This window comes from Chenopodium album, chromosome 19, assembly GCF_948465745.1.
Source record: "Chenopodium album chromosome 19, dcCheAlbu1.1, whole genome shotgun sequence".
Classification (NCBI taxonomy): domain Eukaryota; kingdom Viridiplantae; phylum Streptophyta; class Magnoliopsida; order Caryophyllales; family Amaranthaceae; genus Chenopodium; species Chenopodium album.
In genome coordinates this window covers 11,120,991-11,193,079 of record NC_137852.1, presented here as the reverse complement: position 1 = coordinate 11,193,079, position 72,089 = coordinate 11,120,991, and the positions used below count along the sequence as shown (strand labels likewise).

The 72,089-nt window shown below is 34.8% G+C and overlaps 6 protein-coding genes across 6 annotated transcripts; all 6 read left to right on the top strand.

Annotated features, from left to right (window-relative positions):
* The first annotated feature begins 7,636 nt into the window (after positions 1-7,636).
* LOC145594642 (gamma-glutamylcyclotransferase 2-1-like) lies at positions 7,637-12,170 on the top strand. Its single transcript, XM_081650968.1, has 9 exons — positions 7,637-7,879; positions 9,632-9,750; positions 9,834-9,910; positions 10,173-10,229; positions 10,341-10,397; positions 10,482-10,522; positions 10,626-10,697; positions 10,839-10,918; positions 11,713-12,170. The coding sequence occupies exons 2-9, from the start codon at positions 9,642-9,644 to the stop codon at positions 11,886-11,888; spliced, it is 669 nt and encodes a 222-aa protein (XP_081507094.1). The 5' UTR covers positions 7,637-7,879; positions 9,632-9,641; the 3' UTR covers positions 11,889-12,170.
* Positions 12,171-13,824: 1,654 nt separating this feature from the next.
* Positions 13,825-21,071, top strand: LOC145595988 (proteasome subunit beta type-6). The gene is made up of 8 exons (XM_081652416.1): positions 13,825-14,059; positions 14,244-14,320; positions 16,208-16,263; positions 17,666-17,738; positions 18,810-18,921; positions 19,686-19,759; positions 20,528-20,602; positions 20,721-21,071. The coding sequence occupies exons 1-8, from the start codon at positions 13,954-13,956 to the stop codon at positions 20,856-20,858; spliced, it is 711 nt and encodes a 236-aa protein (XP_081508542.1). The 5' UTR covers positions 13,825-13,953; the 3' UTR covers positions 20,859-21,071.
* Positions 21,072-24,123: 3,052 nt separating this feature from the next.
* On the top strand, positions 24,124-26,275 carry LOC145594019 (uncharacterized). The gene is made up of 3 exons (XM_081650367.1): positions 24,124-24,234; positions 25,167-25,363; positions 26,002-26,275. Exons 1-3 carry the CDS (start codon positions 24,124-24,126, stop codon positions 26,273-26,275), a joined length of 582 nt encoding a protein of 193 aa, XP_081506493.1.
* Positions 26,276-31,338: 5,063 nt separating this feature from the next.
* Positions 31,339-34,996, top strand: LOC145594018 (disease resistance protein RGA2-like). The gene is made up of 2 exons (XM_081650366.1): positions 31,339-34,524; positions 34,746-34,996. Exon 1 carries the CDS (start codon positions 31,339-31,341, stop codon positions 34,498-34,500), a length of 3,162 nt encoding a protein of 1,053 aa, XP_081506492.1. The 3' UTR covers positions 34,501-34,524; positions 34,746-34,996.
* A 9,244-nt stretch (positions 34,997-44,240) lies between these two features.
* LOC145594017 (disease resistance protein RGA2-like) lies at positions 44,241-47,339 on the top strand. The gene is made up of 2 exons (XM_081650365.1): positions 44,241-45,177; positions 45,265-47,339. The coding sequence occupies exons 1-2, from the start codon at positions 44,241-44,243 to the stop codon at positions 47,337-47,339; spliced, it is 3,012 nt and encodes a 1,003-aa protein (XP_081506491.1).
* Positions 47,340-48,971: 1,632 nt separating this feature from the next.
* On the top strand, positions 48,972-50,216 carry LOC145594016 (putative disease resistance protein RGA3). The gene has a single exon (XM_081650363.1). The coding sequence runs from the start codon at positions 48,972-48,974 to the stop codon at positions 50,214-50,216; it is 1,245 nt and encodes a 414-aa protein (XP_081506489.1).
* Positions 50,217-72,089: the final 21,873 nt, after the last annotated feature.

Sequence of the window (72,089 nt, the reverse complement as noted above, 5' to 3'; positions counted from 1 at the left end):
ACGATTACATTACAACACTAGAGCTTTGTTGTAAGTCTTGACTCTTAAAATCATTCGCTGCTCAAAAGACTAAGACACTAAGTCATGCAAATAAAGAGGATTACAGCTTATTACAGGTCTATCTAACCAGACCACACAAACACCACTAGTGATCTTGTCCCTAGCCTCCTTTGCCAAAGCATCTGCCACCATGTCGGTATCTAACCCCTCGTACTAAATTCGACATCCACAGTTCTGAGCCAGCAACACCCTACAATCAGAGATGGGATTATATAACACATGAGTGGTAATTGTTAGAGGACCATCTCAACCAAAAGCTTAAACTGATGGTTGAGGCCCAGGAATATGTTTTATACTCTATCACGCCCCCTCACACGAGAGCCCGTTGGGCTAGAAGTGTGGATGCAGCATGGGCCCTTCTCATACCCTGCGCTTAATATTCTACTTAAAAGTGGGGGGTGGATGAGATTCGAACCCGTGACTTTTGTGTCACAATGGCTCCGATACCATGTTAGAGGACCATCTCAACCAAAAGCTTAAACTGATGGTTGAGGCCCAGGAATATGTTTTATACTCTATCAGTAATGTATTTGTCTAGGATAGTAGTGCAAATCCTCTGACAATCAAAAGCAAAGATAACATATTCTTAATCAAATTCCTTTATCTATATATTGACAAGTATAAAGTAAATTAAGGAAATTTTGTGTAGAACTACCCTAAAGATAGAATTATTTGTGAACAACTATCCATTTTTTTTTTATTTATTTAGAACTACCCACAAGTTTGAAAACGTTTGGGTAGCACTACCCATGAACATTTTCCGTCAAATTAAGATGTTATCGGAGCCCACTTTTTTCACTTTTGCCACCCAATTAACTCTCTGAGTTTGTTTAAATGTTTTAATTCACCTTGATTAACCTAATTAGGGTTTTGATTAGAATTCATTTTAGGGTTCATGAGTATAAAATTATTTGGGGATTTTGATTTCTAAGTTGTGGGAGTTTAATTGAATTGGGGTTTTTGCTTATTTTAGCATTAATTAGCCATTGTAATTGATAAAAGTGAAAAATTGGGCCAACATAACTGATGTGTTCATTTTATATATATATTTACCCCCGTCCCTTGGTCGTAATTAGTAGTGTTTTTGGCTCCTACGAGCCACTTTTATTATTAATTTGTGTTTTCCAGTACTTTGGTAGTTTTGTAGGAATTTGCGTACTTGGAGCATTTTCCCGGATTTTTTACAAGCATCTACAAGTGTTGGAAGACCGCGACCCAGTTCAATAGCCCAAGACCCATTAGAGGCATCAAATCGGTGATTAAGGGCTCGAGTATGAAGATCCAAGGAAGAAACTCGGATTGGGCCGAGGATAAGAGGCCCAATCGAGGTTCATTTGGTAGCCCAAGTAGAAGCTGCCCGGACCAAGAGCTCTGCCCGAAGGCGCGCCCGGCCGGGCGGGGCTGATCATTGTTTGAGGACTTCCCGCGCCCGAAGACGCACCCGGCCGGGCGCGAGAAGGTTGCTGAGGAAGAAAGGCGGGCCCGGTCGGGCGAGCCACTGCCCGACCGGCCGCGAGTGTAGCTTTTAGGAAGTTTAGCTTTCCGATCAGTTTTGCTTAGCGAATAATACTTGTTTAGTATTAATGCGTTATGGTTAGGAGGATTAGACACTTCTCTTCCATCTCTCTTACTCTAGTTTTGATTTCTCCTTCTCTCTACTTAGACTTTCTATCTCTAGACTTTTATTCTCTCTTGTTCCTTAACTCAATTGTAATTCCGCCGTCTTGGTACGATTTCTCTCTTAATTAATCTCAGTATTTTATTCATTCAATCTCTTCATGTCTTGTTTAATTATTATGTTTTGTTTAGTTTTAGTTATGTCTGAGTAGTTTAATTCTAAGGTTTAGGGGGATCCATAATTAATATGAAGGGATAATTTATTATTGTTAATTATTGATATTGCATGATAATTTCTTATTGAATTGTTTTAATTCTTTGCAATTGGATTATGAATCGAGCAGATGTAATTTGATTGTGAATGTTTAGCAATATTGAATTGATGAATCGAGCAGATGTTAATTTGATATTAAAGGCTATTTTCAATAGGAACTTAGATCTAGTAAATTGCGAGAGCCTGTTAGATCTATGTTGGTTAATAAATTGCGAGAGCCTGTTAATCATGTTATTTGTGCAATGTTAATTATTGATTGTTATGTTTTATCCCGGAATATTAATTATTGGTGAACCTGTGACCCTAGGCCTTCCTATTATTGATTTTCTCCCTAAACTTAATCTCCGTAGTATAGTGTCATATTAAATACAACAAATTGGTTACCTTAATAATCTAGATTATATTAATTAATTAGGAGTAGAAAGACCAGTTTCCCTGTGGATTCGACCCTACTTCCCTATCTACTTTAGTTAGTGGATTTAGGTAATTCTTTTGATTAGGTGATACGACTTTACCCTGTCAAAAACATTTTAATTGGACGGAGAACGTTAGTGGGTAGTGCTACCCAAACGTTTTCAAACTTACGGGTAGTTCTAAACAAATAAAAAAAATGAGTAGTTGTTCACAAATGAGGGTAGTTTTACACAAATTTTCCGTAAATTAAAGACCTTAATCAACAGCAACTACTTTGTACTACAAATAATTCGGTATATGAACATAAGATTTAATTAAGTCGAAAAAAGCATTTCTTGAATTTGACAGTTAGTTGAAATTAGTTATTCAAATCCGAATTTGCGGAACCCCCTCCTCTTTGCCAAATACCCCCACATTTTTTTTTTTAACAAAAAATACGCCATATTAATTAGTTAGCCATCTAGACATCTAGTAACTTGATTTCCTTATTTAATAAACGTATCGCCGGTTTTCAAAAAACATGTGAGCATCGACATCTCCCCATTCGCTATAATTTAAATTAAGATTATATATAAGCTGAATTTGCTATAAGGACCTGTTCTCATACGTTGAAATTCAGTTCAGTTCAGTTCAACTTTCAGTTCAGCTCCTAATTTCCTTCTTTTATAAAATATTCAATTCAGCTGAGTTCAGTCAATGAGAACAGATCCTAAGTCAAATTTGCATAGTTTGTACTATTATCACACAATATGAAGAAAAAAAAATGTTAATTAATTAATAATTTTTTTTTTTTTTGAAACCACCTTAATGGTGCTTTATATTGAGAAACCTCACAGGGACAATGGTTCCCATATTTGTTCTACACCAAACAGAATTTGCCGGGCTAAATTATGGGCAACGGTATTCCCATCCCGTCTAACATGGCACCAAATCACAGAATTAAAACAAAGACAAGTAGAAATAATATCATCTAAAATACTATTTAGATCAGTAAAGTAGATAGACCCCCTTGCACAAGCGCTTAGTGAGCACTTGGTTATCAGCTTCGATGACAATATCAGACAAACCGTGGCTCTTGGCAAGCTTAATGGCGAAAGCAACAACCTTACTTTCTGCAATGAGAGGCGTCCAGTAGGCCCTAACACGTCTTGTTAAATATAGACAAAATTGTTGATTTGTTTCCATTTTGAGGCTTTATCCGCAATTTGATGATGCTTTATCCGGAATATGATGGTGTAAGTTAAGATATTTTTTCACAAAATCCATTCAAAAAACCAATTGCTCAACTAGCAACTGCTTAGGAAGATTTGATGACTTTATTTAAATATCACTTCAAAATTAAACATAAAAATATAGAAGTTTATATTAATCGTCCAGATTCAATGAACCTGAGCTAGATATGGTAGTTGACCCAGTGGTCTCATGCAAGAGTTGCAACAGGTAATTATGTCAAAGATATTGTGGTACAAAAGCGATTAATAACGCAGATAACGATAGATGCTCCATGTTACCTGAACTAATATAGACACAACCTATGTCTGGGTTCATTCATTCACTAATTACGTACTTTTTCTAATGATGATGAATAAGTCAAGGAAGTAATACTCCGTAGCATTGTCGCCACATCTGCTCCTTCACTTTTTTCATCTCTTTTTTCTATTGTGTACCTAGAACGTAACACACTAACATCGAAAATAATCAAGGTAAGATTGATTTAGTGAGAAAGATTGTACTCCAGTTTCTACCTTCCAACCTTATAGTTGATGGTTCAATTGTCATTAGAGACACTTTGAGAATAAGAGTCCTTTATTAATGTGTTGCAAATTGAAAGTACCCTAAAACTGAACTACCCTAACCATTACTTTGCCAAATACCCCACATTTTTTAATAAGTAATAGTTTGACTAGGTCAAACCACTAAAAGCTACTTAAAACCTACTCAAAAGTTATTGCCGAACACACCCTTAATTATTTGTATACTACAGTACGAGTACCTTTGTTTTTTTTTTTGAAACATTGTATACTAGAGTACTTTGAAGATTGTATATTTGCATTCCCAATTTCATTTGGGGTTATAAACTCACACTATCACAATACTATTTTACAATAATTGGCTCATATTTATCTTTTAATCACAAGTATCCATAAACATTACATAATTTATTTTTATAGTATGGGGTGGGAAGAATTTTATGAAATGGATTACATTGATAAGCATGAAGTGATACACCAAACACCATAACAATTTTAGTGCATAAACTACAAAAATAATCTTGGCGTGATATTCAACAACAAAAATTCACAAATTGCATGATTTTCAAGATGAAGTAAGGCCAATTTAACAAGCTTATGATATGGCTTAAAAAGCCATTCTTAATGTTGCTTGGTTTGTTCTTTTTGTCACACATCTTTTATATACACCTGACTACCCAGGTGCATATAGAAATAAGTGCATCTAAGGATAGTTTTTTGCTCATTTGAATTAATTTTTTCTATTAAATAAGCTAAAAAAAATAGGTACACTTTATATACTGGTGTATGATTTATTTATATTTATATTTATTTATTTTAATGTAACTTATTGTCATCGGTAACCTCTCGTTATATCCAAGATTCATGTGTCTTTGAGTTCCTCATTCGTTGGATTCTAGGATATATTCATGTGCGATGTGCCTTTGAGTTCCTCTTTCGTTGGATTGTCTTTGGAATATTTCACGTGACAAGCTGCCTAAGAGAAGGTTAGCTTCAAAGACATTGATCCATTTTGGCACTATTTGAAGATCCTCCTTTATTTAGAAAAAAAAATATTTGTCAATGAAGATAAGATTAAGGGCTTGTTCATATTTACTGAACTGAGCTGAACTGAACTGAACTGAACTGATTAGAGCTGAACTGAACTGATTGGAACTGAACTGAACTGAATTGAGCTGAAATGAATATTTTATGTGAGAACTGAACTGAACTGAACTGATTGGAGCTGAACTGAACTGAACTGAACTGAACTGAAATTAAGTAAATGTGAACAGACCCTAAGCCATTCAATATATTTTAATCCTGATAATGATTTTTGTTTCACAAAATCAAAATACTACTAATATAATTTGTATTTGGCTTAACGATGTACTATTTGATGTTTTTTCGATCTAAGTAAATAAAAAGGTATTAAATCTTGTTAGCTTGCAACAAAGTCTATTGCATTACATACTTCATACAAGTATATTGTAAGAATTGAATAAAAAAGAATGCAAGGACTTTATGTTACTTTCAAGAAATAATTAAGACTTTTTAGTATTTAATAATTTGGCCATTTCATTACAATGTGAGTTAAAGTCTTTTTTTTTCTTAATAAATAAAATAAAATTAAGGTCTTACTCGTATTTGAATTGATAATAAATGCTTATTTGTCTATCTTTTAGGGTTTTTTTTTTATTTTTTTATTTTTTATTTACGGAGTCTACCTTTTAGGTTGGTGTTTAATACTCATATATTTTCATATGAAAAATCAAAATTTGATATAAAAAATCATTAAAAGTGTTCATATACGAGTATATTGTAAAAAAAAGGTTGCAACATTTTGATAAACTCATAAACGTTAATGAACATAATGTTGCATTTGTCAAAAAAAAAAAAAAAAAAAAAAAGAACATAATGTTAGAACATTGTGTTTAATAATTATAAGTTTATAACCACATTATTATGTAGTAGACACAATATATATATTCTACATTTCTATAATTCTACCCCTTTACTTGATATGATCATGTCAAAATGTATTCTCTTTTTATTGATAATTTAAGATGGTTTATCGGACATTTTTTTCCCACATCAATAATCACCTAGACAACATAAACGTTCAATTTTATTTTCATGCTTTAATTTTTTTTTTTTTTGGTGTATAGAGAGTCACAAGGGCGGGGGTGAGAATCGATCCCAATATTTTTCCTGGAATCGGGAGAGAAGCTCTAACCACTTGAGCTATCCCTCACTCTCTTTTTCATGCTTTAATTAAAATTGCATAATCATTCAATATTATAATGTACTCGTAATTTGGTAGTATGATATATGACTGATTTTTTTTTTATTAATTTGATTTTTTTTTTTGAAAGATTATTAATTTGATTTGGTATGAAAGTTTGATTTTTTTTTTTTTTTTTTGGTACATAAACTTGATTAGTTGATTGATTTACACAATCACAACGGCATGACCAATAAATTCGGAAAAGGCTACACATACAATGGTTGTATGTGGGCCACCCACATACAACCATTGTTGGCAGCATTTAATTGGTTTGCATTTTGGGGTCCACTTTTTCCCTTATTTTATAGTCTTATTTTTTCTCCTCCCTTTTGATGTGGCATACATATAATGGTATTGTATGTGGTAGCCCACATACATAAATTCTAACGTTTACATGAGTATGTGATTGAGTGTATATTTTTTTATACTCATCAATTACACATCAAATAGGACTTACAAAAACATTTAACATTGCAATCAATATTTTAATTTTTTTTTTCCAATTCACATATTTGTTCTTTGTAATACAAAATAACTAATACAATGCATGCAATTGAATAAATTAAATTTGACATGTAGAGAATTGATATTCATATAAGGCTCAACTATATATATATATTTTTTAGTTTAAAAAAAAACACTATATACATTTTTCCGTTCAACTAATTAAAGAAAAACTACTTTATTTTACAATTTTTCCACCAAATAAATAACAATACGCGCATAGCAATGTATCTAGATCAATTTAACATCCAAGTACATCATAATGTACACTTATTAACACAAGATCAATCAAGATCTTTTAACCTATTTTATCATAACAACCCAATACTCAATGCAAGAACAACATTTAAAAAAAATTAAAGAATGAACCTAGACATTACAATAAAAAAAATCTCATCTAAATCAAAATCTATATTCTCCCAATTACCCATAACTACACCCATGCCATGACTATTTCTTTATTCCTATACACAAATTACATTAAAATTATAATCAAACCTTATATTATAACATAAATAAATACTCGTATATTCGATTTGATTCAATATTAATTAATTAATTAACTAATAATTAATTAACTAATTAAGTAACGTAATTTGACATATTAGACCTACCTTACCAAATACGTGTGCACGTGGCACAAACAAAAAAAAACTTCCTTTATTTTTTTTTCTTTTTTATTCCCTTTTTTTTTTGTATTTTTTCTGGTAATATAAATACTTCATCACCCCTACAATATTTCCTCCCTCACAAAAAGAACACCATTGCAGCGTAGAGAGAGAAAGAGGGTGCAAAACACCATTTTTAGAGAGAGAAACTTCAAGGGAAACCTGTTTATTCGCTGAAAATACGAACAAATTAGGGTTTTCCGATTTTCTCACTCACAAATCCACTCTCTTTCTTTCTCTCTCTTCTTCTCTTAATCTGTTGCCCTAATTAACCGCTGATCAGATTTCGAATTTGATCGCATTGTGTTTCTCTGCTCAATTTCAGGTAATTTTTTCAATCAATTTGAAATTTTTATCCTTTTGTTTTTGATTTATAATCTTATTTGTGTTTTTGATTGTTTTGATTTAGCTAGGTTTCTTCAGAAATTGGTTTTGTCAGTGTGATTTATGAATAGTTATTAATTGCACCGACTATTGTTTAGTGTTATGATTATCATCATCTTCGATGAATACAAAATCACGCGTCGATTAGTGTTATTAATGTTTTCGCTTTTAGCGACGAATCTCACAAAAACAACCGTTATAACACCGATGATTTGGTGGTTGTTCAAGGTATTGTATTGTGGGCCTGAAGTCTCGAACCCTAAATTTCATGTGTATCTGTTACTAATTTGGATTCTCTGGAATTTTCCCCCTTTTCTTTGTATTACTCCGTATAATTCAATATTAATACTTTATAATCTAATGCTAGACAAAGTGACAAACGTTGTTGGGAGGTGAAAATTGCAATTAGTTAAATTGTTTTTCTATTTGGAGTCACGTGACAAGCTGTTGGTAGTTTTGAATTTTACAATAAAGAATTTTGTGTGGATATGCTAGTTGCAATGCTTGCAAAACCAAATTAATGTGAGTTGTTGTGGGGTTGATAGTTTAGGGATAAGATTGCTTAGATTGTTCTTGACTCAGATGTACTCCACTTTTTGTGGGAAGCTCATGTGCACCAACATTATATTAAAACGTTTCTTGAAGTATATAAAGATCGCTTTTTTTAGGTGGAATTTGTGTGTAAGCGTTACTGGGTTCAAATGTAGCGAATGTGGTAGTAAAGTGGTAGATTATTGTAAAGTCGTGATCGATTATAGTATGAGACAAATTCATAGGGATAACTTAAAAAGGAAAGTAGGGCAAACGGAAAGGAGACAAGTAAAGAGTGAAATTCCATGTCCAATAAAGTTTTGGTTCATGGCTATTTTCAAGCGCTAGAAATTTGTTTAGCTATTGTGTTTAGATTGTTGTGAGGTAATATGATGACAGTTTATATGTTGAGATAAAGGGAATAATATCTTTAGTTTTAGATTGTTTTGGTTCTATGATTAAATTAGAGTTGTAGTCATTGTAAAACTTTGTGGTACTTAGAGTTTACTTTTCTTCCCTAACAAGGAGGTAAATTATTAAGATGATGAAAGTATAGAGAAAAAAATTGAGTAAAAACATGGGGGTAGTATTTTTGTTTTGAGCTTTATTTTTATGTTCATTATATATATTAATTTGAGAATTAGAAGTGGAAATTGAGAATGATAAATGGGAAGATTCCTGTCCTTATTTGGACTTGTATAAATGGGTAACTACTCTATAGTCTTTACTGTAGAAATTTTCATTTGAGTGTATGACATACTTCATAGACAAAAGGAATGTATGAACGTATCAAGTTAGTATAACAAGCCATAGAATTTAACTTGTCATAGAATAACGTTAAAATTCTTGTAAATACTATTAAAATGGTAGCCAAGCATGTGCAAAATGAGACGTCCAATGGGCCACATTAGTGGTCCACTTGACTCTTGAAAACTGGGTTGGTCATATTTGAACTATTCCTGTTGACACGCAAGGCCGACCATTTTGACACCTATATACAACTGTTTTAATGCTTTCAATTTTTTTAAAGTGGATCATAAATTGTTTGCTATTCCTCTGTCCTTCATTGTCTTTGCCACCCTTTCCTGTTAACCTCAAAGGGCATAGGAAGTCAATAACCCAGTCATTTTGATTGCCTAACGTTACATTTACCTCTTGTCAGATTATCAGCCATGGTGTTCTGGATTTTTGGCTATGGTTCATTGGTGTGGAACCCAGGTTTTCAATACGATGAGAAAGTGATTGGTTATGTTAAGGACTACAAACGGGTTTTCGATCTTGGTAAGTTATCTGTTGCAATCTAATATTTTTGATGTATAGACTCTAATTCTGATTTTGCTTACATGGTTGCTTATGTCCTGCAGCATGCATTGATCACCGGGGTACACCTGAACACCCAGCCAGAACTTGTACATTGGAATACAGTGAAGGAACTTTATGTGTAAGTGAAAGCCGAAATCAGCATCTCAATCAATTTTAATGTTTCTATATTCTCTAGTGCGCTATTAGTATATATTTAGGATATTGGCTAAAATTCCGTTGCCCATCTCAACTGCTGTACTGTATCAGAATACTTGATTCCTTTTGATGTAGTCTACTTTTGGATTCATAGTTGTGTTAAACTGTGGTGTAAAATGTAGTACTATTTTAATTTTATTTTGATGTGCAACATAATTAATTATGAAAGTTATTATGTCTTCCAGTGGGGGGCTGCTTATTGTGTAAGAGGAGGTCCTGAAATAGAAGCTGCTGCAATGAAGGTACTGTCTCCTCCTTATGGCTACAATATCTCTGTAGCTTAATGAATTTCTCTTATCAATGTTGATTATGATATGTTTTTGTCCTGACCAATGTGCTGTTGCTATATGCAGTATTTGGAGCGTAGGGAGTGTGAATATGATCACAAGATAACCGTGGATTTTTACAAGGTAAGAGAATGTTTTGGTGGATTGCTTCTATAATCTACATACGTTTGCGGAGTTATTCTGATGTGCAATTTTTCATGAGTTCAGGAAGGGGAGGATCTTGAGCCTCTAGTCACTGGAGTGATTGTGTAAGTTGCTTTTTTATTCAACTGAATTGAGCATGGCTTCTTGAATCCATAATGCGGAGTAATTTGTGTTTCTGAATCCTCATTTTTTTCTTATGTAATGCAGCTTCATGTCCACTCCTGATCCAATATCTAATAAGTACTATTTGGGGCCAGCTCCACTAGATAAGATGGCCTGGTAAGTAACCTTTATTTTTTTTTATTCCCCATTTACAATACTGTGTTTATTTTTGGGTGCTTTGAACTTGGAACAATGATGAAGAGGTTAATGTGGTTTACCATTTTAGCGTGTGCTGATCAGCTTGTTTTTATAATGTAGGCAAATTGCAACTGCTATTGGGCCATGTGGTAACAACAGAGAGTATCTTTTCTTGCTTGAAAAGGCCATGCGTGAGATTGGTAAGCTCCTTGAGTCTCTTTTTGTCTAACTGCTACTTACAATAGGATACTGATGATTTTAGTTGTTTTGGATATATTTTTCATTCGATTGAATAACTGATGCCTACAAAAGAAAGGGATGACCAGATGAACTTTGGATTGATTTATGTCAGCCAACATTCGTAAAGGCAAAATTATGGATTGGAGTAATTTCTTGTCCAAGGGAAAATGTTTTTTTGCAAGTAATGCAGCTTCTGCTAGAGTGAAATATTGCTGCAATGAAATTACCTTTTAGGAGATTTTTGGTGAGATGAAGAGTACTTGTTTGAAATACCAGCTCTAATCCTAGAAGAATTTGACAATACCCTTAGTAAAGTTCACTTAAGTCACCTGGGAAAACAGTAGTAATATCTTGCATTTAGAGTGATAATATCTTTCAAAATCGCACATACTTTTCTGTCTTAACGTATGTGCGATTTTATAGTAGACGCATGTTTGCATGTCAAAATGTATATAGCATACTCCGGACTCCCTTCCTAACATCTGCCTATAAGTTTACAGACAGATGGTTGAGTGAAATAACACGTGTGACCAAACGCACTTTCGTTTTCTTCATATTGTTTGTTTTTGAAAGAGTTAGCCACCATTTTATTCCTTCTTCACATGCGATTTTTTTTCTTTTTGTCTGAGATGTTCTGTCCATTTCGTATGTTTGGATATTGCCAACTGTTTGTCATGAACCGTAGCTTTTTATCCATGTAATGATATGCTCTTTTGCACCAAGGTCTAATATCAACTTTTGGTTTTTTGGACAGATCATGAGGACGACTACGTAATTGAGCTAGCCAACGAGGTGAGGAAGGTACTCGACATTGTAAAAGGAGCTACCAAAGATACTAAACTCATTGCAGCACCACACGTCACTGTCAAGGATCATATACCATCCCTTCAACTTCTTCCACGCCAAGAAGCTGTAGCAATGGACTCATAATAACAAGACCCACACGAAATAAATTGATTGTAGGAACTAAAAGGTGCTCTTAGTCTTCTCTTACTGTATGTAGGCAAAGAGTTACTTGAAATCAAACCCTAACATGGAAGAGATATATTAGCGGCGCTGTTGTCAGTCTGTTAGAAGTGTTAGCCTTTTGCTTTGACCACAATGAGGCGATTATGTACTACTGTTAGACAATCGGCATGGAAGTAATGTTTACCCAAAATTTGGGCTTATGAATTTTACATGAGTTTAATACTAAATCATAGTTTAGTAACATTGCTAAAATTCTTTCATCTTCAGAGAAAATTGTGCCAACTTTTAAGTGATTAAATTTCTCTCCTCTCTTCTCTCTTCTCTCATGATTTCAAGAAGCATCTTGAATTCTTGATTGCCTATGAAGCCAACTTGTTGAGGGATATGAATTATTTAATTTAGTTTTTATTCTAACTACAGAAATTAAAGCACAATTTTACTCTCTGTAGAAGTATTTCGAAGAAACCTTCATAGAAGGCAACTTTACTCTATTCATCACAATTGCACCCTCTTCAATTTTATTGCAAGAGGCCGGAAGTCCCGTCTACATAGACGACCATTTTTCCCCTACCACTGGTTTAACCTATGCAAGTTTCACAATGTTCACAAACACCATAGCGCCAAAGGACGGAAAAGAGGAACTAGGGAAGGAGCAAATAGGGGTTTAAACAAGCCGAACTGAAATTACCCTTTCCTTTATCTTTTCAACCTTGGTTTGTTTAGAAAGTTACAAGCAAAATACTCAAATCCATATACCCTTTTACGAAACCAACTAAGGAGTAGTTTATATAATTGTTACATAATTGTGAATAAATGGAGCTTTAAGTTGTTTTTATAAGTGAGCTTGTTAATGAACACACATAAACAAGTTATTAATAAACTTATTATATGAACAAATATATCTATGTTCATTATTCAGTCCATTTATTAAATTAGATTAACTAATTGTTCAATCTCACTTTATTTTTGTACAATAAATGAACATATATGGGAACCACCATTTTTGGAGTTTTTGGAAAGAGGCAAAGAGCATACACATTGCAATTAGTGAATCAATACACATTCAAACTCAGAACTACGAAGTTCTTCATAGCAAAAGTTACAACTCTCCACAACGATATTCATTGTGCTCTCGAGCATGGAATTAGAAACATTCATATTGATGGTGATGATTCTTAGCAACCACCTCTGCTAAAGGGATTTCGTCAATTCCATGAGTTGAGCATATTATCATTAACATTTGCTCTCTTCTCCGAGTATTTTGAGAGGCAAGTTGAGCTACAGATTGGATTGCTAATGTTAGTCATTTAGTTAGTGGTAGCATGAAAATTATATCTTGTAATGTAACTCTTATTTAATTCACATTTTCTTTTCGGATGTATTAGAGTTTCCCCCTCATGAGAATATTAATAGTATCTAACCTAATTTTCTTTTTCTGTAACAAAACAAATTTACCTTTCTCTTCCCTTTATATATAAAAAAATGAGCCCTAAAATTTTCTATAGGACCTCTTATAGTACTAAGCAACGGGTTTACACAAATTCTTGTATATGGCTAGCCACACCACGTGTGTCAAGCCATAATTAAGGTTATTTCATTAGTGTTATTGCCTTATTGAGCTACTCGAATAGCGTTATAAGGTTACTTTCTCAATGGTACAGCGATTACTCGATTATTGTTAAAGGATTACTCGATCAATATTGTAGGGATTTATTTGTTATTTTACAATTGGTCTCATGATGAGGCCAGCCGTACATAAGAGTACCAAACGGGCTGAAGTGGTTATTATGGAGTACATAAAATCAAATTAATTTAGTGCTAATCCAAGAAATAAAAAAGTAAAGTAAAAAAGTACTCACATTTGCTTTTTCATACGTTTGTGCCTTGCTCAATAAGTCAGTGTTCTCTGCAATCTTTAATTAATTCCAATCTATACTCTCCTCCTTTCTCACTTCCCCCTTCACAATTCGCAAATTTCACTGCAAATCAATCTTTGTTTTTCTCTCCTCTTCAACCTCAAACAAAAATGGAGGATCTCGGTCTCAACTCCCCTCATTCCATGGGAACCACCATTATTGGTGTCACTTACAAGGACGGTGTTATTCTCGGCGCCGATTCTCGTACTAGTACTGGTAATTACTACGTTTCCGGCGATTATTTTCACGATTTCTCACTTGCCCTAATCTTCATTTTGCATCAATTTAATTGGGTTTCATTTGATTTTGAATTTGGGGTTGTTACAAAATTTGGGATTATTGATTCTAGGGTTTTAGCGAAATCAAACTTGAGCTTGCTTTTTTCTGCTGTATTTTGCAGGTGTTTATGTTGCGAATCGTGCATCGGACAAGATCACTCAACTTACTGATAATGTTTATGTTTGTCGTTCTGGATCGGTAATGCCATTTTAATTAAACTTTTTATTTGAATTTTGATTCTTGTATACTATAATATTAGCCTGTTTATACTTTCTGTTTAATGTATCATATGCTTTTTTCCTATATCGGAGTTGTTTATTCTTTGCAATGCTTACATTTGAAGGACATTTCTGGGGTTCTAGTGGGATAAATGTTGTCAATTGACTGATTTTACTGGGAAAGTTTTGTGGCACTGTCGTTAATCCGATGCGGTTTTTGTTAAGACTTATAAGCTCTTGGGTATGCTGCTGATGGTTCTGTACATGGTAACAGGAATATTGGATGTGCTGTTTACTTGTGGGATGATTTTAGATTACATCATACGATAATTTTAAATGGAAATGGTTTGACATTTGAGTATATATGGTAGGCTTGTTTAATCTGTGTGAGTTTCTAGTATTGGCTTTTGTGGATACCGGACTATTGCTTCAGTTTTATGACTGTAGAGTAATTGACCTTACCGTTCAAACTTCCTGTATATATTGCTGGTAGAAAGGGGAATCAGGACAAATTTGAGATTGTAACTCTTTTTTTCCCCCTCTGCCTCTTCATACCAAACACGTACTTACGGTCTCCAAAATCATCTTTTGAAGTTTGAAATATTGTTGACAGTAAGCTGAGTATTAACATTGTGGATGTTTAGTCAGTTTATTTTATTATGCTAGCTAGCTGTCTGATATTGCCTCTGGTAATGTAGACATCTTTGATCATGTGCTGCTAGAAGAGCCTGGAACATGGTGGAGGGTGTGATTTTTTTGTTAGAAAGACTTTTGTGTCTTAATCAAGATGCACAATTTTTCTTATATTGTTTGGACTGGGGTGGGTAAATGACAGCAGGGTAAAGGTACTGTTCCTGGGGCTACTGTGAACATGTTCTGAGATGTCATTTCTTGGAGTATATTATTTCAGAAGTGGTGGTGCTTTCATATTGGCAGGTGGTGGTTCAAAATGAGTTTTGGATATCCAATACAGTTTAGATTTTAAAATATAGGGATAATTAAGGTGTAAGGGTGTGGGGGCCTCTCCTTCCATGTTTTGGATATCCAATACAGTTTATTTTCGTATATCATGTGAGTAAAAGAAATGTGGAGGTTCCAAAAGTATGTGTTCAAAACTTGTTTTGGAGATATAAGCTTAGTCTTAAGCCCTTCAAGGGACGAGTGAATATATGTTTCGAAGTATAATAGTTCATGATGTAGATTTTATATGGTGTCATCTTTCTGCTTTAGCATTGCATTACTGCAGTAGTTATCTTTTCTGTTTCCGCTTAGAAGGTAGTTTTTTTAAAATCATGACGGATCCAAAGAATAAGAATGTTTTAGTACTCACTGTTTAAGCAGTCATAGATAAGCAGCGATACCACCAGAGAAATTTTTTCTTTCTGTATATTCCCTCAGAGTTTTAGCTTTGGACTGTTAATGGAGAGTGTGTTGGTTATTCAGTTATAGCTGAATGAACTTTTTAATGCTGCATGCAGTTTGAGGGAAGTAATTTTTAGATTACTATGTTTTATGTTTGGATAATATAAAGATATTTATATGTCTAGAAGGATTTGATAGGACCTTTTGTACTCTTGATGTGTTGAGAATTTGAGTTGTGTTATTTTCTCTATTCCGTGATAATCAATCAATCAATTCCGTAATATATTATAAAAAAATATGAAAAGACAATAAGGGGATGTCATTCACTATATGCTAATGCATTATGCATGTGTTTAATTCCAAACTTAGCTATTCCTTGGTTTGTATGAATTGTATCTAGTGACTAGTATTACTATTATGTATCCTAAAGCAATGAGTGTAGATGGAAGATGCATTGATGTTGCTGACGTGTTAATTCACTGATGTAAGTATGGGCAATTTGCAGGCTGCAGACTCCCAGATTGTATCTGATTATGTACGATATTTTCTTCATCAGCACACGTAAGGCTACTAATTCAACTTTTAGCTTTTTATGCCATTGTTTCATTGTTTGTGGTAGTTGAGGTCTTGGTAATTAGGAATTTTGAACTTTATCAATGGTTTTCTTTTCTATCAGCCAGCATATTATGCCAATAATATAATTTTTAAGCTTTGTGGATAGTGTTAATACACTATACTTGCGGGATGCTTTTAGAAGTGGAGTATTCACATTCCATATTGTCATAGCAAAAGTGCTATTATCTCTCTTGCTTTTGATGAGTGACCTTTCAGTTTCCTTTCCTTTCAATGCCCAACGCCGCCCCCAACACTTCTATAAAGGGAGACATCATTTTATGCAAATATATCATGTTTATGCAAAGGCTCTTGCTCGTTTCCCACTGCTAATTGAGTATCTGCATTTTAGAATTGTTGTGACTCCCAACTGTTGTCAATCATTGCAAGCAATGCTTAAAAAATTTTAATTAAAGTTTTACTTCTTAGGAAAGGATCTATTTTATGAATCAAAATAAATTCCTACAGTGCTCTGCTGTTAAGCATCCTTGTGCACTTCCCATTAGGGTACCTTTGATTTGTGATGACTGGTTTCATATAAGTGATAGTGGTCAGATATTGAAGAGTTGAGATAAATAACCTCATCTTAATGAGGAAAGTTATAGAAGCACCCCCCCTCCCCCTCTGATTACGTGGTTTTGACTTTTGAGTCTTTCGACACATGGACATAAACATGAAGGCCAAATTATGCACTGCAGAAGAGTGAGCCACATATATGATACTCTTTGTAATATGCAAATAATATGATCCCTCTTTGGGATTAAGGCTTTAATTTTCTATTGTATAATAAAATAATCCCTAGTTTTTCAAGTAAGGCTCCCACTTTTGTTGGGTGGGGGTGATGGAGATCTGATGTATGCACCCTTACCTATAATCTATAGAGCCATTTTTCTTGACCTTGTTATAATCCAATGCTTTAATATTGTTAATTTTGGTTGTCAGCTCATCTGGAAAACATAAGGAAATAACATGGACAATAATTATAGTATCCTATAGCCCTTAAGAGTAGTATCTTTAGTTCACCAATTTCCAACTCACGCAACAATTAATCTGCCAATAAAGAGCTTCTGTTACTTTCCTGTTATATCTCCTAGTCTTCCTAAATTCCTTTATAATTTTTCTCATTTTGTTTGATGGTGATCAAGGTTAATTAAACTCTTGTTGCATGATGTAGATTAGAACTTCCATTAGAGTATAATGAAACTATTTTTTTAATGGATAAGTAATAATGAAATTAAGGGTGTGTCACACTGTCACAGATTTAACATAATATTAATAATTAATGTAAGTCCTTTCCACCCATCTTTTCCTTTCTTTTTATCTTATTTTTTCCTAAAATTCTGTATCACAGGATACAGTTGGGACAGCCTGCTACTGTCAAAGTTGCTGCTAATCTTGTCAGACTATTATCATATGGAAATAAGGTATGGTTTTATTTTTTAGTTTGTATGATTTGCTTGTGTCTTATTCATATTTTCATACCTTGTATTTGACTATACTCTGACTGGTCATTTCAACCCTTAGTCTACCTTTGAATTTTATTTGAGTCATCAAATCGAGCTTCTCTGCCAATCTTGTCTATTTAGTGACAAGACTTGATAATCTTGTGTACACTGTACACTTTGACTTCCCTTGAGCATGATATTGGAATGCATTTTCGATTTCCCCCCTTTTCTCTTTCACCTAATAAATGGTGTGTGCGCGCGTGTGTCTGTGTGTGGTTTTTTTCTTTTTCTCTTTGTCTGTGTGTGTGTGTGTGTGTTAAGGCAGATCTTGATTGGGGAGTTTATAGGGAATTCATTTTTGTCTATTGCTTGGACTTTCAGCTGGTGATGTATAAATTATAATGTTAACTAACTAAAATTGTATATTGGTATACATAAGAAATTCATGGTGAAATTACCAAATGCTGGATTGCTGGTTCTTAATTTGGATGAAAGTAGGTTTTTATTGCTGAGCTGCTGGCTATACAATAACCAGAAAGTACACCTTGTTTTAATTTTTTTATTTTCTATCTAGTTTTATTCTTGTGTAAATCTCTTAAAACCCCTATGAAAGAAAAAGGAAAAAGTGCATAACTGAAAAGGAAACTTCTTCCTCTAATAGGTTTATCATACTATGTATCTAGGCTCTCTGCTTTATACTCATTACTAAGGTATGTAAGAACATTTTTTTTTTTTTTTTTAATTTTTTTTTTTTCCTCTCTGAAATTATAGAGGATATTTTCATATCATCTTCTTCTCTATGTTTTTAACTTAGATTATTTGCAAAATTCAAAGTAGATGATCATTTAAAGAATTTTTTATATCATTTTTGATGGTTTCTATTTAAACCCAGGCAATGGATGTTACTATGCCTTTCTCTGCTTGTGACGTTTTTGTTTCCTGTTCATAATACTTATCATTTGTTTTATCATGCATCAAAACTTTTTAGATTGCTCTTGCTCTTGCTCTTGCTCTGTTGCTCCATGATAAGTGTTTTGTGAACTTCTACAGGACATGCTACAAACAGGCATGATTGTTGGAGGATGGGACAAGTATGAAGGAGGTAAAATATTTGGAATTCCACTTGGTGGAACAATCATTGAACAGCCTTTTTCCATTGGAGGTATGTCCTTTTTGAGCCAACTCTTCCACGCTTGAAATTGAGATTAAATTTTTCCAGTTTTTCATACTATTACTTTTTGGTGGTGTATCAATTGTCATAATGATAGATTTGCTGCTGCCTGCGACTAGTTATTCATGTTCATGAAATTCTTTTTCATTAATGTTTGAACCGTTTTTTGCATTGATAAATTTTGTGAGTGTAAGATTTTGTGGGTGTATAATTGTGGCCATGATCATTATGATGTAAATCAATAATTTTGGTCACTTGAATCAATCTCTTATCTCCATCTTAGTAGGATGATTATGTTTAGATTATGATTTCTGTGTATAAGAGTCAATTATTTTGTCATGAATGCTGGAACAGTAAAGAATCTATTTAGCAGAAGTTGCTATGCTGAAGGATGTGTCATCTTTATATGTTAAAAGTGTTGGATATTTTAATTGTGTTTGCTTGGATGGCATTAGTATAGTTGAAATATTACTAAGAGATAGATGATGATGTGATTAATGTAGGTTAATCCTTACTATAACTGTCGTCCTTAATTGAGTGGCAAGTTTCTCAAGGAAGGTTCTGAGAAAGTTCATCTTATTCTTTTGGCTGAAGTGTTTCAGTCTTCTGACTTTCTATTATTGGTTATATCTTCTTATGCTCTATAAGTAGTGCTCTTTAGGTTTTAAAACATGTCAAACATGTCCATGTTCTTATAAGTTTTATGCTGCCTTTAGTCATGCATATGCTTAATTTGCTAAAGCATTCTTTTACAGGGTCTGGCTCCTCGTATTTGTATGGATTCCTTGATCAAGCATGGAAAGATGGAATGACCAAGGAGGAAGCTGAGGTATTTTGAATTGTTGTATGCTACATTCATATCTTTGTTACCTGCATTGGGGAAACTCTTTATCTGTTATCATGAATAAGTTAAAATTTAGGCTCTGTTTGTTTCAGCTTGTTTTGTCAAAAGTTATCTTATGTGAACTTGTCCGAAATTATTTTGTGTGATAAAAATTTGTTTGTGATTTTGTCAGAATCACTTATTTTATCAGAACTTAATTTATACGGTATGATATTAGTTGAACTTATTTAAATAAACTTATTTTGCATGGTATAAGTCAATGTAAGTTTAAATAAGATGAAACAAACAGACCCTTAGTTGAGTGTCTGGAATAAGTCAATGTAAGTTTAAACAAGAAGGGTTAAGAGAGTAAGAGTGCTTTGCCTTCTTCATTCCAAATCCATTTTACATCTCATTGCTTTGGGTGTATATGTGCATACTTTATTTATTCCTTGGAAATTGTCAATGTTTTCATTCCTAATAGTCTAAAAACTGAAAGAAACATTTGTGTCGTCTTACCATCGTAAGACCACTTTTGTGAATCATGGTAAGCACGTGATCCTATTTCTTTCTCCCCTTGGAAAACACACCTGCAAGGTTGTTATGACGATTAAACGCTCTTATTTAATAGTTTGTTGAGAACTGATCAATTGCATCATACTGAATGATTTCCCCTTTTCTTTATTCTTTAAATCTGAGATGTAGCTAGCAAATGCTGTACTATGAAGAGCCAACTATTTTGTTATTCTTAACATATTCTCTCCATCTTTTCAGGATCTAGTGAAGAAAGCAGTCTCCCTTGCCATTGCCCGAGATGGTGCCAGTGGTGGTGTCGTTCGAACTGTCATTGTAAGACCTCTTTCCTATTTTCCCCTCTCTTACATTCATTTTCTGCTGGTTGAGTAGAGTGTCCCATGTAATCTCGTCACAATTCTAATGAAATCGAACTCTGATTGTATTGTTTCAGATCAATGAAGAGGGAGTGACCAGAAATTTCTACCCAGGTGACCAACTTCCACTGTGGCATGAAGAATTGGCGCCACAAGATTCCTTGTTGGATATTTGGGGAACTGCTGCAAGCCCTGAGCCAATGACCACCGAATAGACCTAGCTTTAAACATTCATGCAAACTTAAAATTTCGAATGCCTAAATGTATGGGTTGACAGTTTGAAGTCGTAAAACAACAGTGTTTGTAGTATTCAGCCCTAACAGCTTTAGATTTGTTCAAAGGGTTTGGAAGCAAACATTCATCCTATTTGGTGGCCTTAGCTTTTGGGTATAACCCTTTGTTTCGGAAATGGGAAGCTCTTATATTCATGGATGTCTCTCCCTCTTTAAAGAATTACGTGAACTGTTTTCGTCAACTAGGCATGGGTTAGGCTCCTCTCCTTTTTCTTCCTTTACTAATATCAAACCAAAGTAACAAACATTAAACTATATAGTTTCTTTTCTTTCCTTTTTCTTCAAGGTATATATACTAGAAAATATATTAGGTTTTTTTTTGAAGAAAGATATTATCAAATTAAAGCTTTTAAATATACTCCCTAATATTTTATAAATCATCATGTTAAGGGCCTGTTTTCATTGACTGAACTTAACTGAGTTGAACTGAAATAAAATGAATATTTTATAAGAGAAGGAAATTAGGAGCTGAACTGAATTGAGCTGAACTGAACTGAATTTCAACGTAAGAGAACAGGCCCTAAGTTAATAATATCTTAGTTTTTTTGTTATTGAAGAAAGATAATATCAAATCTTCTAAATATACTCCATATTATTTTATAAGTCATGTCGAAGTTAATATGGATAATACGGAATAATCTATATATCACAAACATCATGAATTCATGGTTTTAGAAAACTTTGGTTTTAATAATCCCAACTTTTTATTATTTTAGAATAATCCTAATTTTAGAGTGCGTTTTTTGCTAGTAGTCCTAAATTAGTCAACAATCTATTACGAGTATACTAGGTTACTTGACACTCATCAAGCCGTGATTAGTACAAAAAAAGTTTTTTTTTTTTAAAAAAAAAAAAAAAATCAGAAAACCCCAGCCCCCTACCCTTCTCCCATCGGACCACCCCAACCTTAGCCCTATCGGAAAAACTTCCCTCCCCTCCCCATGTGGATACGAGCGACAAGCCTTCCCCTAAACCGGATAAAATCGGCCACCCTTACCCACCTTGGAAAACAACCCCTATCCTTCCCGAGTGTCAGTTTTGAGGTGGGGGAAGGCAGGGGAGGTTTCAAGGGGATCACGATAATCAGGGGAGGGGGAGGGGGAGGGGGTTAGAGCCTTAGAGGATGGGAGTGGGTACTGGGTAGGCTTACATTGTTAATTATTATTATTTTTTAATAAATATTTTATTTAAATTTTGATTTACTATACTTTAATTTCTTTACTGCTAGAAAGGCTAAGCTAGCAATGTCCTATGTTTAATCTATGCATCATTTCTTTCTGAAAAAAAAAAAAGCAATGTCCTATGTTTGTGCTGCGATGTTGGTCATTTGAGTTATTTGCTCCACTGCTCCACACTATTAATTCTATGTTTTTGGAGGAAAAAAAAAAAAAAAAAATCTTGTTAAATTAGAAATTTGGATGATCTAAAATATGAATGTGCCTTTAAATTTAATTGGAGTATTAGACTGTCTTCTTACATCCTATCAGATTAAACACAAATATTTAATAACATCCGAGTTACACCAAATTAGTGTAAATCGAGCTAAGCAACTTCATCAACTCTAAGCAATGGAGTCACCGTCGAAATCAGCCGCACCACCACCGCCGAGAAAAACACCCACCGCCAAACCACCAACCCTGTCGCCACTCCCAGCTGCCGACCGTCGAACTCCCTTAGCTTCTCCCAAGAATCCGATTCCCCCTTGAATGCTAGTCTTTCATTTAGTCTTACTCAATTATATTGGTCGTATGAATGTAAGTTAGTGATCAAGCAAATTTATAGAACAAAAACTTTTGCATTTTGTGTTCATTTTTTTTTTATTTTGATACTCTGTTTTTGTGAAAAAAAGGTCAGTTTTGTGAATATATAAGGTCACTTTTGTGAAAAAAAATGGTAACTTTTGTGAAAGTATACGTCACTTTTGTAAAAAAAAAAAAAGGTTCATTTTTGTAAGAAAAAAGGGTCATTTTTGTGAAAAAAAGTTCACTTTTGTATAAAAAAAAGAGAGTTACTTTTGTAAGAAAAAAAGGATCACTTTTCGCAAAATACTTTGCATTTGTCTCTGTTGTGGCAACTATTTGATGAGTATGTGTCAAGAGCAACACTATCAGGGAAATGGTCCTCACAAAATATAGCTGGAAAGCCTTTTTGTGACTTGGCAGTTTATAAAATAGTGGAAACATGACTTAATCTCATTTATAATGTTAATATTAATATGCATCCGTAATATTTTATTACTAGACCAGGTATTGGTCATGAGATTTAGTCTTTTTGCTGTTCGATTTTCTTAATGTAGTATCAAATTTTTAATCACAATTTTAAATGGATTGAATGAGGTAAGTTGAGTTCCGTTAGTCAATCAGTGGTAAGAGCTGTGCATTAGCTGGAAATCGATGTTCGGAGAATTACTGAAGTGTATTGATAATAATATAATGTTTTGTCATAGAGAAGCGAACATTGTGGCTGACTGGTTGGCTAACTATGGGGTGAATGCGGAGTGCTCGGGTGTTCAATCTGAAGCGGTTCCAAGGGATCTTAAGACTTTTTATTGGAGTACTTGAGCGGGGTGGTTTGGCCAAGGCTAGTTCCGGAGAGTGGAAACAATAGGCTGTGAGCTGCTATGGTTTGAGGAGGCAGCAGACTTGGTTATATTATTTTTTTTTTTTTTTAAAGTTTCTTGGTTATTTTCATTTTTGTTACTGTGTTTATTCTGTTTTTGGGCTCTGACCAACTTTTTCACAAAAATAAAAAAAAAAAAAAAAAATACTCCGCCTATGTAATAATGTCTGTCATCATATTCGTCATTTACTAAGTCAGAAAATTATTAATAACTTGTACGGAGTATGTATTTTAAGGTTATAATAAGTCACTTTGATTAAGGAGTCAAGATTTCTCTAATGTTAATCATTAAAAATGAAATTATTCATGTTGATTTATCATTTATCAATAATAAGAAATTAAAGTAAAAATGAAAGAACTTAATAAAATACTAATGTAAACAAGATATAAATAGACGATGTAATAATTATGCGACTTTGTCATTGTATGTATTTATATCCGGCCTTCAATTATATAATTGTGACTAAGTTAAGCATCAGGCCAGGAGTAAATATATAAAGCAACTAATTAAGCATTAGTCGGACACAAAGATTAGAAAAGGTACGGTCGACCATATCGATCTATCAACATGGGAGAGACTATGGGAGAGCTTAAGGAGAGTCTTCCAATCTTAGTTATGTTATTCGTTGGTTTCTTAGCTGCTGGTCTTGCTATTGCCGCAGAATCCACAAGGATTAAGGTAAGCTTTTGCAAGCTACTCACTTCGTATTTAACTACTTGCTATATTTCAATTTTTTACGCTTTTTAAGACACAACTTCGAACTTTTATATCTTGAGTTACGTTAGATGTAAGAAAAAAATTACTAAATTTAAATTTCTTCTGTTTTTTTGTAAGATGTTACACTTTCATTATAAGAAGTTTGGAATTATTTATGTAAAATTTCTTTTTTTGTCAATAGTGTGTTACTCGCTCTATCACTTACCAATTATATCAGCCCCATGTATATTTTTCTCTCTACCTCTCTCCTATCTTTAAATTGCATTGAAATCCGCAAAGAAAAATATTGCAACATTTACAAAGGAAGTACGTTTGACAAGTACTTATTATGACGAATTAAACAAGATTCCACATTAATGACATGACTATCTATAGAAGAATAAAAAATTAATTAGCTTGCACGGATTATTCTATAATCATTTTAAGTTATTGTATGGTAATGTGGTGAGCAAAATAAACATAACCCAAGTTTGCATAATAGTTCCCAGTCAAAAATAAAATAATACTTCCTCCGTTTCTTTTTAGTTGACACTTTTCTTTAGTCACGTTTGCCAATGCATTTATTCAATCATTAAATATCTTTAGTTACCGATGAGCAAAAATTATCAAAAGTTTATACTTCGAAACTATATAACGTGACGAATCTAACAAGATCCCACATAACTATATTTTTCATTACGTATAGAGCACAAAATACGGTCAAAGAGAGGCGGATGAATAGTGCTAAAGTCAAAACGTGTCAACTAAAAAGAGACGGAGGTAGTATAAGTTTGCATAATTGTTCCAAATAGATAGAATACCTAACCATGAAACCATTGACTTTTTGTTGAATCAATGACTTTGGCTCACATTATATTGGATGTCTATGTTTTATGATCGGTGTACATGATAAGGTGCGTGACATAGAGGTAGCAGGAATCAGCTGCATTTACCCAAGCAGTCCGGCTACTATACTTGGATACATAGCAGCACTGCTTTTACTTGTCACCCAAGTAATTATTAGTGTTGTAACTCGATGTGCTTGCTGCCAACAAAGAGCTGCTTCTAACCCTCAATCTTATGGAGCAATAGTCACTTTCTTTATTTCCTGGTAATTATCAAGAGTGAACAAGTTTAATTTCATTTATTATATCTTGAAATACGTTATATAGTTTAAACCCGTACTATAAACACTTGAGCGCATTGAGTGCACAATAATATTATAGTGACTTGTTATAATAATATAGTTCACATCTATTAGTAAACTAATAACAAAAATTATGCAGTGATCTTTATAATATGATAGATTATCACTATTTGTAAATGATTGTAGAGCTTTATTGATGTATAAACTTTGCCCTCCATTTTCTTGTGTTGTTTTGAAGCATAATTCATAATTGAGTAGTTTAAGGTTTTCATTGTGTCAGAGATAAAAGATTCATGATATTGTTCATTGAAATTTTGTAAGTTTACGGGGTAATATAAGAAAACTTTCAAATTCTTTCAGTATTATTATTCTTACAAATATATAATGGATTGCCCTTTCCTTAAACGTTTAATGGTGTGTGACATAGCTTCATGTATGTCCTAGTTTGGCTATAGCTACCAAAGGTGTTAATTGTTTGATTGATTTTTTCTTACTAATTTTCGAGTTTCCTAATTAGAAAAAAAATATTGGAGGAATCACAAATTCTTATAAATGACCAACCTTGCGAATTTTATTTGACACACAATAATTGTCGCATATAGGATTACTTCTATCACAGGGATTCTTCTCTTAATAGTTGCTGCTAGTCTCACCACTCGCCGAGAGTTCTTAGAAGCAACCGGACTTTGTTACACTGTAAAGCGTGGCCTCTTCAGCGCTGGTGGTGGTTTGGCAATTGTTACAACATGCATGGGTCTTTGCACAACTAGCTTCTTAACCAAGTATAGACAACAATTTTCACCGGCGTCTATTCCTTACATACAAAACGGCATTGTCATGGGAAACCAAAATCCTCACTTTGTACACCAAAATTAACTTGTACCCCAAGCAACAACAAAATATGTTAATATAATTATGTAATTCATTTCTTTGTTGTGTTTGGAATCTTATTTGCTTTATAATGACAAGTTTGTAACGGACTACTTGAGTTGTGTTTTATACTCCCATCGCCTTATAGTGTCATCTGAATTTTTTTTTTCCATGGTCAAACTTGTATCACTCACTTCGATCCAATTTACTTGTCACATTTTTCTTATTTAGCCGACTTTTTTAACTAGCTACATTTTTATTTTAGGATTGTAGAACTTACTGTCTTTTTTATACGACTTTATCCTTACTTTTTATCATTCCCCTTTAAATTACAACAATAATTACTACGCATTACATGTGATCCCCCACCTCTACCTACTAGTGCTGTCAAATTTCAAACCGAAACCGTTTAACTACCCGAAACCGACCGACCCAAATGAGAACCGAACCGATTAAAAACAGATTTTTTTGAAACCGAAAACCGACCCGAACCGTATTTTAGTAAACCCAAAAACCGAATCGACCCGAATAATGTTATACCGTATAAGAACCGAACCCGTTAACAAACCGAACCAAATATAAACCGAACTGAAAGAAAACCGAACCGAAAAAGAACCGAACCGTATCTAACCCGAAACCGTTTAAACTGGAAAAAAAACCGCTTACACCGAACTGTTAGCAAACTGCTATCCGTTTGCACCGAACCATTTAAAAACCGAACTGATTGTAAACCGAACTGGTTATAAACCGAACCGTTTATGAACCAAATCGCTTCTACATCGAACCGTTTACAAACTTTTTTATATAATTAAATGGATTTTTTTTTTTGACGGGAATATAATTAAATCGAACCGTTTACAAACTTTTTTTTGACGGGAATATAACTAGTAAGATCAGTATGACTAAACTTGAAACAGAACATAATATGTATTTATAAAATCAATGAGAATTTGTTTATAATATGATGCCTAAATATGAAATGATTCGCGACTTTATATAAAACTTGTGAACGCAAAAGGTTAGCAAGTACTATCAAATTTCAAACCAAAACCATTTAATTGCCCGAATCTAAACAACTCGATAAACAATTTATTTTTTGAAACCGAAAACCGACCCGAACCGTAATTTAGTAAACTTGAAATGGAACCGATATGAATGACGTTAAAGTGGTTAAACCATCGAAGAACCGAACCAGTTATAAATTGAACCGAAAAAGAACCGAACCAGTTAAAAACTGAACCGAAAAAGAACCGAACTAGTTATAAACTAAACCAAAAAAGAACCGAACTGTTTCTAACCCGAAACTGTTTGAACCGGGATAAAAACCGTTTACACCGCACCGTTAACAAACCGCAACCCGTCTGCACCGAACCGTTTACTACCCGGACTGTTTACAACCCGAACCGAATTAAAACCGCTTAAGAATAAAACGAAACCGAATCGAACCGATAACTATTTAAACCGAACCAAAACCGACCCATGAGACAATTAAACCGATTCCAAACCGACCCGATTAATTACCAAACCGATTTCAAACCGAACCGAAACTGAACTGTCAAACTGTTTTGACAGTGCTAGTGCTACTACCTACACATACCTTAAACTGTGTTTTCCACCATGCACCAAGTGTTTTTTTTTTTTCATCACAAGTAGTATTTTTTTATTGTATAAATGTAATAATTACCGTGTCAACTGTTTTTCCAGGTGTATGTTGTGGATCAAATCTAAATTTCATTTATTTAATAAAAATTCTTAAATAAACCTGGTCCACGATAATTTTATTGTGGACCAACTACATGTGACGTGTGTTTAGTAGTTGTGCAGTGTGCTTAATTGTTCTGAAATCAGACAAGCTACAGTAATAATTTTCACAAAATTTCTTTCATCACCTTTTTTTACCTCTTGCTTTTTCTCTTTCTCCTATGAACTTCCATTTTCTCTCTCTTCAAAGCTCCGCCCATAAGAGTCTTCTCTATCTCTGCACTTTCAAGATCTCTTAACTTCTTCGTTAATGGTGAAAATGAGAGGCGATGGAACGTCTAAGAGGAGAATTGGCCTTCGTTCTTCAACAAATTAAATCGCGTTGATGAACAACATAATCGTGGTAAAATTTCTTATTTTCGAGTTGATTATTGAACATCTTAAGCTTATTATTTTGGAATTTTTGCTTGAATTTGTATAGTATTAACGATCTAGGGTTTCAATTTGTTAAATTCATAATTGAATTGTATTTAAGCTGAATTTCGTATATCATTATTTTTGCTCTCGTATTTGGTTTAATTTAGAAATCTTCAGTATCAATATGTAAATCAACAAATAATGACTCGTATTTTAGTCGAAATGCCAATTAGTTGAAATAGAGTAACTATGATTCAGAAAAGGTAACTATGATTGAAATAGAGTAACTATGATTCAGAAAAGGTTACTATAATTGAAAAAGGGTGATTATATGACTTGATGAATATCTTACCATATTATTAAGACTGATTATGTTTAGCTTATTTGAGACCTACTATAAACTATACTTGCAGAGTCTTAATTAGAAGATGAGCTGAATTCAAGTATAGAGTTTTGACATGGAAACCACAAAGCTATTATAGTCTTATTTGGTACGACTTAATTCTACTACGTCTCACTTGAAATCAAGTGATTTTGTATCTTCCTGCTATGACTAGTCGTGCCAAGCGCCAACTTGTCATGTTGTAGGCTAGCAGCTACAAATTGTTTTTAAGTTATATGGGCATGATAAGTAACAATGGTGTGTGTTGGGTTGATTTACTTTGTTTTGTTTCTGCTTAGTTTGATTTTGATTGTAGTACATTATATGCTTTAATGTTTATACTTTTACGAGATTTGTCGTGTTACATCTTGTTCTTTTGGAAAATTAGTGAAAATTGATTTTTTTTTTTTTAACTATAAAGCCTATTAGCTCAATTGGTAGAGTTGTGTGCAAGTGCACAATGATGTAGGTTCGAATCCTATATAGGCTATTAAAAGTCGATAACCATACGTTAATAAAAGTTAACTATAAAAGTGTACTAACAATGGTGACTATGTAATAATGTATGTATTGAGTTACTATATGTGTCAATATAGATGATTACTTGGTATTTCAATATTGAAGCTGAGCTTAACAAGATCATCCTGGAAACTGACAATGTGAAACTGTTTTTGCATCTAAGCTTTTAATGCTCTACTTCTTGTTATTTCAATAAGGGTCACTATAGGTGATGATTATATTTAGATTGGAGTCACTGTAATAATAAGATAATTACAAAAAAGGTAACTATATCTAAAAATGGGTCACTATATGTTTTTTTATTTTTTTTTTAATTTTTAAGAAAAGATAGCAAAGACCTTATTATAATAAATCAAAGTTAGTTAAAGCTATTATTCTTCACATCTTCAATAACTAGGTGAAAAGGCGTGACTCCATTGCTCCCGGACTTAATAGCACGAACAACCTCTTGCGCATCACTCTCTAATCTCTATCCAAATATGGCTATACATGAGTATCCTTGCTAGCTAGAGCTTCTGCAATCTCTACTTGGGTTAGTTGGATTCTCTTGATAGCAGCAGCAACCAGCTCGCCCTTATAGTCTTTAGCAACCACCCCAACCCCGCCCATCCTGCACTTGGTAAATGACCCTATAATAGTTGATTTATTTACAATTATATCATGATGACTAGGCTAAATTGTTGATCTAGTTACAATTTTACCATTTGATAAATGAATTTTGTTTATTAAGGAGATAAGCTGGGGCTTTATCGTGAAAAAGGATGCAATTACTATATTTATTTTTTCATATTAATCTGAATTTAATTGGCTTGAAATTTAAAAGCCTATAATAAGTTTGCTCCCTTTGTTTTTTTTTTTTTTTTTTTTTTTTTTTTGGGCGCGATTCACTTGTTAGATTTTTCTTTCTATTGCCCATCAATATGTTCATTTTGTTATAATTTGTATTTCCGTAATATCAATATGTATCATAGTTGTTTAATATAAACTCGGTATCTGAATAGAATTGCTTGGCCTAAATTCTATGAACCTTTTAAAAGAGAAAGTTCAAAGAAATTATGACTTTTTGATAAATTACTGTTACTCTTCATCAGTAATAATGTTGTATCACTAGTGTGAAAATAAAAAAGCAACTTTAAACATGGAAAAGTCGAGGCCGATTGAAAGTTTGCTCGCTGGGTCAGTAAGGAAATAATTGAGATGTAAAAAAGATGTGCAATAACCGTCTTTATTTTTTCAAATTAATCTGATTATACATTGGCTTGATACTTTAAAGCCCATTGAAAGTTTGCTCCCTTCATTTTTCAAGTGATACAAATCAGTAATCTTTTGCACGATTCACTTGTTGGATTTTTCTTTTTTTTTGACGGGAAGATTAAAGAATTCGTTTATAAAATAGTCTTACGGCACTTACAATCATTCTTTGAGAAATTTAAACTTCCAACAAAAATATATAAAACCCTAAAAATAACGTCGTAGAATCGATTGATAATGGCCTTAACAAAAAACTTCATCCGAAGCAATACAATTGTGAGTTCGCTCTAATTCGACATAAGATTTGCAGATGCATAATACGAGTATTAGATTTTTCTTTTACTTATCTATTTAAATTTAATGTTATTATTGTACTGGTATAATACGTTCATTTTGTTATAATCTGTATGTTCATAATATCAATATGTATCTTAAATTCATTATTGTTTCACATATATCAATTGGGTAGGCTAAAATTCTATGAACCTATTAAAATTGAAAGTTCAAAGAAATTATTACTTACTGAATACTGATAAAATTGTCACCATTCATCAGTATTATCACTAGTGTGAAAATGAAAAGGCAACTTTAAACATGAAAAAAGATGAAGCAATTACAACATGGGTGGTCAGTGACTTTATTATTTCAATAATTGCGATGTCAATAATATCAACCAATTATTGTACGGATCATTGTTGAAATACAATTACTTGGTTATCACCCCATTTTCACCATTACTTTTACTATCACTCTTCTCCTCTCCTTTTTCTCACACAAATTTCTGCAATCAATTCAAAAAATGGACGTTGGGACAATCCTTTCTGTTGCTCAAACTTTGTTTGCAGCTCTTGATTGTGATCAGCTCAAAGAGATCTGCTCCATCGCTGGCTACAAATCCCAACTTGACGGACTCCGTGAAACCGTCGTAAGGATCAAGGCTGTGCTTAAGGATGCGGAGTCCAAGCAAGAGTTGTCTGAGCAAGATCAGCTCTATATTGAACAACTCAAGGATGCTGTTTATGAAGCCGATGATCTCTTTGATGAGTTTGTCACTCTTGCTGAGCGCAATAAGCTCTCCAAGGGTGTCAAGGTTCGTGTCCTTTCTCTTTTTACCAAGTTTGGTACGGCTTACAATATGGCTCAAGGGGTTAAGAAGATCAAGAATAAGTTGGATGCTATTGCTTATAATAGTCAGTTCAGCTTAAATATTGATCCTAACCCTATTCAGAATCGAAGGCTCGAGACCTGTTCTTATGTGTATGAAGCTGATATCATTGGAAGAGCGCTTGATTTAGAGAAGATTGTTGGTGTGTTGCTCGATTCTGATGTTCAACAAAATGTTTCCTTCCTTTCTATTGTGGGGATTGGTGGGTTGGGGAAGACTGCTCTTGCCCAACTTGTGTATAACGATGCAAGAGTCACATCTGCATTTCCATTACAGTTGTGGACTTGTGTTGCTGATGAGAATCAGAAGCTGCTGGATGTGCGAGGGGTTCTTGATAAGATTCTAGCTTCGGCCAAAGGTGAAAAGAAGACGAATGAGGATTTTACCATGGATGTGTTGCAAAAACAACTTCGAGAACAGCTTGCCGGGAAAAAATACTTTCTTGTTTTGGATGATGTATGGACTGAAAATTATGAGCAATGGCAAAATTTGAAGCAATACTTGATGGGAGGTCAGATTGGAAGTTGGATTGTGGTTACAACACGCTCACATCGAACTGCGGAAATCATAGGAGACGGTCTAAAGCATGAATTAGAAGGCTTGTCAAAGGAAGATTCTTTGTGTTTGCTTAAAAAAGTAGCATTTGGATCACAACACTCAAACCCTCCCGAAGACTTGGTCAAAATTGGTGAAGATATTGTACAGGAATGCGCTTTTGTCCCTCTTGCAATTAGAGTGGTGGGAAGTCTTCTCTATGGCCAGGATAAACAAAAGTGGCTTTCAATTCAGAAGATGGGATTAGCACAAGTTAAAGAAAGCCAAAATAGCATCATGTCTATATTGAAGCTGAGTTACTATAACCTTGAATCTCCATTAAAGAGTTGCTTTAGCTACTGTGCAATTTTCCCCAAAGATTATAAGATGAAGAAGGATACATTGATAAGGCTTTGGATGGCACATGGCTACATTCCATTGAATGATCATCCGAGTCCAGAAGAAATTGGTGAGGAATATTTCTCAATCTTGTTGCGGAGATGTTTCTTCCAAGATGTGAGCAAAGATGAAGATGGTAATATTAGGTCATGTAAGATACATGATTTAATGCATGATCTTGCTCAACAAGTTGTGGGAAAGGAGATTTGCAGAGTGGAAACCATGAATGGGGATGTAGACAAAAAAGTTCGTCATCTCTCTCTTATTAGACTTACAAAAAATTTCTCTTTTACTAATAATGAGAGCCATCTACGTTCATATCTTGATGCTAATGAGTCATATTCATCATTTTTTTGTAATAAAGAATTCAAAATGGATCAGCTTTGTGTGGCTGCATTAGTAGGTAATTGGAAGTATTTGAGGGCATTAGAGTTGCTTCGGTCAAGAATCAAGAGTTTGCCGAGCTCAATAGGTGATCTGATACATTTGAGGTATCTAGACCTCTCATGGACTGGTCTGGATGTTCTTCCAACTTCTATTACAAAACTATATAATCTCCAGTTTTTAAACTTAACACATTGTAAAAAGTTGAAAGAACTGCCAAAAGATTTGAGCAAGTTGGTTAAGTTGAGGGTCTTTGATTTAGAAGGTTGTTATGATTTGAGGTATATGCCAAGGGGCATGCGTAAGTTGAGTTGCCTTCACACTCTTAATATGTTTGTGTTGGGAGACATGAGTTCAAGTAAGAACAACTTACTTGAAGGGTTGGAAAATCTAAAAGCTCTAAGTAACCTGAAAGGTACTCTTGTGATCATGGTTCGATATATGAAGACAGGTTATAAAATAAATAGTGGAAAGGAAGGTGGGTGCCTGGTGAACAAGGAACATCTAAAAGAAGTGTGCATTACTTTCTTCTGCAACGAAAGAAAGGAGTATGAAGAAGCAGTGATGGAAGAGTTGCAGCCACATTCTAATCTCAAGAAATTTCGTGTAAGTGGATATGAAGGTGTGAGAATGCCAAGTTGGGCAAGGGACAATTATAACTTGGCAACCTTTCTCCCTAATCTTGTTCAAATATGTTTTACTTGTTGTCGGCAATTGCAGCATTTGGGACAATTACGACTTCCTCAATTGAAAAAATTAAAGTTGTATGATTGTCCAAACCTAACAGCTATTTTGGAGTGTCCTGCACTGGAAAAGCTAAAATTACGTTCATTCAATGAAAGATTGAAAATAATAGCAATATCAGGGGGAGAGGCCTCATCTTATGAAATTGGTCTCAATTTAAGGGATGTTGTAATCGACAATGTGGCATGGCTTAATTCACTGCCCATCAACTCTTTTCATGATCGTGCAGCACTTTGCATATATAGGGACAACAAGGTGGAAAGTTTGGGAGAAGCTATGGAGGCATTTTGTAGCTGCTCGGCTTCCCTGAAATGCTTGAAAATTTATGATTGCAAGAAATTGAAGAGTGTAGTACGTGGAGGTTTAGAGCATCTCTCTGCCTTGGAGGAGTTAGAAATTGATGATTGCATATGCAATAATTTGAGTGAATCAGAAGAAGTAGAGAGAGTATCCTTTTGTCAATCCCTTCGCACAATGAGATTGTATTATCTTAGTGAGATGGTAGAACTGCCGAATTGGATACAGTACTTGTCTGCCCTCCAAAACCTTAATGTTCACAGTTGCAAAAAAGTGGAATCAATGCCGAATTGGATGTCCAAACTCACCTCTCTTAGAGAACTTACAGTCAAGTATTGTTCAGCACGGCTAGAAGAAAGATGCCAAGAATCAACTGGAGAGGACTGGCCCCACATTCAACACATTCCTTCCATTGAATTCACGCACTGTGATTATTAGCTCTTCTGGTTTGCTAATTTTCAGGTGAACTATTCAACTTTTTCATCTCTTGTTAAATTAGTGTAACCAATCAAATTATTAGTGTATTTCTAGACTTAAAGATTGCATTGTTGCTACAACTAATTAACCTAACAACATTTTTACCATTCTAAGTGATGCTCATATGTTTTTGGTTTTGTTTTTTTCTTCTTGGGAGTGACTTGAGAAGCTTCCTTTTTATGTATTGATGCTCTGGTTTTCCTCAGGAAGGAAATGGTGTCCAGGAATCCTATACTTACATCTCTATCAAGGACCCTGACATGCTATTTTGCCCCTATACGTTTCTTGAAGACGGAGTTCCTACTAGCAAGCCATTCTCCTATCAGAAAATTGTAATGTTTTACCTTTGTATTAATTAATACACTACTATCCATATGTTCTTGCAATCCTTTCTTTTTTTCTTCTTTTCCGGGTAGATTGTATGAGATTATATTATATGTTTGCTAAGTTTTCCTCATGCTCTTGTGCGATTATGATACAAATGAGATGCTGATGAATTTACTTTGTTATTTTTCTTTTTACAAGATGATTATGATAGTGATTTTTGATCAAGTTGCATTCTGATCAGGTTAGTTATTCAATATTTAATCCCCAGATTTTGTAGTAGTAAATAGATATATTATTTGAATATGTGTTGTGAAAGTAATGTAAATTAAATATTTAGCGTATTTGTATACTTAATTGTGTTGCTCTGCTAGTTTGTGATGAAGAAGAATCACTCAATCTTTGATTCATGTGATTCTCACTTATTTGACTAATATACGAAATATTTTGCTAACAACCAACCTCACTTTTCATCCAAGATGTTTTCTTAATCCAATGATGAAACGAATTTTTCTGATGGGTTGATTTTACTATCTGATGACTTAAATAAGCTGCTGCTAGTAATCTTCTGTTGTTTTATATCGATATGTATATAATGTTAATCTTAAGAGAGTTGCGAATTTCCATTTCATGGACTCATGTTTTGTTCTTTTCGGTCACAAATTTGGTGTCCCGGAAATTTGGGCTTAAATTATATCTCAATCAAGGACCCTGCCTCTCAGCGATTTTGACCAATATGTTTCTTCAAGACACAGTTGCTGCTATTCTACCATTAGAAACTTGTACTATTGTTTCATGACACTACTTTTCAAATTTCATTGCATTATTTTTCTGATATAAATGAGATTATGTGACTGTTAGCTAAGTTTCTCTTGTATACTTTTATGTGATTCTGAAACTATTGAGATGCTCATGAACTTACTTTGTCGCTCTTCATATTAATGTTGTTATTCTATAGTAGTAATTTGCTTCTAGGGGTACGACTAACTCAACTGTTTATACTTCTTGTTACTAACCTTACGACCAGGTCGTGAGGTTTCTCTGTTTCTTTATCACTAGGTGAATATTGTATATAAATCAACATAGCGCGAAAAGTAAATTCATCAGCATTTTGCCACTGTCACAATCACAAGACTTGAAGACTATAAAAGTGTCTGAACAAAACTTCCATTATGAAGTCATGACAGTGAGGCTTAAAGTCATGCTTCTCATAAGTTTCAACAAAGAAATGTTAACAATCTTATAATCATCATTAACTGAATCATACCCAAGTCCACACATTGTAAAACTATTTTTAAGAGCAAAAGATGAGATAGGCAACTCATTTATGGAATTCATAGTTGGATTTATTAATAACCACTTGTTATATGATTCATTCATCATCAAAAGCAACCCATCACAAGAGCTCGCATTACTAGTCTTGCCTGAAATACTAAGCTTGGTAGCAAAAACAGTGATTTCTTCGAAACTGTAGTTGGCATTTTCAAAATTGATGGAATAGAGCAAGCCATCATTGGAAACAAGGAGGATGAGCCTTCCATGGCTTTGACACACACCGGGATCTTCCGATTGATTTTGAAGGTAGCCGGGAGAATATGCTGACAATGATATCTTGTGGAAACACCTCCATGTATGCTGGTGATTTGAACTTTTTTTGAATGATAAAAATCAGAGGCTATATATTCAAAGAAGATTAATTAAAGCATTAAATGAATTGAAGCAAATATTAATTCCCGGTGTTGGTAAAATACTAAGTACGAGCTGAATATTATGACTGAAACCTTTTACATTCCAACCTTGTGCAGCCTTCACGGCTTCACCTTTTGTATTCCAAGATTCTCCAACTGCAAGTGAAGACTATATTTTGTTCACGTCACTTGGCGTGTTATTAAACATTCTAAACATGCAGGTCAAACTCTGAATTACTCTAAAAAGATATATAAAAACTAAGAATGAGAAGAAGTATGTAAGGTTTTTTAGGTGGTCAAAAAATTGATTAAGAGTGGCTTATATAATTTTTTTTATTTTTTTATTTTTTTATGGGTAATGTAAAATTAAATATTTATGACTTAAAATCATTGTGAGACTAGAATTTGCATGTCATGTGTCCTCCCTTTATGATTAATAACACACAAAAATAACATAAAATAGTAAGAAATAGTAGTTTAGTACAGTAAGAGTAGTAGTTTATGAGACATAAATAAATTAATGAAATAAAATAAGGCCTTTGTTGCAACTTGCAAGGAATATAAAGCAAAACAACAATCCTAATTCAAACCCAGCAAGCAAAATAGCAATCACTTGAGAGATTAACCAGCAAGCAAAATGGTCATAGCAAAACAAATATAGATCATTAGAATAACACCGCAACAAAATGAAAAATCAGCCAAAGGAAAACCTAACAGCTCATTCTGTCTATTCAAGCAGATAATTCACACTTAAAAGTATAAGAAATACAACATACAAGAAAACAAAATCATACAAAACATGATCAAAATATGATTGTCAAAGTAGCAATAAAAAGTAACTGGATAAAGTGTACCTTTAAAGGCATCAGGACATTTAACAAAAATCTACTACGTAATATAATTACCCTCAGAACTGCGTAAGGTTGACATCAGTTTTTCTTCCTGGACATGTAGCCTGCCCAACGGTGATGAGATCCAGCCTCAGCTTGCTTCAAAGTCGGAGCTGCCCAAGCAGGACAATTCTGCATGTATGATCTTGCCATATCCACAAAGGATCCCTTCTCACTTCTAAGATCTGGTTTAATGACAATATATGATAGCATGCTACCCGTGAATGGCATATACATAACCGGTATAACAATTCATTATAACAAGCCTTGAAACAAGTTGGTGTGTGCTCTTATAGATAGCCGATATAGTAACACACATTATATAAGACAACATAACATGTTATAAAGCAATTTTATAACAGAATGGGCAATTAAGCACACCTATAAAAAGCATGGGCAATTAAGCTCAAACAAACATAAGGATATAGACAAAATCAAAACGCGCTCGCACACACAAGGTGTCAATTTACAAACCTAATAAAAACATGGCCAATAAAACTTAAACCCCCATACAGATACATATAAAAAATCAAAGACGTAGCTTAATCTAAATAAAGGCTATGACTGCACAACCATCCATCATAGTTTACAAAAATAAAAAACTTCAGATCAAAATCACACTACTTAGCAGTTAGCACTAGCTAATGCAGAGAATAAGAAAGTAGCCCCCATAATGATAGCTGCATCAATATGAAGACTAAGAGATCCAGGCATGCTTGGCGAGTAAAATAAAGACTCCAAATTTTCAGAACTGGAAGCCATAATCATTCAGAAGAATCAAAATGTAAAAAATATTAACTTGTGGAAGCATCAGAAGAAAAAAAAAACACACACACACACACACACAAATTAATCAATGCCTCTTTGATAATAAATGCACTTTGTTTGCACCAATTTAACAATATACAAGAAATTTTATAGGTTTGTTATTGTCAAGTGCAGAATAAAGGATACATTCAAGCATTGTTTGACAAATGAATTTGCCAATTTGGCCAACTGTAATGTTTATTTCTGGGAATTATATTAGTGACATAATCATTCACTAATAAAAATAGACAGATAGTTAAATAAAACTTGAATACTCACTAGAATAGCCTTGTTGTCGGGTTTACGAACAACGTATTGCTTTCCTCGTCACAAACAAAAACTAAACCATCACAAGAGGAGAGATTATTTACAACCAAAACGGTGATCACCAAAACAGAGCTTGGTAGCTGGTAATTTCGTCGAACAGGTGGTGGGCATCATTCAACTGAGTGGTAATTGAATTCCTCTGAAACAAGGATTAGTGATTGTTGCTGGTTAGGAAGATGTTTGGTTCGATAAAGGTGGGTTTTGATGAAGTGGGGTTGGATTAGAACTTACAAGAGATTTCCATGGCCAATGGATTTTGCAGGTAGTCGTGAAAGTATGTCAATTGTCAAATATGAATAAACTTGGGGGTTTTACCAGTAGTTTAAATTGGGTGAGCTTCCAAGATTTTATAGTCAGAATTTCATATATAATTGTATGTATTAACGTGTGAGAGCAGACCCTTAACTAGTTCATACAAATTTTCCCAATTCACATCACTGTTCGACAAAATAACAACATTTGCCACCCAGCTCAGGTTATTTGCTTTAACTTCCGTTGCTCCATCGGTCCATCCTATTGGGTTTTTTTTTTTTTTTTTTTTTTTAAAAAAAATAATAAATATAAAATAAAATAATAATCCTATTAACCATCTCTAAAATAAAACATTATTGGCATTATCAATTCTGTAACTATACTACGTGTCATTCTCACATTAAATTTTTTTTCCCTCCAATTCTATGTATGATGTCATTAATTATTATTGATATTTAAATTATATTTTTAATCTACACATTTGACTTCAATGCATAAGTATATCTATATAAAGGGAGAGTCTACTGTACATGACATACATTGCTATGTACTATTAACGATATTACTGCTGTACGGGATAATATTGACAACCTAGCTATTTGGCCGATAAATGACTTAATGTTACTAATTAGCCAGCAATTAGCAAACCAGCTTAGCATCCACAATGGCCGGTTTCTCGGCCACGTGGAGAGCAGCTTAAAACCACGCAAGCACCTGCCACCTATAAAGTCGGTGCGCCACCTATAAGGACTGGTGGCACCTGCTTGGTTATTCCCCTATATATACCCAGCCACATTTTCATAATTAAGGTACAATCTCTCTCTCTCTCTACACTTTTTCTCTCTCTTCATACTTTCCTCCTCAGATTACTAACTTTAGCATCGGAGCGGTTATTCCCGGATAACCCCCGGCTAGATTATCTGTACTGACTGTGCAGACATTAAATTGGACGGTAAACCTTTACCAACCCCAAGACATCTCGGTATCGGAGCTCACCCGGAACAACTGCTATGTACTACTAAATTATATATACTAGAGTGTACCCGTGTAAAATGCACGGGATATATACACATAGTAAGATATTAAAATAAATACAATGTAGGAAGTTTTTTTTTTTTAAAGGAAAATTGTGGAACTTATGCTAGTGTGTTTTCTATGCGCTGCAACACCGTAGGGTTATTGGTATTATATTGAAAGGGTAAAGCCTTATTATATTGTTTGAGTAACCCTGAAATAACAAAGTAACCCCTAAAACACTGACAACATAACCCTTATATTATTAACTATAACTCCTATATTATCTATTAAGTAAGCTCTATATCCGTAACGGGTTAACCATTATAACACTAACCGAGTAATTTCATAAAGTGGCCAGCTAAAAGTTAGTGAACTCATTGGAGGCTATATTATTTTCAGAAATAAATAAAAATACCTATAATTTTAAGATTGAAGTTTCCAAGAGTTGGAATGATACAAAATTAAAATCAAACAAATTTTTAAAATTTTGCAAAATCAAATTCGTTAGATCTTATGGACAACGACGAAATACCAGAATCACAACCTTAGACGCTCACTGAAGGCTTGTCGAATCGTACGGAATCGGTACGTCACAATAATTTTTTTTAAAAAATTTGAAACCCGAAAAACGCCTAGAATTTTCGAATACCCTAGGCTGAAACGCCTAGTTTTTTTGAAACATCCTAGGCTATTCGAAACATCCTAAAAAAACGCCTAAGTCGTGCGAACAAACGCCTAGATTTTTCATACAACCACACGGTTGTTCGCACGAACTAGGCGTTTGTGCCTAGGACGTGCAAAAAATCTAGGCGTTTGCTGCGAATTCAGAAAATAAAAAAAACAAACATTTTCTCCGTTGGCGACCGACTTCCCTTTGTCCTTACTCGTCATTATCGTGGCTGTGTAGATCGTGAAACCGAAGGTAAGAAGTTGGTGGTTAAAAGAAGAGGATGAGGTGGTGGTGGTGGTATTGGTGGGTAGTATGAAGAGTGGGGTAAATTGAGGGGTAATTTTTTTTATAAAACAGGGTAAATTTGTAATTTTAGTTTATTTTACGGGCGTTAGTTAGATTTTCAAGGGCGACGTTTAGCTTTTCACTAATTTTTTGCCTTTAACTAAAAGGAAAATTAAGCATTAAATTTACACTTGAAAATCGTAAAAAGTTAAGAAATCATCAAAATATAAACAATAATTACATTGATCTACGAGTGTTTTTGTCATGAATTCCTAATTTTATATAATTTCCAAGAATGTATTTGATGCTTATATATAACCCTTAGGGCTACATATATCATTACCCTAAATAAAAAAGTTAAAATAATTTACAGTAATTTATTTATTTTACACAATTTAAAGTAAATTGCTCAAAACCAAATTTTCCTATATTTTTGTGCCATTTTTTTTTCTATTTTTACCATAAGACCCCCCCAAATATCTGATATTTATAACTTAATATGTGACCATTATCATTATTATTATTAATATTTTATTTATTTATTTATTTTTTGAAACATGACCATTATTATCTAATTTATGACAATTAAAAATTTTATTTTTTTCTGTTTGTATGACCGGACCACAATACTTTACCTTCTTGTTGAATTAAAATTTTGGCTTATTAATTTAGATGTTCCAACATTTGAATGTGTCTAAACCATTAACAAATCAGGTACTAAATTCATTAATAATAAACTAAATTCATTTATAAAATGCTAAAACCGTGAATGAACTAATAAAATAGTGCAGTCAGAATGATATGTTTGTAATTATCAACAACTCTGAGCCCATATTTACTAAAAGTTGTTGATTTACTTGTAACTAACTTTGCCACTTGAAAAACGAAATATTTATTTATTTAGATCATAAGCTTGTATTTTCTCAAATTTAATTAGTTCGAAGTTTAATGAATATATCTAAAAAAACTCATGTTTCACATCTACATGTTCTTTTTCACTGAATGTAATGTTCTTTGTTCCAAAGCAATATGTTCTTTCTGAGTGTTTTTTTTTAAAAAAAACAAAATTTGTTTGTTGCCTACGTTTTATTTTTTAGGTAGCGTCGTTATTTGCCCGGGTATACAGATCAATGATCGTATGTGATTAGTGTATTGTATAATATAACTAGTGCTCGCGCGGCCCGGGCATTGCTCCGGGTGTCCGTGTTACTTTGAGGATTTTTATCACTATTATTATTAAAGAGCTTGATAGAGTTTTTTTATTGTCGAAAATTATAAGATTACAATAACAATAATAAATAGTTTTGAATAATTTTTCCTTTTATTTCTAATATGTATTTATATATTGATGTGCATAGATATAACAACATTAGCTTATAGCTTGGATGGTAATAAGTTGGTCTTCTTTCAATGTGGTCTTAATTGTATGCATTTTTGGTTAACCATGACATGAAACAAAAATATGCTAGAAGTACACATGTTATATTGAATGATGATGTGGCATTATGCTGGTGTAAGAATGAGATACACGTGACATATTGACATCTACATGTTCTTTTTCAACTGAATGTTCTTTGTTCCAAAGCAATATGTTCTTTCTGCGTTTTTTTTTAAAAGAAATTTAATTTGTTTGTTGCCTACGTTTTATTTTTTAGGCAGCGTCGTTATTTGCCCGGGTGTACAGATCAATGATTGTATGTGATTAGTGTATTGTATAATATAATTTAATTGCCGTATTGATTGATTGTGTTATTGTGCTAGGGTTTTTAATGTTGTTGATCTATAGGGAGTATTGTTATATTAAGGTTTTAGGATTATTAATGCTGAGTATTATTTTGGGTTGTGAGTTAATTATATTTGGGTATAAGAATTATTGCCCTATAAGAGTTGAGGTATTTTTGTGAACTGAATTATTATGTTATTTGGGAATCATTTGCCATTGTTGAGATATTATTTATTAATCAATGAATTTATTTGATCGATGTATGAGATAAAAAAGTTCAGAATTATAATATTATTTTTGGTTTGAGGCTCGACGTTATAGACCTTAGTTCTTGGCATGTTAATTAAGAATGAGGTACAATCTTTATATTTATTTTTCTATGGTTCCCTGTAGTGGGATTTGACCCATATAAGTCATGGTTAGAGGTGTTTTTTTTGTTATTGAGAGTAGGATTTTTTGTGAAAAACTACCTTTTATATACAACTTTTGTGAAAAAAACGACCTTTTAAAAAATTTGTTGTAAATGACTACCTCTTTAAAACCAAATGTTGTAAAATACTACCTATTGTCGGAATCTCGCTGTTGACTTTTTTTCTCCTGCGTTGACTAAGTCACGAGTAATGTAGTTTTGAACTACATTTTTTTAATTAAATGAGCTAGTAATGTTAATTATTCTATTATTATCTGTATTCTGATATGTGACGATTACCCAGCTGACGTGTGTGTTTTTTTTGTTGTGTTATTTGTGTTTGCGATCATGTCTTTTTCTTATAGTGACCTTGTGATGATCTATTTTGGAATTTATCTTTAATGGTGACCTGTCAAGATTGTCTAGCAGGTTAATCAAGTGATCGTAGCTAAAGAAGCTCAAGTGTTTCGATTAGTGTTTTTAATAAGTTTGTAAAGTTGTGTAATAAGTAGTAGCTCACTTAGATTTATTGAGTTGTACAGTTGGGATTTTATAAGCCTTAACACTTAACAGGTGGTCGAGTGTGGCGGTAATACCTCCAATTTAGGTGTATGCTTTCGCACTTTTATTTAAAGATTGTTAATTTTTCTTTAATTTTGGTTTTTTATTAGTTAGTAAATCGGGGTGTTACGTTTGCTTTTTTTTTTTTTTTTTTTAATATTTTTTATATTATTGCAACATTTAGGGAAGCGCAAGTCACGTACTTTAACATGCTCTCACGTGATCCATTGCTGCTATATTGAAATAACTATAAATAATATATGGCTTGCCAAGAGAAGAAGAGCCATACCTACTTCGGCTACTTGCTAAGTTCAAAACAAAGATTATTTAACAAACTTGTTGCTTTAAAATTACAATTTGTTATTGACAACTTCACAAGTCTCTTGAAAATAGAGTTGTTGAACCTTAAACCAAGATTATTTAGTAGAACCTTGCCATGAAATGCGGATATCATGTTGGAGTCACTAACACCATTCCCACTCATTTTTCATTTGGTGGTCAGTGGTAGCTCACTAGCTCCGCCACATTCATCAATATCAATAGCAATTACAACTTGCTTGTCAGTACCTTTACTGTTTGATTCAATAATTAAGATGCCAATAATATGAACCAATTGTCGTGCGGATCATTATTATAATACAATTACTTAGATGGTCTTTGACTCTTTGGTCATCAACCCCATTTCCACCCTTACTCTTACCATCATTATTCTTCTCCTTTTTCTCACTAAAAATTCAGCAAATTAAAAATGGACATTGGAACAATCATGTCTGTTGCTCAAACTTTGTTTGCAGCGTTGGATTGTGACCAGCTCAAAGAGATCTGCTCCATCGCTGGCTGCAAATCCAAACTTGATGAACTCTGTCGCACTGTCGTACGAATCAAGGCTGTGCTCAAGGATGCTGAATCCAAGCAAGAGTTGTCCGAGCAAGATCAACTCTATATTGAACAGCTCAAGGATGCAGTTTACGAAGCGGATGATCTCTTTGACGAGTTTGTCACTCTTGCTGAGCGCAATAAGCTCTCTAAGGGTATCAAGGTTCGTGTGCTTTCTCTTTTTACCAAGTTTGGTACTGCTTACAATATGGCTCAAGGGGTTAAGAAGATCAAGAATAAGTTGGATGCTATTGCTTATGATAGTCAGTTCAGCTTAAATATTGATCCTAAGCCTATCAAGGATCGAAGGCTCGAGACCTGTTCTTATGTGTACGAAGATGATATCATTGGAAGAGAGCTTGACTTAGAGAAGATTGTTGGTGTGTTGCTCGATTCTAATGTTCAACAAAATGTTTCCTTCCTTTCTATTGTGGGGATTGGTGGGTTGGGGAAGACTGCTCTTGCCCAACTTGTGTATAACGATACCAGAGTCACAACTGCATTTTCTTTGAGGTTGTGGACTTGTGTTGCTGATGAAAATCAAGAGTCCTTGGACGTAAAAGGGCTTCTTAGTAAGATTCTAGCTTCAGCTACGGGGCATAGGTTGAATGAGGGTTATACCATGGATGGGCTGCAAATCCAACTTCGAGAAAAACTTGCTGGAAAAAAATTCTTGCTTGTTTTAGATGATGTGTGGACTGAAAATCATGACTGTTGGCATAAGTTGACACAATTTTTAATGGGAGGCCGAAAGGGAAGTTGGATTGTGGTAACTACACGTTCTCGGGAGACAGCGCATATCATTGGAGGTGGTTCAGTGCACGATCTGCAAGGCTTGTCGAAGGAAAATTCATGGTGTTTATTTAGAAAAGTAGCATTTGGATAACATTTCTCAGACCTTCCTGAAGACTTGGTCAAAATTGGTGAAGATATTTTACAAGAATGTGCTAACGTCCCTCTTGCAATTAGAGTGGTGGGAAGTCTTCTTTATGGCCAAGATAAACAAAAGTGGCTCTCAATTCAGAAGTTGGGATTAGCTAAATATAAAGAAAGCCAAAATAGTATCATGTCTATATTGAAGCTAAGTTATCATAAGCTTGAATTTCCATTAAAAAGTTGCTTTAACTACTGTGCAATTTTCCCCAAAGATTATGTGATGAAGAAGAATACATTGATAAGGCTTTGGATGGCACATGGCTACATCCCATTGAACGATCATCAGAGTCCGGAAGATCTTGGTGAGGAATATTTCTCGATCTTGTTGCGGAGATGTTTCTTACAAGACGTGAAGAAAGACGAAGATGGCAACATTAGATCATGTAAGATACATGATTTAATGCATGATCTTGCTCAACAAGTTGTGGGAAAAGAGATTTGCAGTGCACAAACCTTGAATGGGAATCTAGACAAAGATGTTCGACACCTCTCTTATACTACCTCTTTGCAACAATATAATTATAATATCAATGCCAGAGATGTTGAACTTCTTTTGCAAAGAATAAGAAATTGTTTCTTTGCTAGCCAGATACGTTCATGTGTTCGTCTTGATGACCGTATAGGAGTATTCATATTGAATGAGTTTTGTGTGGATGCATTAATAGGTAATTGGAAGTATCTAAGGGCATTGGACTTGAGTAATTTACGTATGAAGAGTTTGCCAAGTTCAATAGGTGATCTGATACACTTGAGGTATTTAGACCTCTCAAATAATGATAGTCTAATATTTCTCCCCATATCTATCATAAAATTATATAATCTCCAGATTTTAAAGATAAGTCGTAGTAGAATGTTGAAAGAATTGCCAAAAGATTTGAGCAAGTTGGTTAAGTTGAGGGTCTTGAAATTAGATGGTTGTGATGGGCTGAGTTATATGCCAAGGGGCATGTGTAAGCTGAGTTGCCTTCACACTCTTAATATGTTTGTGTTGGGGGACATGAGTTTAAGTAAGAACAACAAATCTGATGGGTTGGAAGATCTAAAAGCTCTAAGTAACAACCTGAAAGGTTCTCTTGAAATCAGGATTCGATTTATGAAGACAGGTGCAACTGGTTATAAAATTAATGGTGGAAAGGAAGGTGGGTGCCTAGGGAACAAGGGGCATTTGAAACACGTATATTTTAATTTCTTCAAGAATGGAAGAAAGGAGTATGATGAAGCAGTGTTAGATGAGTTGCAGCCTCATTCTAATCTCAGAATATTTCGTTTGAGTGGATATCAAGGTGTGAGAATGCCAAGTTGGGGAAGGGAAGATAATCTCACAACCTTTCTTCCTAATCTTGTTACTATAGTTTTTTTCCGTTGTGAATTGCAGTATTTGGGACAATTACATTTTCCACAATTGAAATTATTAAAGTTGTGTTTTTGTCCAAATCTAACAGCTATATTGGAGTGTCCTGTATTGACACACCTACAGCTAGCTGGTTTTAATGAAAGATTGAAAATATCAGGGGAAGGGGCCTCATCTTATGAAGTTGGTCCCAAATTAAGGGCGGTTAAAACAGACAACGTAGCATGGCTTAAGTCGCTGCCCATGAACTCTTTTCATGATTGTGCGGAACTTGTCATAGCTCGGGATGACAAATTGAAGAGTGTAGTAGGTGGAGGTTTAGAACATCTCTCTGCCTTGGAGGAGTTAGTAATTTGTGAATGCAATAATTTGAGTGAATCAGAAGAAGTAGAGAGAGTATCCTTTTGTCAATCCCTTCGCACATTGAAATTGCATCATCTTGCAGAGATGGTAGAAGTGCCGAATTGGATACAGTACTTGTCTGCCCTCCAAACCCTTCATATTATCAGTTGCGAAAAAGTGGAATCAATGCCGAATTGGATGTCCAAACTCACCTCTATTAGAGAGCTTGAAATCCGTTATTGTTCAGCAAGGCTGCAAGAAAGATGCCAAGAACCAAATGGAGAGGACTGGCCCCACATTCAACACATTCCTTCCATTGTATTCGAGTACTGTCGTGCTTAGCTCCTCTGGTTCCAGGTGAACTATTCAACTTTTTCATCTCTTCTGTTGTGAAATTAGTGTAAGTACTTAATCGAATAATAACCGTATTTCTATACTTAAGGATTGCATTGCTTTCAAGTATTTCAATGAAGAAGAATCACTAATTCAGCTATTACAGAACGTTGGCACACCACCTATTTGATGAAATGACTTCTTTTGCTACTAATTCATGTTTCCTGTGGTTTTCTTACTCTTACGAATCTTTGATGAAATGGGTTCTTGTGATAGCCTTGAGAACTAACTTACCTAACAACAACATTGTTACCATTCTAAGTAATGCTCTTATGTTATTATTATTATTATTATTATTATTATTATTATTATTATGGTACTTGTGAGTGACTTGAGAATCTTCCTTTTCATGTATTGATGCTCTGGTTTCTCTCAGGAAGGAAATGGTGCCCAAGAATCTTGTACTTATATCTCAATCAACGACCCTGACTCACTATCTTGAAGAGGAGTGGCCTCACATTCAACACATATCTAACATTATATTCGAGTACTGTTGTCATTAACTCCTTTGGTTTGATTATGATCAGGTGAACTGTTCAATTCCTTCCATTATATTCCTTCCATTCTTCTCTTTTGTGAAATTAGTGTAACCAATATAATAATTACTGTAGTTCTTGACTTAAAGATTGCATTGCTTTGTTAGTTTGTCAATGAAGAAGAATTACTTATTCCTGTTTTCTGTGATTTTCCCAATCCTTTTTGCACACCACCTATTTGATGAAATGACTTCTTTTACTACAAATCTCAGCTATTATACTAATAATTTTTCTTACTCTTACAAATCTATGATGAAATGTGTTTTTGTGGTGGGTTTATTATACCCTTGTGTCCTGAATGAGCTACTACTAATTAACCTAACAACAACATTGTCACCATTCTAATTGATAGATGTTCTTATTATAGTACTTGGGAAGTTGGGAGTGAGTTGAGAATCTTCGTTTTTAATTTTTATGTATTTTTCTCACGAAGGAAATGATGTCCAAGAATCTTGTACTTACATCTGATGTTTAGCAATTTACAATAATTCATGTTGTAACAATCAAAGAGATATAAAAGCGTTAGATAAAACTACATAAACACGCACTACAACAAAGCATCAACAAACGCTGTCAGTCTGTCACCAGCCTTCAGGTCTCATTGCAATAGCAACTACCCCTCTGTATAGCTGAGTTTGTAAGCCCACCCTAAGAGACTTAGATAGCACGAGTGCATTACAATGATATACATGAATTCATTAATAAGCAGAGTGAAAAGCAAATTCATCAGCATTTTGCAACTATCACATTCACAATAATAAGACAATAAAAGTGTACGAGAAAAACTTAGTTAACATAAAAGGCTGCCGAATATGGACAGCCACTTAACATAAGAACCTTTTGTCAATGAGAAGCACCAGAGAGAAAGCATCCCTTTTGTCACTCCCTCCGCTCATTGGAATTACGTCATCAGATGTTGGACTGCCCAATTGGATACGACGTCATCAGAGAGTTGCAAATTTCCATTTACTCATGTTTTGTTCTTTTCGGTCACAAATTTAGTGTTCAGGAAATTTTGAGCTTATATCTCAATCAAGGCAGATTTATGTCGATAACTACACGGAATCAAATTTGGTCATCAACCCCATTTCCACCCTTACTCTTACCATCATTATTCTTCTCCTTTTTCTCACTAAAAATTCAGCAAATCAAAAATGGATGTTGGAACATCACGTCTGTTTCTCAAACTTTGTTTGCAGCGTTGGATTGTGATCAGCTCAAAGAGATCTGCTCCGTCTATGGCTACAAATCCCAACTTGACGGACTCCGTAAAACCGTCGTAAGGATTAAGGCTGTGCTTAAGGATGCTGAGTCCAAGCAAGAGTTGTCTGAGCAAGATCAGCTCTATATTGAACAACTCAAGGATGCTGTTTATGAAGTCGATGATCTCTTTGATGAGTTTGTCACTCTTGCTGAGCGCAATAAGCTCTCTAAGGGTATCAAGGTTCGTGTGCTTTCTCTTTTTACCAAGTTTGGTACTGCTTACAATATGGCTCAAGGGGTTAAGAAGATCAAGAATAAGTTGGATGCTATTGCTTATAATAGTCAATTCAACTTAAATATTGATCCTAAGCCTATTCAGAATCGAAGGCCTGAGACCTGTTCCTATGTGTATGAAGCTGATATCATTGGAAGAGATCTTGATTTAAAGAAGATTGTTGGTGTGTTGCTCGATTCTGATGTTCAACAAAATGTTTCCTTCCTTTCTATTGTGGGGATTGGTGGGTTGGGGAAGACTGCTCTTGCCCAACTTGTGTATAACGATGTGAGAGTCACATCTGCATTTCCATTACAGTTGTGGACTTGTGTTGCTGATGAGAATCAGAAGCCGCTGGATGTGCGAGGGGTTCTTGATAAGATTCTAGCTTCGGCCAAAGGTGAAAAGAAGATGAATGAGGATTTTACCATGGATGTGTTGCAAAAACAACTTCGAGAACAGCTTGCTGGGAAAAAATTCTTGCTTGTTTTGGATGACGTATGGACTGAAAATTATGAGCAATGGCAAAATTTGAAGCAATACTTGATGGGAGGTCAAAAAGGAAGTTGGATTGTGGTTACAACACGCTCACATCGAACTGCGGACATCATAGGAGACGGTCTAAAGCATGAATTAGAAGGCTTGTCAAAGGAAGATTCATTGTGTTTGCTTAAAAAAGTAGCATTTGGATCACAACACTCAAACCCTCCCGAAGACTTGGTCAAAATTGGTGAAGATATTGTACAGGATTGTGCTTTTGTCCCTCTTGCAATTAGAGTGGTGGGAAGTCTTCTCTATGGCCAAGATATATAAACAAAAGTTGCTTTCAATTCAGAAGATGGGATTACCACAAGTTAAAGAAAGCCAAAATAGCATCATGTCTATATTGAAGCTGAGTTACTATAACCTTGAATCTCATATTTTTATTTTTAAAATTTCTATTTTGATGAGAAGCACATTGCACATATAGTTTACTCATACTATTGGCAGTGAGAGGTAAGCAACATTCCCTCCAAGTCTTAGAGATTTGGACTCTTATGAGGTTTCTTGTGTAAATAGTGTATTTGTATTCTTAATTGTGTTGCTCTGCTAGTTTGTGATGGCAAAGAATCACTTGATCTTTGATTTCTATGATTCTCACTTATTTGACTAATATATGAAATCTTTTGCTACTAACCAACCAACCTCACTTATCATTCAAGACGTTTTATTAATCCCATGATGAAACGACTTCTTATGATGGGCTAATTTTATTGTCTGGTGACTTAAATAAGCTGCTGCTAATAAACCCACAAGAAGTGATCTTCTATTGTTTTATATCTATATGTTTATAAATTATAATGGCACTTTGAAGAGAGTTGCAAATTACCGATTCATGTACTCATTTCCCATTCTTTTCGGTTACAAATTACATTTCCAGGAACTTTTGGGCTTATATCTCAATCAAAGGACCCTGCCTCAGCAATTTTGACCTACTCGTACATGTTTCTTCAAGGCGCAGTTGCTGCTTTTCTCCCACCAAAAACTTATACTATTGTTTTATGACACTATTCAAAGTTCATTGCATTTCTTTTTTGATTAAATAATTGAAATTATAGAACTATGTTAGCTAAGTTTCTCTCATGTAATTTTATGTCATTGACAGGCTAAAGTCGTATCACCTAATCAAAAATAATTTCCTAAGTCCACTAGCTTATGCAGGTAGGGAAGTAGGGTCGAATCCACAGGGTAACAAGTCTTTCTACTCCTAATTAATTAATATAGTCCAAATTATTAGAGTAACCAATATTTGTTGTGATATTAAATTATACTACGAAGATTATGAGTAAAGAGAATAACTAGGGAAGAAATCAAATATTAAAAGGCCTAGGGCATAGGTTCACTAATAAACAATATTCCAGGGCAAACACAATAATCAATCATCAATGCATTAATTAATCAGATCATAAAGGGCTCACTCTACGTATTACAATCACAGAATTAATTTACCGGTATTAAATCTCATCTCTCGAATCTCGACCTAACCATTTATAAATTAATCTGCCTATTGAAACTAAGCCTAAACATCAATTCTCATCTCTCGAATCTCGAATCAATATTGCTAAACTCATACAAATAAACCTGGCCAAATCTAATTGCATAGCATTTAAACAATCAATAGGAAATCAATTAAGCATTAATAATCAACAATCATAAAATTACCCCTTCATATTATTTATTAGATCCCCATAAACCCTAGAAGGAAAACTACTCAGACATAATTAAAACTAAGCAAAACATAATAATTAAACAAGACATGAAGGAAATAGAATGAATAAAATACTGAGATTAATTAAGAGAGAAATTGTACCAAGACGGCAGAATTACAATAAAGTTGAGGAACAAGAAAGAATAAAAGTCTAGAGAGAGAAAGTTAAGTAGAGAGAAGGAAGAATAAAGACTAGAGTAGAGAGAATAATGAAGAAGATGTCTAATCTTCCTAATAAAATTACCTTAATACTAAACAAGAATTATTCGCTAAAAAAAAATTAATCGGAGCTAAAACTCCCTAAAACCTACACGCGCCCGATCGGGCAAGGGGCCGCCCGACCGAGCCCGCCTTTTCTTTGCTTGAAAGCTTCTCGCGCCCGTCCGGGCGCGTCTCCGGGCGCTCTATTGTTTCACCCCGCCCGGCCGGGCGCGCCTTCGGGCGGGGCTCCTGGTCCGGGCAACTTCTCTTGGGCCACAAAACGAACCTCGATTGGGCCTCTTATCCTTGGCCCAATCCGAGTTCCCTCCTTGGATCTTCAATACCGAGCCCTTAATCACCGATTGGTAACTCCGACCGGTCTTGGGCTATCGAACGTGGTCGCGGTCTTCCAACACTTGTAGATGCTCCTCGAAAAACCCGGGAAAATGCTCCAAGTACGCAAATTCCTACAAAACTCAAGCAAAACTACCAAAGCATTGGAAAACACAAATTAGTAATAAAAGTGGCTCGTAGGAGCCAAAAACACTACTAATTACGACCAAGGGACGGGGATAAATATATATATGAAATGAACACATCAAACTCCCCCAAGCCAAACCTTTGCTTGTCCCTAAGCAAAGAGCTCCTCAATGAACAATAAAACATGCCTCACCCCAATATAAAAATCAAGCACAAACGATTCAAGGAAAATCAAGTGAACATGCTTCAAGATCAACCAATCTTATCCATCTAATCACCCTTCCTCCCCAACAATTGTCAAGTAGAGCAAACCACAAGAGCATATAGAATTCAAGACTAGTGCTCACACACTCAACTCTCATTTATGTGGCGAGTAAAAGATGTACTCGATCGCTCTCCATCCCAACCCCTTTAATGTGAACAATGCCCTCCCAAACTCACAACACTCGTGTGTTTAAAAAGACATACACTCAACCTAATAGTCGACTCGGAATATGTCAAGTCATAACTTGCATTGATAAACAACACTTTCACATTTACACAACTCTATGCACAAGGTCAAAAGGTCTTTTAAAGCTTGTAATGTAAAGCTAGGGTGAAAGGGTAGGATAAATTTGGGGAAATGTGAGAGAAAAGCTATGCATTAAGGGAGCCAAATCCTAATAAACCCATGATCAAAGATAAACAATGATCAAACATCTCCAACAACATAACTAACTCCAACAAAAACCACCAAATACAACTCCAATCATAATAATCAATCCCAATACTTACAAAATTCACTCCCAAAAATATGATAATAAAGAACTAGAGTGAATAAACAAACTTTGAACTCAAACTCAAATATTTACATTAAAACTCAATTTTTTTCTTTCTTTTTTTTTGATTAACCTTCACTTAGATAATTTGAACATCAAACACTTTTTTTCTTTTTGCTCTTTTTTTCTCTTTTTTTTTTCTTAGAAGTTCACTTTTTTTTTTTTTCAATTTCTCACACTTTTTTTTTTTGAACTTCTTCTTTTTTTCTTTTTCATCACACTTTTATTTTTTTTCTCAAATATATACAACATTCAAACTCATCAAAACAAAAATATGATCAAGAACAAATTACTTCTCAAACCCACCCAAATTGTGCAAATAATGTGCACACTACAAACTCCCTCACCTCACTCACTAATAGCTCCCCCAAGCCAAGCTTGGGACTAGTAACCAATGGGGCAAACATGGCTTGTAATGCGGCTAATAAACAACAAAAAGTCAAGGCAACAACATGGGTAGCAAGAAGGGAACAAATGTATCTAAATAAATCTGAAGGCCACCTAAAGAACAAATGCCTTCGTCCTCCACATGTGCATAATATTGAGTCATGAAACACTACTCATAGTTGCAAATCAATACTCAAATTCATTGACATACCAGGAACTAATCACACATTCCTAACCAAATCAACTAGTCAAGCACTATATTCACATGTAGTTGGGCAAAATTGACGCATGTTTAGGAATCCAAGTAACTAAATAACTTCAAATCATGATCAACAAATCCACAATGCTCAAAATCAAATACCAAGAATCAAAATAATTTTCTCAAGTATGGGGCATAGGGAAGCATGATTTACAGTTCATTGGTTCGTATTTTTTTATTTTTTTGATTTTTTGATTTTTTTTGTATTTTTCATATAAGGAAAGCAATAAACTAATCTAAAAAAAAGCAATAAATCTAAACTAACAAAACACCCCAAAAATAAACAAAAATAAAGAAAAAGGAAGAAGAAAATATATACCAAATCCAAAAGTCTCCCCCAAGCCAAGATCGGACAATATCCTCATTGGCTCGAATGTAGCCCAGCTGGCTAGTCATCTTCATCCTGGTCCATCCGTGATGACCCACCTGCTCCACCACTGGAACCTGCACCATCTGCACCAAAGGAGCTACCACCAAAATAGTTAGCATGAAAAGTGTAGACACCCATTTGTCTCTCCCCAAAACCAAACCCAGTGATGAATGCCTTGCACGTTGTGTTATTATCGAATTAGGTGAAAGTGATTTGAAAGCCAAGTGTTGCGGTTTAGTTTTAATTAAATTCTTTTCTCTCTGTTTTTAAAAATGACTTTATTTATTTGAAAATAGCCGAACCGGTTTAGTTTGGTCCATAATTAAGGCCCAATAATAGTATATATGGATAGGGCTCGAAGAGACCTTTCCAACGATATATTATAAGCCCACTTTCGATGAATATTGAGGAAGTTATGGCCAAAATACTAAACTGGGCCCGGTTAATTATTTTAATACGACCCAATGATCTAGAGGAGGGCCCAATATTAATCATTATTCCTAAAATTATTAGGATTAATTATAGTTTTCTAGAAATTTCTAGAAAGTTCCTTTTAATTCTAATATTGTTAGATTTAATAATTAATTATTTTTAAAAAGATTTTTATTTGGAATAAAATATTGTTTTGTTATCTTAAAAATATATATTTTATCTTCTGTACGGATTCCGTAGATCAAGTTGATTAAAGAACGGATTCCGCGTGAAGAAAAACGCGCTAATACAGGCTGTCGCCAAACGACAAGTCTGTCGCCACGCGACAGATCCTGTCGCCACATTGTCGCGTCGCGACAGAGTTGATTCCTGGCGACAGCGTGGAGTTTTATTCCTTATCAAATTCTATGATTTTCCGGACTATTTTCATTATAAATAGCGTCCGAATTCCTGTTTTCAGAATCATCAATCATCAATCAACTATCAATTCTCATCCTTAATTCTCTCTTTTCTCTCTTGAGCAATATTTATTTTCTTTCTCCCTCTTTTTCTAAACCAACACTACAAGAAAACAGCAAAATAACGACGGAAAAATTCCGTCGGAATCAAATCAAATTCCGTCGGAAAACATGTTTCCGACGGAATTCCGTCGGAACTCGTCGTCGCAAAACCCTTCGTCGCAAATTAGAGAATTTCCGACGAACTTTCCGTCGGAAACATGTTTTCCGACGGAATTTTCGACGGAAAAAAGTCTGTCGGTTAGAAAATTGGAGGGAAGGCATGGTTCCGTCGCAATTTTTCGACGGAACAGTATCCGTCGTTGTTGGACATTTGCGACGGAATTTTCTGTCGCAAGTGTGATATGGCGACGGAAAAATTCCGTCGGAAACATATTAGTTCCGACGGAATTTCCCGTCGGAAAACTTTTTGCGACGGATTTTTCTGTCGCTAATATTCCGACGGCATGTATTTCCGTCGCTATTTTACGACGAAAAATCCGTCGCAAATGTGTGGTTTTTCCGACAGATGTATTCCGTCGCAAATTTTGCGACCACTAGTTCCGTCGCAAATAACTATTCCAGATTTTAATAAATTTATTTATTTATTTATTTTTTTTTAATAAAAAAAATATTTGATAAACCTGAACAGCCTACACCTGTTTTCTGCTACAAAAAATATTAATAAATCACCCAAAAAATTTAAAATTTTCATATTTACATTAATATATATATGATTAATGTCCTACAACAATAGATAATCCAAAGCAATATAATATCCAACTAAAACTACACAAAAGCTATGGTAGAGTAGAGTGAATCTAAGCTAAACAATCGCCGGGGTACCCTGGCCTGCTCCGCCACTACCTGGGTCATCCCTAGGGTCTCGAGGCTGAGGAGGAATGGTCGAACATGTGCTGTTGTTGGTGAAATGACTCATCATCTCATCCATACTCTCCTTGTATCTCCTCTCCATTTCAGCCATTTTGGCTTCAATTTGGCTTTGCATCTCATCTTCCATTTGAGTTTGGAGAGCTTGCACCCTATGTTCCATCTGATCTTGCATCTGAGAAATGATGGATGGAGTGTATTGTTGTGAAGAACTGGAAACTCGACCCATTCGGTTGCCATAGTACAGCTCTGCACTTTGGCCAAGTCCCTTCACACGACCCTTCTTATTGCGCCCCCCCACCGTCTCCCAATACAACTCATTAGGACTCTTTTGAATCCCTTGACTCCTAGCTTCTTCGAGCTTCTTCTGGTAGGTCTCCTACAAAATATACATGATAAAAAAATTGTTCTAGTTAACATACAAGCAAATGTAGCCAAAAAAGTTTTAGAACACGAGCAATTAACATTCAAGCAAATGTAGCCACATACGGTAACGGTTGTTAATCTTTCTTTCTTTGCCAAATTCAACCAATTTTGGCCTATGTGGCTTCTACTTTTGCCCATTTTCTACCATTTTAATGAAATGACTTCGTTATTTCTTCTAACATGTCAATAATACATAGTTTTAGGTGCCTATGGCTTGAAATCAAATGAAACTAGCACTTAACACAATTTAGGAACCCTACTCATCCAAATTCAACCAATTTTGACCTATGTGGCTTATACTTTGCCCATTTTCTACCATTTTAATGAAATGACTTCGTTCTTTCTTCTAACATGCCAAAAATACATAGTATTACGTGACTATGGCTTGAATTCAAATGAAACTAGCACATAACACAATTTAGGAACCCTATTCATCCAAATTTAACCAATTTTGGCATATGTGGCTTCTACTTTGCCCATTTTCTACCATTTTAATGAAATGACTTCGTTCTTTCTTATAACATGCCAATAATACATAGTTTTAGGTGACTATGGCTAGAAATCAAATGAAACTAGCACTTAACACAATTTAGGAACCCTATTCATCCAAATTCAACCAATTTTGGCCTATGTGGCTTCTACTTTGCCCATTTTCTACCATTTTAATGAAATGACTTCGTTCTTTCTTCTAACATGCCAATAATACATAGTATAAGGTGACTATGGCTTGAATTCAAATGAAACTAGCACATAACACAATTTAGGAACCCTATTCATCCAAATTCAACCAATTTTGGCATATGTGGCTTCTACTTTGCCCATTTTCTACCATTTTAATGAAATGACTTCGTTCTTTCTTCTAACATGCCAATAATACATAGTATTAGGTGACTATGGTTTGAATTCAAATGAAACTAGCACATAACACATTTTAGGAACCTTATTCATCCAAATTCAACCAATTTTGGCCTATGTGGCTTCTACTTTGCCCATTTTCTACCATTTTAATAAAATGACTTCGTTCTTTCTTCTAACATGCCAATAATGCATAGTATTAGGTGACTATGGTTTGAATTCAAATGAAACTAGCACATAACACATTTTAGGAACCTTATTCATCCAAATTCAACCAATTTTGGCCTATGTGGCTTCTACTTTGCCCATTTTCTACCATTTTAATGAAATGACTTCGTTCTTTCTTCTAACATGCCAATAATACATAGTATTAGGTGACTATGGTTTGAATTTAAATGAAACTAGCACATAACACATTTTAGGAACCTTATTCATCCAAATTCAACCAATTTTGGCCTATGTGGCTTCTACTTTGCCCATTTTCTACCATTTTAATGAAATGACTTCGTTCTTTCTTCTAACATGCCAATAATACATAGTATTACGTGAATATGGCTTGAATTCAAATGAAACTAGCACATAACACAATTTAGGAACCCTATTCATCCAAATTCAACCAATTTTGGCATATGTGGCTTCTACTTTGCCCATTTTCTATTATTTTAATGAAATGACTTCGTTCTTTCTTCTAACATGCCAATAATACATAGTTTTAGGTGACTATGGCTAAAAATCAAATGAAACTAGCACTTAACACAATTTAGGAACCCTATTCATCCAAATTCAACCAATTTTGGCATATGTGGCTTCTACTTTGCCCATTTTCTACCATTTTAATGAAATGACTTCGTTCTTTCTTCTAACATGCCAATAATACATAGTATTAGGTGACTATGGTTTGAATTCAAATGAAACTAGCACATAACACATTTTAGGAACCCTATTCATTCAAATTCAACAAACTTGGGTATAAGAGTAATGAAAGATATAATGAAGTTTTTACCGCAATCCTCTTGGCCTTGGTGTTGGCAGCCACTTGCCCTTGCCCGGGAACATCCTTGAAGTGTGTCTTCTTGAAAAGGTCAGGGGCATTTGGAATCTGGCCTTGATTTTTTTCCGCCTTTATAATTACATGGAAAAAAAAATTGTGGCAACATGTCATTAAACTATTTTAATAATACACAATTAACTTCATTAATACTACACATTTTAGTAAGCTTACCATCCTTTTCGCATGTTGCACAGCTGACATGGAACCTTGAAAGTGGGTTGGTTCAACGACATTATCCATGGATCCGCCCCTTCTGTTCTTCTTGTTTTGTTCCGACCGCTGCTTATATGTTGGATCATGGGCAACAATATGCAGCATCTTCTTGTGCACATCCTCATTAAGCCATCGTGGTTTGGCTCCATTCATCTTCTTTGTGATGTTGTAGAATGTGTCACGTAGGCGATATGCAAACTTGTCTTCGAAGGTTCGCTTCACATGATCGTTCAACTGAGGTGCCCATTTGAATTTTTTCTGCAATACATCAAAAAAAAATTTATATTAGAAACTAAACTCCACCAATATAGCCTATACAACGTATATTATGCTAGGTCAAGGTTATCATACGCTGAACAAATTCCAGAAGTGTTCTCTTGATCCTTCATCAACCTCTCCGTAATTTCTCCAAGGCTCTCGATAGTAACCGGTGAGCGTGTCGGAGATTACGTTCTTCACCTTTTTTGCATCAAACCTGTAATAAAGTAGAGATACCAATGTTAGTAGATTATGAACAACATGTGACCAGAACATGTTAGAAATAAAAGTATCAAATATTTCAATACAACCACAACCGTACCAAAGTGTGGTAGGGTCTAACTCCGGCAAATCATTAGGTTCTTCTTCTTGTTCCCCCTCAAGTTGTTGCCCCTCGAGTTGTTGCCCTTGATGCTGGTGATGTTGTGACTAAATATGTGGCTGAATATGTCTCCGACTGATGATTTCTCGAGACGCCCCCAAATCGTGTGCTTCCTCTTCCTCCATTGAGTCTTCCTCATCGTCGTGCACAACAACCTGAGTAATGCCCTTCCCCTTTGTCTTCTTCGATGATTCCCCTTTTTTTCCTCCCGCCATGACCACCTGAAACAGTTTCAAATACAAGGACAATTAGAACAATGTTTCTAATTAACTTAAATTTAGCCAAAAAAGTAATGCAGTGTTAGAGCCATGTTACTAATTAAATTAAATTCAACAAAAATAGTAATGAAACATTGGAATCATGTTACAAAGACAAATAAAATGTAATAAAAAAAGAAATGAAACATTACAAGACCCAGTCATCTTTAAACTACTAAAATTACATAGTAACTACATAGTCTCCCCTTCATTACTCTTATCACTACTATCACTGTCACTACTATTATCACTGTCACTAGTGTCATCTAAAAATACATCGATGTCCTCATCATCGTCACTGTCACTAGAGTCAATGCTAGATTCTTCATCTTCTTCACTGGAGATAATAAAGCCATCGTCATCATCATTATCAATATCTAGATCATAGTCTGGAATGTCATTCGGAGGACAAAGTGTTGCATGAACTTGTGGTGAAGGTGCCTGCAAAAACTTTAAGTCCACTGGAGCATCAACGACCGACCTTGCTTGTGTTTTAAACACAGCCCACCATTGAACTCGATCTCGTTTAAGGCTAGGGTATGATGCGTAGTACACTTGAGAAACTTGGTAAGATAAGACAAATGGATCATACTTGGGATATTTCTTAGTATGATTTACGTCGATGAGCTTGTATTGTTCATGTATGTTCATTCCTCTACCACAATCCATCCAATTACACTTGAACAAAATAGTCTTGTACTCTCTTTCGGGACCGGTGTAGACAAGTTCAATAATATCGTCTAAAATGCCGAAATACTCTCCACCGTCCTCACTGGACACACACACACCATAATTCATGGTAGATTTGTGTTTCCCATAGGACTGTGTATGGAAATTAAATCCACCGACGAATATCTGGTTCCAAGTCCGAACACGCTTCAAAGGCCTCATCGACAGTGCTCGCAACACATCGGAACTTGGTTTTTGTTCAACCACCTAAAACCGGTTCGAATAGAATTGTCAAAATTAGAACTCATTGAAATTTAGTGTACAATCACAATTTAATCGATACGTGTTGTTAGAGTAGTATTATAACCTTTTGGTGAAACCAATTAGGGAATTCACCCTCGCATTTCTCCATGACATCTTCTCTACGCAAATCAGTTCGTGTATGAAGAATGTAGTCCTCAAACTCCCTAGTAGATTAATGACAAGTGTCATATCATTGTTTCAATTATTTTAATTATAAGGATTTTTGAAAACTATCATTGAATTACTTACCTTTCATATTCACCGAGTATGCCAGTATTTCTTAAAACGAACAAATGAGCACATTCGAGTTCCTTGTCATCTAAAAACCGAGTTTTACCCACATTTGACACTCGACCGGTATCCACGGTGAACAACTCTGGAATTTCATCATTGTCAACCATAGAATCCACATCCGCATTCACATTTCGACCTAGATCTCGTGTTTTTGTGTCAACTGAAGACTGAAAGTAATTGGAGCAAAAGTTTGCTATCTCTTCAGTGAGATAGGCGTTGCATATGGAACCTTCAACTCGAGCCTTGTTACCAATTTTTCGTTTCAAGTGATTCAGGAACCTGCAATTGAGAAGTATAAGTAGGTTATGACACTGAATGGGATGTAAGAAAGAATTGAGAAAGGGCCTTTGATATACCTTTCGAAAGGATACATCCACCGATACTGGACAAGTCCACATAACTTTGCCTCATAAGGCAAATGAATTGGTAAATGCTCCATGGAGTTGAAGAATGCAGGAGGGAAAATCTTCTCAAGCTTGCAAATGATCTCAGCTATGTGTTTTTCCAATCGCTCCATGTCAGTAACTGTCATTTTGTAGCAACACAAATCGCGAAAGAATTGGCTTATCTCTGTAATTGCATTCCACACATGGTTAGGAAGAAATTCTTTCAAAGCGGTGGGCAACAACCTCTCCATGAACACATGACAATCATGGCTTTTCATTCCGTGAAGCTTACATGCTTGCAAATCAACGCATCTACTCAAATTGGAGGCGTATCCGTCAGGAAACCGCAGTTGTTTAACCCATTCACACAGAACCTTCCTCTGAGCCTTGTCAAGAGCGAAAGGAGCCTTTGGCATGAATTCTTTTCCTCTATCATCCTCTTGAAGATGAAGCTGAGGCCGTTTACAATATTTGGCAATGTTATTCCTTGCTGATGGCGTGTCACAAGATAGCTTTTTCACATCCATTATAGTGTGAATCAGCTGATCAAAGAAATTCTTTTCAACATGCATGACATCTAAGTTGTGACGAATGAGCAGATGCTTCCAATATGGAAGCTCCCAGAGAGTGCTTTGCTTGAACCATCCTTTTTTGGCTTTTTTAAGACGTTTGAGTGCCTCGGGGCCATCTGTTGCCTTTGGAAGGTCTTTCACACATTCCCAAAGTTCCTCTCCTGACATGATGTGAGGTGGTGAACCTTTTTCAACTTTGTTTTTACAGAATGCAGTTTTACTATTTCGAAAAGGGTGATCTGTCGGAAGGAATTGGTGATGGCAATCAAACCAAGAAACTTTTCCACCATGTTCGAGCCAAAATGCTTTGCTTTTTTCCATGCAATATGGACAAGCCTTCTTACCAGCTGTGGTCCAACCAGACAACATACCATAAGCTGGAAAGTCACTAACAGTCCATAAGATGGCTGCTCGTAGATTAAAATTCTATTTTCTTGAAATATCAAAAGTATTTGCGCCAACTTCCCACAATTGTTTCAACTCGTCTATGAGCGGTTGCATGTAGGGATGGCAGTGGATCTGGACCCGACCCGGATCCGTGGATCCAGATCCGTTTTTCACGGATCTGGGTCCTCAGATTTTGGACCCGACGGATCCGGGTCGGATCCGGGTCCAGCTGGAAAAAACGGATCTGGGTCCGGGTCTAACTACCAGACCCGGATCCGTAGATCCGTTTTATAAATTTATTTTAAAAAAAAAATAAAATTGCTAATACAAACAAGACTCACAAGTCACAAATTTCAGCCCATATCAAAAACTGAAATCAACCCACAAAAAAAAAAAAACCCTAATTTTCTCTCTCTAGTTTCATTCTCCAATCTCCACGACTCAGCGGCTCAGCCTACTCTCCACGAGACCATCGCCGGTACCCCCTGTCAGATCGGCGGCGACTCCATCCCGGTACACCCTGTCAGATCGGCGGCGACTCCATCTCCGTTCAGTTCTGTAAGTCCCGTATTCCCTCCTCTTTTTAGTTTCTTTGTTGTTTACTTTATATGAGCAAATAAATTGTTGGTTATATGCTGAAATTTCGTGGGTATGCTGAAATTTAAGGTAGTAGACTAGTAGTTCAGATTTGTTTGTTATGTTTTTGTACAAGTTTGCATTTGAGTTGATGAAATTCTATCAAGATTATATGCTGAAATTTCGTGGGTATGCTTGTGCATGTTTTTGCTGCCAATTTGTGTGTTTTATTTTGTCTGCAAGTTTGTGTAATTTATACAATTTTGTGTGAATATTTGTTTGATTAATTTGTATTATACAACTGTGAGGTCGATTAGGAACTACATAGTTACTTAGTAGCAATTAGTTTCATGAATTAAACCTTCATTACTTCATAAAATCAATTATACATTTATACTACTGATTTTTTTAATAAAATTATATGACTGATTTTATCTTTTATAATAATTTCAGAGTATGGATGCACAATCAAATTTTAAAGATAGTAATGAGGAACCATTTGCAGTCCCTTCTGATAAAGAGGAAGAAGAGGAAGGAGAATTTGAGGGGTTTGTTGAGGTCCAAAATGATACTACTAAAGAAAGTGAGTCTATTAGTATTAAGAAAAGTAAGAAACTAACATCTGAAGCACGGGACTATTTTGATCTGACTACAATCAATGGTATACAAAAGGCAATCTGCAAGTTTTGTAAAAGTAAGCTCTCTTACTCTGGGAATTCAGGAACATCTCACCTTCTTAAGCATGCTAGAAAAGTATGCCCGGGAAAGCATTTGAATCTTGCTGCCGGTCAATCACAATTGAAGATTAAGACTGAAGTTGATGGGACTACTTCTTTGGCCATTAAGGAAAAGCAAAAGAAAGTGTTATTTGATCAAGATGTTTCAAGACAAAAGTTGGTTAAGATGGTAGTAATACATGAGTATCCTTTGTCAATTGTTGATCATATTGCATTTCGGAGCTTTGTGAAGAGTTTAAATGAAAATTTCAAAATGATTTCAAGGAACACATTGAGGAGTGATGTGATGAAAATGTATAGCAATGAAAGAGTTTCTCTTAAGGTTTTTTTAGAGGCCAATGATAGTAGAGTAGCAATAACAACTGATATGTGGACCGCCTCCAACCAAAAAAAGGGGTACATGGCTGTGACTTCACATTTCATTGATCAAAAATGGAATTTGCATAATCGAACACTAAGGTAATTGTTTAATTAATTTATTTTTAATATTAATTTATTTCTAATAGTAATGGAGTTTCTCTTCCTTTTGTTTTTGGCTATTTGAACTATGTTATTATTTGTGGTGCTAGCTAAATGTTATAGCTTTTATTCATGTATTTGGCATGTTTATTTTTGTTGTAGGTTTTGTTTTGTGCCTTGTCCACATACAAAGGGGGTTATTGCTAAGATTCTATTGGATAGTTTGTCTCAATATTCTTTGGAAAACAAAATTTCATCTGTTGTTGTTGATAATTGTACCACAAATGATGCAATGATTAATGTATTGATGGAGAAATTAGAAAGTAGTTGTTTGGTGTTAAATGGAGAATTTTTGCACATAAGGTGTAGTGCTCATATTCTAAACTTAATTGTGAAAGATGGTTTAAAAGTGATTGATCATGCAATTGGAAAAGTAAGAGAGTGTATTGCATTTTGGATGTCTACCCCTAAAAGAATTGAAAATTTTGAGGAAGCTTGTCGTCTTTTGAATGTGAATAAACCTAAAAGAGTGGGTCTTGATTGTAAAACTAGGTGGAATTCTACTTACTTGATGCTTGAATCTAGTTTGCCTTTCAAGGATGTCTTTCATAAGTTGAAGCGTTTAAATAAAAGGCTTAAGTTTTCTATTCCTAGTGATGGTGATTGGACTATGGCTACTCTTGTTTGTCAAAAGTTGGAAATTTTCTATAAGGCCACTAAGGTTTTTTCTATTAGAAATCATCCAACTGCTAATTTGTTTTTTCGAATTGTTTGTGAGATTAGACTTGCTTTGAATCGTTGGGTGCAAACTGATAATGATGTGGTTATTAAGACAATGGCTGAGAGTATGGTTGAAAAATTTGACAAATATTGGTCACATATTAATGGGATTTTGGCTATTGCTTCCATTTTAGATCCTAGAAATAAAATGGATTGTGTGGCTCATTATTTTGGAAAATTGTATGGAAGTGATGCCCATGTTGAAATGGCAAGAATAAGAAGGACCCTTGATAATCTTGTCCATGAATATCAAAATAAGAATGAGGTAGTAGTAGAACAAATATCACCATTCAAGAGAGGGTTTAATGAGTGTGATGATGAAGATGATTTTGCTAGATCAAAGAGACAAAAAGTTAGAACAACACCTTTGAGGAGTGAGGTAGAACACTACTTGGAGAGTGCCACAATGCCAGAGGATAATGAATTTGATGTTCTTAAATGGTGGGGTAGAGATCAAAATTACCCAACTTTGAAAAAATTTGCCAAGGATATTCTTGCAATTCCCGTATCTTCGGTTGCATCGGAAAGTGCATTTAGCATGGGTGGAAGAGTGGTTAGTGCTCACCGTTCTCGACTTCATTCTCAAACCGTAGAGGCTTTGATGTGCTTACAAAGTTGGATGGTTGATGATGTAAAGGGTAATGTTTTACTTAGTTTTTTTTTTTCCTCCTTACTTTATTATAGATTTCACTTCTAATTCTAATACAAATTAAAGTAAATTTTTTTTTTTTTTAAATTTTATGATAGGCACTTTTGAAGGATCACTTTCATGTTCAACTATCACCGAAGATCGTGAGGATGATAATGATAATGATGTACAAGAGGTGGATATAATTGATATGGTAAGATTTATAAATTATTATTATTTAATGTTAAGACATACAAAGTATAATTTAGTTTTTGCCAATTACTAATTCTTCTCTTTGTTTGGTTTGTTTCTTTATTCTAGGATGTTGATGATATTAGTAGTGATGAAGATTAGTCCTTTCAAGAGATGGATTTTGGATGCTCATATTGGATATATCATCATTATTTTTATTTTCTTGGTCATTTGTAACATCGTACTTTTTTTTAAATGTTTGGATTTTTTTTTTCAAAGACAATATGTGTGTTAGTTTGTATTTTTAGTTGTATAACTCTAATTTATGTATTGAACTTGGTTGAAATGCTCTTTGTTATTACATTTGTTTAAAAAAAGTAGGCAAAAGATGCAAGACCCGTTTTGGACCCAGACCCGGACCCAGATCCATTGGATCCGTCGGATCTGGATCTGGGTCTTCATTTTCTGGACCCGACGGATCCAGGGCGGATCTGGATCTAAGGCTGAAAAACGGATCTGGATCTGGGTCCATCCGGACCCGGTCCAGATCCGACCCATTGCCATCCCTAGTTGCATGTAAACATCTAAGTTTCCCTTAGGGTTTTTAGGACCAGGAACGAGCAATAAAAGAAACATGAATTGTCTTTTCATACACATTGAGGGGGGCAAGTTATAAGGGGTCAAAATAACAGGCCAACAAGAATATTGTCCCCCAAACTGACCATGTGGAGCAAAGCCATCTGTACATAGGCCAAGACGAACATTACGAGGTTCGGAGGCAAAGTCAGGAAAGCAGCTATCAAGGTGTTTCCAAGCTTCACTATCGCTAGGGTGAGCCATTGTGCCTTGAACTCGAGGATTTTTCGCATGCCATGTCATTTCCCCCGAAATGTTTTTAGTTGCAAATAGCCTTTGCAACCTAGGTGTGATAGGGAAATAAAATAGAACATTCAAAGGCACTAAGCTACCTTTAGAAGTCTCCTTGTATCGGTCACTACCACACACCCTACATGTAGATAACTCAGCATCATCCTTCCAAAACAACATAAATCCTTTCGGGCATGCATGAATCTTTTCATGAGGCAACTCTAATCCCTTAACTATTTTCTTCACCTCATAGAATGTCTTGCCCATATTGTTGTTGTTAGGAATTGCTTCATTAACCAAACTAGCAAACCCGTCGACATATCGGTGCGGCAAATTATACTCGCACTTCAGGCTGGTAATTCTAGAAGCCATCTCTAACACAGACAATGAACTCCCATCGTATAATGGTTGTTCAGAAGCCTTCAACAAATCAAAAAATTGTTTAGCTTGTGCATTTGGCTCCTCCTCTGATGAACCACTAGCCTCTTCGGAATGCCCATGATCTTGTGACTGACTAAATGCATCCAAAACCATTTCACGATAATCATTTGATTGCCCTTTAGGAGTTCCTGGAAACCCTTCCCCATGACACATCCACTCATAGTAATTAGGTACAAAACCGTTGCGATACAAATGAAGTTCAACCGTTTGTGCATCCCATAGTCGTTTGTTCTTACATTTAGCACATGGACACCTAACTTCATTTGGGTTGCTACTCTCGGGATGATCTTTGACGTATTTAAGGAATTCGTCTACCCCCTTCTCGAATGATGGATTAACAGAATTCCCAATCTTCCTTACATACATCCAGCTACGTTCTCTTCGTTTCATGGTTACAACTTCTACACAACTCACGCATATGTATACTTTATTAGCCACAAACCACACTATATAATCAATATCTAACAGAATATTATGAAAATGCAAATGACAAATGAAATGATTTCCGAGGGTCCTTATCACTCCAACCTAACCCATCCTTGGACGTTTAATCTCACTAGTGGATGTATGCCAAGTTTTCGATTCTATGGAAAATCCGGCAGTATTTCCCTACCATTCTCCAAGTACACGATGTAGGAGATTATATACACCTATATATGTACCCAGAGAACATTGTAGACAAATGACGAGCAAGGATATTCCTTAGAATCAAAAAAATGGAACACATTCACCACCTAAGTGACAATAAACGTACAAGGACAGTCCCAACCGGGGACTATTCAAGACATACTCCTAATGTGTATGCCTCGAACGGGTATCTAGGCATATGATTATGTAAATGATTTATTTATAAATATATACCATAAACTAACATACATAATATTAGACATTATATCATAATTAAACCAAATCACACCATACCAAAAGTAAACTAACATATCATATTTACCTAAACCAAACCAAAACAAACTACTGTTTTATTGTATAAAACTAAACTAACATACTTACAAAAAAAATTAAAGTAAACTAAACTACACTAAAACACATTATATTAGAATAAACATAACTAAAGTAAGTTATGTTAAACAAAACCAAACTAAAACTAACATACATACATTATATTAGGGTTTGTAATATGACTAACCGTTAGATCTGCACTTCTTTTTGAGGATTAAACCATGTAATTGTATAAATCCTACAAAATATTAAAAAAAATTAATTAAATAAATAAGGGTTTATTATTAAACAAAATTAAATTGAAAATAAAGTGGGGGAAAGGAGCACTTACCAGAATTTTCATCTAACTGCAAGCGTAATGAGCTTCAGCCACGGCGAGGGAAGGTAGGAGGACGGAGGCTGCGGTTGTGGTGGTGAGGGGTAAGTCAGATTTGAAAGGAAATTTTAAAAAAAAAACGAAAAAAAATAAATAAAACAAAACTGACCTAACACAAGGCGCCGGCAACAACCAGCAGCGGCGTCAAGGGAGGCTGGACGGAACCGCCGCTGCTCTTCCGCCTTCTCTTTCTCTTCCTCCGTCTCTTTCCCTTTCTCTTTCTCTTTCTCTTTCTCCTTCTCTTTCTCTTCCGTCTTCTCTTCCGTCCTCCTTCACATTACCGGCGGCGGTGTGACTCTTCGTCGGACGTGTGCGCGTAGTCGGCGGCGGTGTAACTCTTCCGCCTCCTCTTTCTCTTTCCCTCTCTCTTTCTTTCTTTCTTTCTTTCTTTCTCCTTCTAGATCTGACCCTTTCCCCGTTCTTTCCCCCTTCTTTTTTTTTGTCAAATTGTTTTGGGTTTCCTTTTTTTATAAAACCTAATACACTTTGCGACGGAAATTCATTCCGTCGTAAATATATCTTCCGACGGAATTTTCCGTCGAAAATAAATTTTCGACGGAAAATTCCGTCGGAAGATATAATTTATGACGGAATAAATTTCCGTCGGAAGATTTACGACGGAAAACCCGTCGGAACAATTTATTTCCGTCGCTAAATTACGACGCATTTAATTCCGTCGTAAATTTTGAACTTTGCGACGGAATATAGCGTCCGTCGGAATGATTCCGTCGCTATTTAGCCTATTTCTAGTAGTGCAACTAGCTTTTTACACATAAAATATTCCGCATTCACAAGACTTAGAATCTCTTAGCCAAGTTCGAAGTTGCCTTCGCCCTAGACGTGCAAGGTTTGACAATTTCTGAGGGTTTGGTCCAAAACTAGTCTAAACTTTATTTAACTTTATTTCAATTTGATTCTTTAATTATTCTTTATTTTTTTCATTGAAGTTTACTAACTTGTGTATTTTGTTATTAGAAAGAGGTACGAGGTTTCAAAGTAAGTAGATTAGCTTACTCTCTATTTCTTTCACAATGTAGAAAGCATGCTTATTATTGTTTTATGATTCCTAGTATCATATTAGGATGCTTTTATTGCTTTCTAGTATCATGTTAGGATGCTTTTATTGCTTTCTAGTATCATGTTAGGATGTTATTTTATGCTTTCTAGTGTCATGTTTAGGGTGCCTTTACTCTTTCTAATATCATGTTAGTACCATGTTAGGTTTAAAATTTTGATCTTTATTGCTTAGCGACATGCTAGGAATTGTTATTAATTTTATTAGTATCGTGCCTAGGATCTTGCTATTATTATCAAGCTTTATTATGCCTTATCATGATTGTTATGATTATGTTTATTGTTTATTATTATGTTGCTTGATATATATTATTGTTATTGCTTGATCACACCTTTTATGCAGACTTATAGGGAATTTGTACTTGAAATCACGCTTAATAAGATAATTATTAATTTGGTTTAGGCTAATGTGATTTTAACTCAAGTGATCGCCAATAATAGTCTTGTTTGTGCATTAATATTCAACCAACATAGATAAACAGGGTAGGTTTAATATAATGTTTGTATGTTATTCGAAAAGCGCGCATGAATACGAGCAGAACAAAGTAGAGGCCTATTTTATAGGGCGGGTCCTTTGTTTTGTAGATTGGATTCGTACCCTCATCCCCGGACCCTGTTTGGTTCAAGACCTTATGGAGTAGTTGACGGTCCTTTGGATTGTCTTTTGGGTTTACAAGTTCTTAAAACTTGTTGGCGACTCTTTTTGCTCTTTGTCTTTCCCTTTGGAATGCCACCGTACTTTAGTGTATGATCACAGTGGGGTTCAAGTTTGGGATCATAGTGCTTGAAATATTCCCTACAGTTTTTGGCGACTCCGCTGGGGAGGATTTCTATTTATATTCCTGAAATTTATTTAATTTTGGCAATTATTTAGAATGAGCGGATGAGACTCGAAAAATTCTAAGTATTTCATGTGCGTGATTTGATTAACATTATTGTCATATGCATTAAAAGGTCCTCATGGGAGTACCCCATGAGTCAATCCATAGGAATTTTACACGTAGGAAATTTGAGAAATATCTTTCATGACTAGAATCGAAAAGATGATGCGAAATCTGGAAAATTCGAAGAACACAGAAACTTGCCAAGGCATGTAGGAACTAGCGTCTAGAAAACAGGGCTTGTCACCCGTAAAAAGTTTCTGTCGCCTGACGACAGTTCTGTCGCTTGGCGACAGGAGCTTTTTTGCGGCGACAGTCCCTGTAGTCTGGCGCCAAGTTCTTCCAATACCGAGCCAGGGGTCTGTCTTCTTGCTTTGACCATTTCTAGTGTTGTTGGCTCGATTTGGCTTATTGATTGAGTCATTTTCTCACTTTTCTGAACCCGTATGTGTTCTACATATGGATATAACCCTCTGGGGGTTCCTGCTTCACCTGCCCAATAGAATATTCCACTATCATGTGCAAAGTTCAGATTTGGGTATGTTGTTTCAATGAATACTACAAGAAGGGGGGGTTGAATTGTAGTATAAGAGTTTAGCCAAACTTTTTGCGGAATTAAAATTAAGCTAGCTAAAGGAACTGAGAGATTAACTGAAGGAACTAAAGAATGCAAGAGAGATTTTACGTGGAAAACTCCTTAGCCCTAACAAGGAGAAAAACCACGACCACTTGGGATTTTGGGAAAAGAATCTTCACTAGAATAGGGCAAATGATCCTATTACAAGCTAAAGACTCAAACTTCAAGTTCCTCAACGAACTTGAAACCCCGAGGAACAAGTCACCCAACTTGTTACTCTTCTCTTCTCTTTCTCTCTTCTCACTTCTCTGTTCTCTCTTCTCTTTCTCTTCTCTCTCTCTCTTCTCTTTCTCATACACAAATGTTCACTCGAACTTCCCCATTCCCCAATTACAACTCGAAAGAAAAACAAACTCTAGTATAAGAACATTAAGAACACTCTAATCAACTTATGTGGAATTGGACGCTTGACTCAATTAAAAGCTTGAAAACTTATGTGAGCAAGGACAAGTTTTTCCAACAGAAATCAAGAGCTATTTATAGATCACAAAACACCTTGGAAAAACTTCATTGTGCTGCAAACCTATTACGCCACTACTCATGCCCACTAAGAAGATCATGTCCCTTAATTTAAGGAACCATGAACTCCTCAATTTTGCAGAACCACGACTTGATGAAGAACGTGGGAGAGTAGGCCGCAAGTTTTGGAAAACATGGCGATTTTATTTTTTCAGAAGATATTTTCGAAAATAAGAAAATAAAATAAAATCTTTTTGCACAAGATATTTTCGAAATTCAGAAAGAAATAAAATCCCTTTCAAAAGATAAACGTTTTAGAAAGCAACCGTTTTCCTAAAAACTAGCATGCACAATTTTATCTTCTTAGACCAATTCCACACAGATTTTTCGAGTGCCATTTAATATCTTATACTTACATAAATCCTAAAATATATAAAATATTTAGTCTTCATGTTTCTCTGATGAAGCTTCTACTCCGAGGCTTCTGTTCCTTGGAAGGAACTTCTCTTCTCTAGTGATGCTTCTTCTCTGAAGCTTCTGTTCCCTGAGGGAACCTTCTCTTCTCAAGTCTTCATTTCTGAAGCGCCAGTTCCTGTGAGGGAACTCTTCTTTTTGGATAGCTTTGTTTCTGGCCTTCCTGTTCCTCATGGTATCTTTGCTCGACACTTAATTCTCCTAGTCTTTGCACTGATCACACACTCAAACAATCAAGCCTTTATTAGTATGTAAGTAAGTAAGGTTGTGTCATCATCAAAATCATTAAGTCCAACAATATTCCCCCTTTTTGATGATGACAAACAATCCAAACTTACTTACAAGGAAACAAAGATAATCCATCCTAAGCTAAAGAAGGAAAATGCAAAAATATAATGCAATGCAAAAAAGGAACTACTTAGTAAAAATAAAGACAGAAAGCAAAAAGAAGAAAAATTGCAAAAAATGGGAAAAACTTGTATTTACATATACCTGCCTGTAGAGATGTAGGC

Bases quoted from the DNA above. Each gene is read 5' to 3' on its own strand.
- LOC145594017 (XM_081650365.1), top strand. From the start codon at position 44,241: ATGGACATTGGAACAATCATGTCTGTTGCTCAAACTTTGTTTGCAGCG. The intron at 45,178-45,264 runs GTGGTTCAGTGC...AACATTTCTCAG, and splicing joins GACAGCGCATATCATTGGAG to ACCTTCCTGAAGACTTGGTC.
- LOC145594016 (XM_081650363.1), top strand. From the start codon at position 48,972: ATGTCGATAACTACACGGAATCAAATTTGGTCATCAACCCCATTTCCA.
- LOC145595988 (XM_081652416.1), top strand. From the start codon at position 13,954: ATGGAGGATCTCGGTCTCAACTCCCCTCATTCCATGGGAACCACCATT. The intron at 19,760-20,527 runs GTATTTTGAATT...CCATCTTTTCAG, and splicing joins TGACCAAGGAGGAAGCTGAG to GATCTAGTGAAGAAAGCAGT. The intron at 20,603-20,720 runs GTAAGACCTCTT...GTATTGTTTCAG, and splicing joins GTGTCGTTCGAACTGTCATT to ATCAATGAAGAGGGAGTGAC.
- LOC145594019 (XM_081650367.1), top strand. From the start codon at position 24,124: ATGGGAGAGACTATGGGAGAGCTTAAGGAGAGTCTTCCAATCTTAGTT. The intron at 24,235-25,166 runs GTAAGCTTTTGC...GTACATGATAAG, and splicing joins CAGAATCCACAAGGATTAAG to GTGCGTGACATAGAGGTAGC. The intron at 25,364-26,001 runs GTAATTATCAAG...TGTCGCATATAG, and splicing joins GTCACTTTCTTTATTTCCTG to GATTACTTCTATCACAGGGA.
- LOC145594018 (XM_081650366.1), top strand. From the start codon at position 31,339: ATGGACGTTGGGACAATCCTTTCTGTTGCTCAAACTTTGTTTGCAGCT.
- LOC145594642 (XM_081650968.1), top strand. From the start codon at position 9,642: ATGGTGTTCTGGATTTTTGGCTATGGTTCATTGGTGTGGAACCCAGGT. The intron at 10,698-10,838 runs GTAAGTAACCTT...TTTATAATGTAG, and splicing joins CCACTAGATAAGATGGCCTG to GCAAATTGCAACTGCTATTG. The intron at 10,919-11,712 runs GTAAGCTCCTTG...TTTTTTGGACAG, and splicing joins AAAGGCCATGCGTGAGATTG to ATCATGAGGACGACTACGTA.